At 39.8% G+C, this 72,089-nt stretch overlaps 1 long non-coding RNA gene and 2 other non-coding genes across 3 annotated transcripts; all 3 read right to left on the bottom strand.

Moving 5' to 3' along the window:
* Window positions 1-28,622: 28,622 nt before the first annotated feature.
* Window positions 28,623-29,630, bottom strand: LOC100174924 (uncharacterized). The gene is made up of 3 exons (XR_009495831.1): window positions 29,468-29,630; window positions 29,136-29,202; window positions 28,623-28,917 (listed from the first exon to the last, which is right to left on the bottom strand). It is a non-coding gene; the product is annotated as an uncharacterized lncRNA (long non-coding RNA).
* Window positions 29,015-29,084, bottom strand: LOC112448164 (small nucleolar RNA SNORD50). Its single transcript, XR_003036557.1, has one exon. It is a non-coding gene; the product is annotated as a small nucleolar RNA SNORD50 (small nucleolar RNA).
* On the bottom strand, window positions 29,310-29,379 carry LOC112448165 (small nucleolar RNA SNORD50). Its single transcript, XR_003036558.1, has one exon. It is a non-coding gene; the product is annotated as a small nucleolar RNA SNORD50 (small nucleolar RNA).
* Window positions 29,631-72,089: the final 42,459 nt, after the last annotated feature.

Raw genomic sequence — 72,089 nt, 5'->3', positions numbered from 1 at the left:
CGGTGGTTAAGAATCTGCCTGGCAATGTGAGGGACTTGGGCTTGAATCCTGTTCTAGGAAGATCCTACATGCTGCTGGGCAGCTAAGCCCATGGCCCACGCCTGGAGTCCATGCTCCCCAACAGGAGAAGCCACTGCAATGAGAAGCCCACGAACCACAACTGGAAAAAGCCTGCACACAGCAAGGAAGACCTAGCGCAGCCAAAAATAATAAATAAAAATAACATGCATATGTCATATGTCCCTAATAAGAAAAAACATGATGATAGGCTGAGATGCAAACAGCCTTGATATTAACCCCAGATGGGTTACTAATGAGTAGTGTGAGCTTGGATAAACCCATTCACTTCTCAGAATTTTGATTTCCTCATCTATAAAAGTACACTGAAAGATTTTTTAAGATCTAGCTCAAACATTTTACAATATATTTTTTAAAAATTTCTCAAACTGTTTCTCCAGTTTTTCACAGCTTAAAAATATTCAGATATCATTCATATTTGCCACTTAAGATCTTCCTCATTTGAATCCCAACTTTCCTTTATAGCAAAATCGCCAGCTATACCCCTTATTTGAACCCTTGCCCCAAACAAAAATAACAGCAACAATGACAAAGACTGATGATATTTGATTTGAGATATCACCCCACCACTGTAGATGTGGAGAAATTGACATGCACATTCAATGCTGGTGGTTTAAGAGGTTTTTTTTTTTTTTAATAAATAATAGTTGCATTTATAAGCCCTGCTCCCCCAAGTCTGTTCTTCCATCCTTCCACTGTGAATGTCTTATAACCTGGTACATGCTGTGCAGCTTGAAATTCCACTTCTAGCCTCTGGGGCAACCAGATGTGGCCGGGTGACTTAAGTCTCTCCAAGGGAGTGAGAGGATAGATTGATATGACTTTTTTTAAACACAATAATTAGACTATAATACGTCCTGAAGTATTGTTTGTAACATTTATGTGTGTGGGGGTGTGTTGTTTGTAAATATATACATAAGCTAAACATCCAGTGATAGGGAACTGGTTGAATAAATTATAATGTGCATACATTGAGTCAGTTATTCTGGAGTCATTGAAAAAAATGAGGTAGCTACCAATATCCTTACATGGAAAGATATCCAGGCTATCTTCTTAAAAAAAAACTTTAAAGCCACCTATAGAACAATGTACAATGTGACATTTACTCGTTCAGTTGAATATCTTCTGCATACCAAGCTCTGTGGTATGCACTAGGTTCACAGTGTTATATGTCAAGATTGACACAGATTTATCCCTGGCTTGTGAATCTTGCAGGTCTGTGCATATGTACATAACAAGGTATCGTGGATATAAAGATTTTTGTTTCTAGAGAACAATTACAATTAGAAAAAAGGATAGGGTGGAGGGAGACCATCATACACTTTTTTACCTCGTACACTTTGGTAATACTTGTTGCAATAAATATTTTAAGTTAATTATTTATGGACCTCATTACTGTTTTCCCATTCAGGTAACCTTTGAATTACTGAGAAGATGGAGACCTGTTAATTCGCAGTTAATCAAAGGCAGGCATGAAATCACACCTGTTTGGCTATTTTGCTTGTCATCCATATTCTTCCACTACTAAATGCCAAACTGCTTTTTTAAAGATCATATTTTCTTCTTTTCTTTTCTATATTTTCTAATTTTTTGTAATTATCATATATTAATGTTATAATGCAAAATGGGGGCTAGAATTCAAATGGGAAAAGTTCACAGCACACCTTTGTTCTTTTCACAGAACCATAGAAACCTAGTGTCAAAAGAGACTGTGGAAGTCATTCAGTTGACTCTAATAATCAAGAAAGTTTTTGCAACATCTCTGACATCTTATTTTCATGGTAATTGAATGGCTGCTATGTTAAAATTAAAAACTTCTGCTCTGCAGAGACACTGCTAGGAGAATGTAAAGAAAAGCTATAGACTGAGGGGAAATCTTTGCAAAACATATGTCTGTTACAGAACTAGTATCTAAAACATACAAATAACTCTTAAGACTCAGCCATAAGTAAGAAATAACTAAATTTAAAAATGAGCAAAAGATCTAAACAGACAGTTTATCAAAGAAGATATATAGATGGCAAATAAACATATGGAAAAAAATGCTCAACCTCATATGTCATTGGGTGGTAGTTGGTGGTTTGGTTGCTAAGTCGTGTCCAACTCTTGCGACCTCATGGACTGTAGCCTGCCAGGCTCCTCTGTACATGGGCTTCTCCAGGCAAGAATACTGGAGTGGGTTGCCATTTTCTTCTCCAGGGGATCTTCCTGACTCAGGAATTGAACTTGGGTCATTAGAGGATTAAAAATTCAAAAAATGAGATACCATCACACACCAGTTATCATGGCCAAACTCAAAACACTGACACTGAATGCTGGCAAGGATGTGGAGCAACAGGAATGCTTATTCATTGCTAGTGGAAATGCAAAATGGTACAGCCACTTTGGAAGACAGTTTAGCAGTTTCTTACAGAACTGAACGTACTCACACCATATGATCCAGCAATTGTATTGCTTGGTATTTACTCAACTGCACTGAAAACTTAAGTACACACACACACACATAAACCTGCACATGGATGTTTATAGCGACTTTATTCATAACTGCCAAAACTTGAAAGCAACTAAGGCATTCTTCAATAGGTGAATGGATAAATAAATTTTGGTACCCATATAGTGAAATATTATTCAGTGCTATAAAGAAATGCACTATCGAGCTATGAAAAGACATGGAGGAATCTTGAATGCGTATTGCTGAGAGAAGCCAATCTGGAAGGGCTATGTACAATATGATTTCAACTATATGACATTCTGGAAAAGGCAAAACTATGGAGACAGTAAATAAATCAGTGGTTGTCAAGGGTTCAAGAAGAGGAACAGAGGGTGGGAGGGTTAAATAGAACGAACACTGGGAATTTTTAGGGCAGTGAAACTATTCTGTGTGGTTCTATTAATAGTGGATACATATCACATATTTGGCAAAACCCATAGAATGTACTTGGAAAAGGCAATGGCACCCCACTCCAGTACTCTTGCCTGAAAACCCCATGGACGGAGGAGCCTGGTGGGCTGCAGTCCATGGGGTCACTCAGAGTCGGACACGACTGAGCAACTTCACTTTCACTTTTCACTTTCATGCATTGGAAAAGGAAATGGCAACCCACTCCAGTGTTCTTGCCTGGAGAATCCCAGGGACAGGGGGAGCCTGGTGGGCTGCCGTCTATGGGGTCGCACACAGTTGGACACGACTAAAGCGACTTAGCAGCAGCAGCAGAAGCAGCATAGAATGTACTACATAACGAATAAACTCTAATGTTAACTGTGGACTTAAGCTTGTAACAATGAATCAATATTGGCTTGTCAATTGCAACAAACTTACCCACTAATGTACAATGTTAATGATAGAAGAAAGGCCTGGGGGAGGAGGTATATGAAACTCTACTTTCTGCTCATTTTTCTTAAGTCTAAAAATGCTCTATTAAAATAGAGCATTTATTTATTTTTATTTTTAAAACAAAACCTATTAATTTTTAAAATCTTGACATTTTAAATACACTTGAAATGCTAGTTATTCTTCCTATTGTTTTTAGCTTAAAAAAAAAAGTATTTATTTATTTGGCTGTGCCTTGCAGCACACAAAGGAATGATGCCAAAGCTGAAACTCCAGTACTTTGGGCACCTCATGTGAAGAGTTGACTCATTGGAAAACACTCTGATGCTGGGAGGGATTGGGGGCAGAAGGAAAAGGGGATGACAGAGGATGAGATGCCTGGATGGCATCACCGACTCAATGGACATGAGTTTGAGTGAACTCCAGGAGTTGGTGATGGACAGGGAGGCCTGGCGTGCTGCAATTAATGGGGTCACAAAGAGTTGGACAGGACTGAGTGACTGAACTGAACTGAACTGAACTGCAGCACACTGGATCTTTAGTTGTGGCATGTGGGATCTAGATTTCTGATCAGGGATGGAGCCCAGGCCCCCTGCAATGACAGTGCTGAGTCTTAGCCGCTGGACCACCAGGGAAGTCCTGCCTTTAGCTTTTGTTTTTAGTTAGGAGTTCAGATTCAATTTAGCTGTTTGCATTTTAGCTTTTACAGGGGGAGATGATAGGTTAAGTTATAAGAAGGAATAGATTTTATACAAGTAAGTACAAAAAGAACAATGATTATGTAAACATACAGTCAAAGGATGGTTTTATCAAAGTATTCCCATTCTACTTGAATGGAATCCCAGAATATAAGCAATCTTTGGTTGTTCAGACATTCAAGATGAATCATGGCACAAAAAAGGGAAAATTTAGTAATAATTCTTTCACTGAATATGTCTATCATGTTGTGTCTCAAAGCTCTTTCCAAGGGTAACCATACCCCAAAAACCTGCTAAGGGAGCAGTTGAGGCTGTCACGTTTTTTTTCTTTCCTCGCCCCAACTAATTGGACCAGCATCAGGTACCAGACCATATCTAGAGCAGAACCAAAGAAAGACTCAATGTCACGAGTAGGGAGTTAGAACTGGGGCTATGACAGGTCTTATCAAACTAAAATTATAAGAAAGCAGAAACCAGAAATAAGCAGAAGCTAAGAGCAATTCATTCATTCTATCACTCCACAAATACATTTTGAACACCAGTAATATGCAAGGCACTGAATTAAGCACCAGATGAGTAAAGCAGAAATGTCATTTACCTTCCTGGAGATCACAGCTAAACGAGAAAAAAAAAAAAAAGAGAGAGAGAGAGAGAATAAATACACTTTTTTTTAATATAAAAAAGCATTTATAAAATGTGATCAATGTAAAGAAAAAACTAACACAGTATAGTGTTACAGAATAAGAAGGAGGACCTACGTAGGTTGGTCAAGGAAAGAGTTTCTGAGGAAGTGATGTTTAAAACAAGACCTGAAGGAATAAACCAAGGAAAGTGAGGAATGCATGGGGAGCTGGAAGAATATTCCAGGCAGAATGGCTAGCATATGTGAAAACTCTGAGAGGAGCAAAAACATGGCCTTTTCTGGAAAAAAAAAAAAAATTGCCAGTGAGGTTCGAATATATTTAGTAAGGGAGAGAGTGGTTCAAGAGAAATCTGGAGAAGCTGGCAGGAGCCTGATTATGTAGGACTATGTAAGTAAGTGCAATAGGAGGTCATTGAAATGTTTCACATTTGTAAAATTTGCATTTAGAGTAGATATTGGGGTTTGATGATGGACATGGAAGCAGGTAAGGGATGGGAGTTACTTGGATGAGGGTATTGCAGAGGAGATGGAGAGAAATGGATATATTCTATGTCTATTTTGAAACTAGTTGGCCAAGGACTTAGTGATGGACTGAAGGTAGAGAGTTTAGGAGGCAATTGATGGATATTGGTGCTGTTGCATTGGGGAAGATTGGAAGAGTAACTGTTGCCAAGAAATGGATCAGTTAGGGGACTTCCCTGGTGGTTCAGTGGATGGGAATCCACCTGCCAAAGCAGGGGACACTAGTTTGATCCCTGGTCCCAGAAGATCTCACATTCCATGGGGCGACTAAGCCAGTGTACCACAACTACTGAGCCCATGCTCTCGAGCCCATGAACTGCAACTACTGAAGCCTGAGCACCTAGAGCCTGTGCTCCGCAACAAGAGAAGCCACCACAATGAGAAGACCTTGCACCACCACAGAGAGTAGCCTCTGCTGGCCACAACTAGAGAAAGTCCACAAGCGGCAACAAAAACCTGTAGCAGCCGTCCCAGCAAAAAAAAAAAAAATCAGTTAGGATTCAGTTAGAGAAACAGAACCATTATGAGTATTATAGAATAAGGATTTTCTTATAGGAATAAGAATTTATGTGCTGGGAGAAGCTATGGTCCAAAAGGAGAATTGAAGAATTGAGAGCTAAGTCACTAATCAGCCCTTCCCGAAGGCTGAGTGAATAAGGAGAGCTTGCAGGGCGATCTGGGAAGCCTGGCATGCCCAGCTGCTGGGTGGGACCATAAAATAGGACTAGTGGAGAGCCATATAGAAGTCTGTTCTGTGGTTGGTGGCAGGCTGGAGTCATTGTTGGTTAGGGGAGTTAACACTTGGGAAAAGGAGGTAGGCAAGTACCTGGGAAGAGAGAGCACAAGTTGAAACCTACTTCTGCATCTGTTTTTCACTACATTAACCAAGTTCTTTAGTAGTTGTTGTTTTTTTTTAATTGTTTCTTCAGCTTCTTCCTTTCTTTCACTGCACTGGGTCTTAGTTGTAACATGCAAAGTCTTCAATCTTCTTTTCAGTAATTGGGATCTTAAGCTGTGGCATGCAAACTCTCAGTTGCATCATGTGGGATCTAGTTCCCTAACCAGGGATCAAACCTGGAACCCCAGCATTTGGAGCACAGAGTCTTAGCCACTGGAGCACCAGGGAAGTCCATCCTTTGGTTACTTTTAACCTGGAAGAAATGGAGTAGCCATCATGGTCAACAAAATAGTCTGAAATGCAGTACTTGGATGCAATCTCAAAAATGACAGAATGATCTCTGTTTGTTTCCAAGGCAAACCATTCAATATCACAGTAATCCAAGTCTATGCCCCAACCAGTAATGCTGAAGAAGCTGAAGTTGAACGGTTCTATGAAGACCTACAAGACCTTTTAGAACTAACACCCAAAAAAGATGTCCTTTTCATTATAGGGGACTGGAATGCAAAAGGAGGAAGTCAAGAAACACCTGGAGTAACATGCAAATTTGGCCTTGGAATACGGAATGAAGCAGGGCAAAGACTAATAGAGTTTTGCCAAGAAAATGCACTGGTCATAGCAAACACCCTCTTCCAACAATACAAGAGAAGACTCTACACATGGACATAACCAGATGGTCAACACCGAAAGCAGACTGATTATATTCTTTGCAGCCAAAGATGGAGAAGCTCTATCAGTTCAGTCGCTCAGTCATGTCTGACTCTTTGCGACCCCATGAACTGCAGCACACCAGGCCTCCCTGTCCATCACCAACTTCCGGAGTTCACTGAGACTCACGTCCATCGAGTCAGTGATGCCATCCAGCCATCTCATCCTCTGTCGTCCCCTTCTCCTCCTGCCCCCAATCCCTCCCAGCATCAGGGTCTTTTCCAATGAGTCACCTCTTCACATGAGGTGGCCAAAGTACTGGAGTTTCAGCTTCAGCATCATTCTTTCCAAAGAAATCCCAGGGCTGATCTCCTTCAGAATGGACTGGTTGGATCTCCTTGCAGTCCAAGTGACTCTCAAGAGTCTTCTCCAACACCACAGTTCAAAAGCATCAATTTTTTGGCACTCAGCCTTCTTCACAGTCCAACTCTCACATCCATACATGACCACAGGAAAAACCATAGCCTTGACTAGACGGACCTTTGTTGGCAAAGTAATGTCTCTGCTTTTGAATATGCTATCTAGGTTGGTCATAACTTTTCTTCCAAGGACTAAGCGTCTTTTAATTTCATAGCTGCAATTACTGTCTGCAGTGATTTCGGAGCCCCAAAAAATAAAGTCATTGTTTCCACTGTTTCCCCATCTATTTCCCATGAAGTGATGGGACCGGATGCCATGATCGTCGTTTTCTGAATGTTGAGCTTTAAGCCAACTTTTTCACTCTCCACTTTCACTTTCATCAAGAGGCTTTTGAGTTCCTCTTCACTTTCTGCCATAAGGGTGGTGTCATCTGCATATCTGTGGTTATTGATATTTCTCCCGGCAATCTTGATTCCAGCTTGTGCTTCTTCCAGCCCAGCGTTTCTCGTGATGTACTCTGCATATAAGTTAAATAAGCAGGGTGACAATATACATCCTTGACGTACTCCTTTTCCTATTTGGATCCAGTCTGTTGTTCCATGTCCAGTTCTAACTGTTGCTTCCTGACCTGCATGTAGATTTCTCAAGAGGCAGGTCAGGTGGTCTGGTATTCCCATCTCTTGAAGAATTTTCCACAATTTATTGTGACCCACACAGTCAAAGGCTTTGGCATAGTCAATAAAGCAGAAATAAATGTTTTTCTGGAACTCTCTTGCTTTTTCCATGATCCAGCGGATGTTGGCAATTTGATATCTGGTTCCTCTGCCTTTTCTAAAACCAGCTTGAACATCAGGAAGTTCACGGTTCACATATTGCTGAAGCCTGGCTTGGAGAACTTTGAGCATTACTTTACTAGCACAGCATTAATTTAGAACAATCCGCTTGCATTTTCAATTGTCTTTAACAAATGAATTTAAAGCCATGTGAACAGACACAATCATGGAGCTAGAAGAGTGGGAAAAGAGCAAGGGCAGGAAGTCCAAGGATAGAGTCCCAGAAAAATCAATTTATAGAGAATGAGTAAGCTAGATGCCTGTTAGAAGTGTGAGATGAAATGGACAGAAAGGTAAGAGAAAAACCAAGAGAGTGATGATTCAGAAAAGAAAGCAGAGTGTGTAAAGAGGAAGTGGTCAACTATGCTGAATGAATGAAGTTAAGAATTTGTGGTAAGAATGGAATAGAACTTCTCAAGAAGAACATTTCAGGACTGACCTGATTAGAATGCTGTAAGGGGCTAGAGAGAAGGGAGGTGGAGGCAGCCTATGTGGACTACTCTTTCAGAACATTTGAGAGAGAGCCCAGAGAGATGGTTGATTGCTTAAAGGGAAATGTGGGTTCAAGACAAGAGTTCTTGTTTTGTTTTGTTTTTTTGTCTTGTCCTGGTTTGTTTGTTTTGGTTTTTAAAATGGGAGATGTATTCATATGTATATTTGTGTCCAGTTGGCATGTCCAGTTGCTGGGTAGGACCATAAAAAGGTTCAATAGAAAGAAAAAGGTTGAGGATGCAGGAGAGAGAGGAATTGACAAAAGGAGAAAGGTTTTTCAGGAGAGAAGAGAATAGATCTAAATAGTAGAGAGGGAGGGAATAGACCAATGGAAAGCAGGAGGAATATAAAGCAAATATTCAGAAACAGGCAAAGATAGTCTGAGAAGGATCACACACAGAGAGGAGGCACAAAGCTGTCAGGCCTCTGAGGCTCCTTGGTCCTGTTTCCTCCCTAGAACCAGATCTTGTGAGTGCTAAGTGGACAATCATTCCATCACTGAGTCTCAGATTCCTCAGGCCCCACCTATTAATGCCCACCACATCCTCAGTGTCCTTTAAGTAATACTTTCTTTATTTGGCTACATTGAGTTGCTTGATCTAGCACAAAATGGCCAATTAGCACATACTCGTTTAAGATTTAACCATTTATATGAATCAATTGCATTATTGTATCTATTTTTTTTTATCATAGCTAATAAAATGTGACATAATTGACTAGTACTTCTCTCCTTGTATATGCATAGTGGTAAGTCAAGTGATTGAAAGGCCAGCAAGAAAAGTGTGAGGAGATACATATCCTAGATAACTGAATCACAGAATCTTCTGAAAGAAAATCATATAGCTTATCAGACTGCTAAACTGTATATTTCAGTCCTGTTTTTATTTTAAATATATTTTACTGTCCTTTATTATGAAAGATAACATACGCTCCTGATAAAAATTCAAACATTATATTAATATATAAGATAGAAGTTAAAATGTCCTATAACTTCATTGCCAGAGATGATTACTGTATAAAAATACAAATGGTATATAATCCTTCTGATAATATTAGTATTTTTCCAGGTACTAAAATTATATTTACATATTTGACAATAATGGTCTCCTGTTATATATAAAGTATTATTAATATAATTATTTTTTCACTTAATATATATATTTTAGACATCTTTATCTTTCACAATCATTATTAATTATTGCAGTATTATACTTTTACAATAATAAATATATTCATATCTTTCAACTGATAGAATTGAAATTGATAAAGCATATCAAATAGTTTTTTACTACAAGAAACATCTAGAGTGCTTTTCTTACATTCAGATATTAAAAAATATGTCCAAAGGGCACTCCTTGTTCACTTTACTAATTTACTTACTCTGATAAAAGATGGTGGTAAAATTTTGATCACATGGTCATTGATTGCACACAAGTTCAGAGATACCTTGAATTCTTTTGAAGTCTGTATTTGACAGTTCAGTCATCCACAAGTATACATAAAATGTAATACTAGTGTGGTGGACTGCCGTCTATGGGGTCGCACAGAGTCGGGCACGACTAAAGTGACTTAGCAGCAGCAGCAGCAGTGTAACAGCATATTTTGGCCTGATTTTAAAGCCAAAGTCAATTTACAGTGTAATGTTTACAGCAAAATGTATAGACTGCAGCCAAAGCTGCACTTAGAGGAAAATGTATATAGTCTACATGTTTCTACTTTGGGAAAATATAGAAGGAAAATAAATGAACTTAACTTTTATTTATTTAAAATAAATAAACATAACATTCCTATCAGAAATTAAAAAAAAAATGAAATAGCATAAGACAAATTTTAAAAAGGAAAACCAGAAACCATTAATTGAAAAATAATAGAAAAATGTAATTGATTTATATACCCCCAAACTATCTTTTTTTTTTTTTTTTTAAAGAATGCTATGTCAGGCAGTCTTCTTGGGCAAAGAGGATGAAAACACAGTTCAGCAAATAAAGAATAATAGTACAAGGACAAAGATTATTTTTAATGGTGAATATGTACTACTTCATAATACCTGGACATAAATTTGGAAATACTGACAAAAATCAAATGTTTTTGGAAAAATATGTTTTAAGTGAAGTAGAAAATAGAGGCTGAAAACTACGAGAGAAATTGAAAAAGAATTAATGATGCCTTAAAGGGTTTTTGGCCAAAATAGTTGGGAGAGTAAATTCTTTCATAGAATATATAATTATGATGTTATACAAACTGTTACAAAGAATAGAAAAAGAGGGAAACTTAGCTCATTTTATAAAAGTAGCATGATATAAAACCTGACAGTTTACACACCCATACACACCCACACTCCCACAATATTCATTATGAAAAGAAATGTAAAAATCCTGAATAAAATAAGTACCTACCAATTATATTCTATGATTTATTGATTTTTAAAAAAACAGTAAAATTTATCTCCAAACATCTCCTCTACTATATCACATCAAAAAGCCAAAGGAAGGAAACCATATACTCATCAGACAGATGCTAAAATGATGTCTGATAAAAATAATATCTGCTTTTGAATTTTAATAATAGTAACCTAGAAATTGAATAAAACTGTCTTACAAAAATAAAGAATACTTTTGTGAAGTCCAGGCATATTACACTGAACACTGAAATACTAGTGTTTCCATTAAAGTAAGGAATACAAAAGGAAACTTGTTCTTATGACCATTTTTTAACAAGTTCTGGAAATTCTAGCAATTAAAATAAGATATGAAGCGAATAATAAGCATTACTATGGAGACTGGTTTCACTTTGAAGAAACAGCCTGCCCTCCCTCTAAGAGTATAAGAGTATATCTATGCTTTGATAAACTTTGCTTTGCACTTAAAAAAAAAAAGAAGAGGCATGACTGTGGAAAAGAGAAGATAAATGTATCATTATTTACAGATGATAAGTTGTATACATTTATAATTAGGAAGAAAAATCAATGAATAGCCAGATAAGAAAGCAATCACCAACACATTAGATTTCCTATTTATCAGCAATAGCTGGTAATAAAAATATGGTGGAAAAGACTTCTGATTTGCAATAGGAAATGATTTTACATATGTGTATATTTATACACATATGCATACACAAATAAAATGGTTACCTTTAAAAAGAATATGAAGTTCATATATCAGAAAAATTATAACATTTACCTTGAGTAATATAAAAAATGAGAAATATAAATGAAAAGAGATAGTATAACTCTGGATGAGAATGACTGAATATTATAAAATTTGTCAATACTTCCTAGATAAATTTAGGACAATAAACATCTGGAAATGAAGTTAGCAATAGATGTCAAGGACTTTAAAATGGTTATATTTTTTGATCCAGTAATAATTTTACTTCCAGGGCTTTAATCTTGAGAAAATAATCATAAACCTTGAAAAGATTTAAGGATAAGGGGATGTTTAGCAATAGTGTCATGTACTCTACATAGAAAATAGAACAAATATATTTGAAATTCAACAGTGAGCACTTGCTGAATGCCAGATTCTTAGTGTTTTTTTTTTTTTATTTTTGTCCATGCTGCACATCATGTGGGATCTCATTTCCCTGACCAGGGTTCAAACCTGCATCTCTGTGTTGGAAGTGGGGAGTATTAACCACTGGACCACCAGGGAAGTCCCCGAATGCCAGATTCTGTGCTTGACAACGGCGATCTAGATGAACAAAACAGTCATTATGCCTTCCTTCACAAGATCAAAAGTCAGCCGAGTTCAATGATAAGGGAAAGGATGATATTAGAGCCCTTCAGAAGAATGACTCACCTAGATTTGGGGGCCAAGAAGGTTTACAAAGTACCACAAATTGGGTGGCTTAACACAATAGAAATTTATTATCTCACAGTTCTGGAGGCAGAAGTCTGAAATCAATGTTCTGTCATGGTCATGCTCCCTCTGAAACCTTCCGTGCCTCTTCCTAGCTTCTGATAGTATGAACATCTGGGCAGTCTTGGGCTTTCCTTGGCTTGCAACTGTATAATCTCTGCCTGCATTGCCCCATGACATTCTCTCTGTATCTCTGTCTTTGCACAACCATCTTCTTGCAAGGACACCTGTCCTATTGCATTAGGGGCTCCACCCTCCTCCAGTATGACCTCATCTTAACTAATTATACCTGCAACCACTCTATTTCCAAATGAAATCACATTTGAGGTACTAGGGTATAGGACTGTAACATATCTTTTTTTTTTTGGGGCAGGGAACAAACACTGATTCAATATTTGTTGAATGAATGAATGTGATTTGGAGAACTGGAGGAGGAATTTGTCTTAGAGGAGGGGCACTATACCATTTTAGTGAGAAGGAAGGAAAAAAACAGTGGGATATATACAATGGTTTGTGTAAGGAAATTGTCATCCGAAGTCCTCAAAGTTCTCCATGAGGAGGATGTTGAAATCTCTGCTCAGGTAAGGGGAAAGTTGAGGTGGAGGACGGAAAAGTTAAAAGGTGTGGAGGAGAAAGAAGACTGAAATAGGAAGGACACCTGACAAGAGAAAAGAAGACTGCTTAGTTGCATTGGGGGCTGGTTGGGATTGGAGGCCATAACTGTATGGTAGCACAAATCTGCCCTGCTGTGTGATTTCTGCAGCAAGGCAAATGATTGAACTCATTATAGTTGGGATATTGCCAAGTAATAACTAAGGGAAGAAAACAAGGATAAAGGATTGGAAATATTATAGTGAGAGGTCCACTGTTAAGCTTCGGAATTAGGCTATATAGGAAGGAAAGTTAAAGACACGCTTCATATGTAATGATAGGTTCTTTTCTTTGCAATTGAATTGTTGCTGTATAATATATGACAGGTGTACAATATAGTGATTCACAACTTTCAAAGGTTATAATCCCTTTATAGTTATTATAAAATATTGGCTATATTTCCTGTGCTGTACAATATATCCTTGTAGCTCATTTATTTTATACATAGTGCTTTACACTTCTTAAAGGGCTTCCCTGGGAGTTCAGTTGGTAAAGAATACACCTGCAATGCAGGAGACCCTGGTTTGATTCCTGGGTTGGGAAGATCCCCTGGAGAAGGGATAGGCTGCTGCTGCTGCTAAGTCGCTTCAGTCATGTCAGACTCTGTGCGACCCCATAGACGGCAGCCTACCAGGCTCTCCCATCCCTGGGATTCTCCAGGCAAGAACACTGGAGTGGGTTGCCATTTCCTTCTCCAATGCAAGTGAAAAGTGAATGTGAAGTCGCTCAGTTGTGTCCGACTCCTAGCGACCCCATGGACTGCAGCCTACCAGGCTCCTCTGCCCATGGGATTTTCCAGGAAGGGATAGGCTACCCGCTCCAGTATTCTTGGGCTTCCCTTGTGGTTCAGCTGGTAAAGAATCCGCCTGCAATGTGGGACACGTGGGTTTGATCCCTGGGTTGGGAAGATCCCCTGGAGAAGGGAAAGGCTACCCACTCTAGTATTCTGGTCTGGAGAATTCTATGGACTGTATAGCAAAGAATCAGATAGGACTGAGCGACTTTCACTTTCACTTTATTTATACCTCTTAATCCCTCATCTCTGTATTGCCTCTTCCCACCTTCTCTCTCCCCAGTTGTAACCACCAGTTTCTTCTCTGTATCTGTGACTCTTGTCTCTTTTTTGTTACATTCACTATTTTGTTATACTTTTCCAGTTTCAAATATAAAGTCATAGCATAGAGAATTTGTCTTTGACTTATTTCACTTGGGATAATACCCTCTAAGTCTGCAAAATTTCATTCTTTTTTTCTGGCTGACATAGTAGTATTCTTCTGTGTATATATGTGTGTGTGTATGTGTGTGTGAGTATCACATCTTTTTTATCCATTCATCTGGTTACTTCCATATTCTGGTAATTAAATAATGCTGCTATGAACATTGGGGTGCATGTATCTTTTCAAATAACTGTTTTGTTTTTGAGCAGATATACACCTAGGAGTTGAATATATGGTAGTTCTATTTTTAGGTTTTTGAGAAAACTCCATACTGTTTTTCACAGTGGTTGCACCAATTTACATTACCACTGACAGTGTACGAAGGTTTCCTTTTCTCCATATCCTCACCAACATTTGTTATTTGTGTTCTTTTTGACGACAGCCATTCTGACAGATGTGAAGTGATATCTGACTGTAGTTTTGATTTGTATTTCCCTAATGATTAGCAATGTTGAGCATTTTTCCATGTTCCTGTTGGCCATCTGCATGTCCTCTTTGGAAAAGTGTCTATTTAGGTCTTCTGCCCATTTTCAATCAGGTCATTTGTTTTTTGATGTCAGTTGTATGAGCTGTTGATATATTTTGGATATTAACCTCTTATCAGTTACATCATCTGCAAATATTTTCTCCCATTCAGTAGGTTGTCTTTTTGATGGTTTCCTTTGCTCTGCAAAAGTCCTTAAGTTTACTTAGGTCCCATTTGCCTATTTTTGCTTTTATTTTCTCTACTTTGGGAAGACAGATTCAAAAAAATATTGCTATGGTTTATATCGGAGTGTTCTGCCTATGTTTTCCCCTAGGAAAACATAGTTTTATGGTTTCCAACCTTACACTTAGGTCTTTGATTCATTTTGAGTTTATTTTTATATATGGTGCTAGATAATATATATATCAGATCAGATCAGTCGCTCAGTCGTGTCCGACTCTTTGCAACCCCATGAATCGCAGCACACCAGGCCTCCCTGTCCATCACCAACTCCCGGAGTTCACTCATACTCATGTCCATCAAGTCAGTGATGCCATCCAGCCATCTCATCCTCTGTTGTCCCCTTCTCCTCCTGCCCCCAATCCCTCCCAGCATCAGGGTCTTTTCCAATGAATCAACTCTTCGCATGAGGTGGCCAAAGTACTGGAGTTTCAGCTTAAGCATCATTCCTTCCAAAGAAATCCCAGGGCTGATCTCCTTCAGAATGGACTGGTTGGATCTCCTTGCAGTCCAAGGGACTCTCAAGAGTCTTCTCCAACACCACAGTTCAAAAGCATCAATTCTTCGGTGCTCAGCCTTCTTCACAATCCAACTCTCACATCCATACATGACCACTGGAAAAACCATAGCCTTGACTAGACGAACCTTTGTTGGCAAAGTAATGTCTCTGCTTTTGAATATGCTATCTAGGTTGGTCATAATACGTTATTATTTATTTTTTGCTTATTTGTTTGTTCTGTTTTTGTCTGTGCTGCACAGGGCTTATGGGATCTCAGTTCCCCAACCAGGGACCAAACCTAACAATACCAGTGAAAGCCTGCAATTCTAGCCACTAGGCCACCAGGGAACTCATGAGAATATTCTCCTTTCATGCTTTTACATGCTGTTAACCTATAATGGAAGGTTCTTAACTATTCATGCATGGACTACTTTGCCACTCTGGGGAAGCTTAGGGATTCTGTCTCAAATATATTTTTAAATACATAAAACAAAATATATGGGATTACATCTGAAACCATTTACATTAAAATATATTTACCAAAATATTTAAACAAACCAAATGTGTGCTACAGTAACGTAGCTACGATCTGAATGTTTGTGTCTCCCCAAAACTCAAATGGAATCCTAACACCAATGTGATGGTGTTAGGAGGATGAGCCTTCCAGAGGTCATTAGGTCATGAGGGTGGAGCTCCCATGAATGGGATTAGTGCTTAAAATGTGGTTAGAATCACTCAGAGTTCTCTTACCCTCTTTCACTATGAGAAGGTACAAGGAGAGGTCTGTGATCTGGAAGAAAGCCTTCCCCTAACCTTGTTGGCACCCTGATCTTAGACAAAAGTTAAGGGCTGAAAGAGCTGTGAGAAATAAATTTCTGTTATTTACAAGCTATTTAATATGTAGAATTTTGTTGTAGCACCCTGAATGGGCTTAAGTAATGTGTTTCTTTACATTAAACAACAAGATCAAGCAGCAGACTTAAAAAGGACCATAATTTCTAGGTAGAAATAAGCATAAATGAAAATTTCTATTACATAGAAAAACTATGTGATACAAACCATAATATATTCAATATGAAAATAACTATGCTTTCTATTGTTGACAACACCACGTTGTTGTTCAGTTGCTAAGTCATGTTCAATTCTTTGTGACCCCATGCACTGCAGTATGCCAGGCTTCCCTGTTCTTCACCATCGCCTGGAGTTTGCTCAGATTCATGTTCACTGAGTCAGTGATGCTATCTATCTACACCATTGATACTGCTAATAAATCTGTCATATATTGCCTACATTTATCTTTGAAGGCAATGCTAAATTTCAATTAGTGCTTGGTAAAAATAAAGACATAAATTTTCCCTATCTACATTCATAGACCCCTCAAATTCTACCCATCGCCTCTCAGAGGCCAGTGGATCTCAGGTAAGAATGCTGGGTGTGGAGGGAGAGAGCAGAGGAAGTCAAACAAGTCAGAAGCCAGATTGGACATTGACATGTAGACATTAGAGACAGATGACATAAAATAGGACCGCAAACCTGGTCTCAAACTCTTCCAGATCAATAAAGGGTAGCAATTAGAAAGTTGGTAAATAATAACCTTAGGACAAAGGATGGCAAGTCAAGTAAGATGAGTTTGAAAAAATCAAGGGGTTGTACATAAAAATGAAGGAATAATTGTCAAGAAGTGGCAGTAAGAATCAAGGAAGATATTGACCTTGACTTCCACATCTGAAGGAGAACTTAAGAAACCTGCAAAGCGAAGCAGTGCCCTGAGAACCAAATTGTAATTAGCGCAAGGAGGTGGAAAGAAAGCACAAAAACATGTAGACTGGACAGTTGGAAAAATAAGGAGATGCAGTTATGCATAGATATACATTCTTTTTCACATTGTTTTCCATTATGGCCTTTTCACAAGGTGTTGAATATCGTACCTTGTGCTCTCCGGTATGACTTGTTGTTTATCCATTGTCTATATCCCAGTTTGCATCTGCTAATCACAGCAGTAATTAACACAACACTGTAAATCAACTATACTTCAATTAAAGCAATAAAGAAAGAAAGAAAAGATTAGGAGAGAGGATACCTGTTGGGAGGGGAGTGCAGTTTGGACTAGAATGGCTGCACATGAATGTGAGAAGATATGTTATCTGAGTCATTTAATTCTTGGATGGTAATATTAACCCATTATCCAGAGATAACCAATGCAGTGTCACTGTTTGGAATTTTTACTGCTGTAAAATTTATCATCATGATAAAATTCAAAGTGATAGGAATTTCCAGTCTTATGGAATTAAACACCCATAAAAGTGAAATGTTTTTGGGAATTCCCTGGCAATCCAGTGATTAAGACTCAGCACTTTCAGTGTTGGGGCTGGGGCTCAATCCCTGGAAGGGAAACAAAGATCCTGGGTTGTTGCGGCCAAAATAAAAAAAAAAGGAAAGAAAAAAGAAATGTTCTCCATATTGCCATTGAATAGAAGAAGTTCTCATGGCATTGAAGAATTGCCATTATAGAATATTAAATACAAAATCAGGAAAACAAACTATATACTATATACTATAGTAAAATTTAAATTTTATTAAAATTTCTATCTGCATGGAAAAAGATATTAATTTCTTTACAGTAAATTTATCACTAAATGGTGGAATGGTGTTATCTTAATTTTATTCTTAATATTTTCCTTATTTTTACATTTTATAAAATATCTTTTTAATTAAAAAAAAGCATTTTAGTAAGTAAAAAAAGAAAAACAAAATTATAGACTTTAGGAAATTAGATACATTTAAATACCCAAGAATTCCATGCCTAAAACTATAAAAAGAATGTGGTTTACTTACTCTGGAAGTTCATGTTCTGCAGATTTGTTCTTTACTCAAGTTAAAAATTGATGAATAATTTAAACACCAAGTAAATGGCAAATGGAAGACAGTTTCTTATATTTGGATTTCATGGAATCTAAGTTTAGTAGATGTATTTATTCTAAGTTAAGAAAAATGTTTAAAAAAATTTGAGGTATTATTATATGAATCATCTATTAACCATAAATCTAGAATAAACATTAATATGGATTGAGTGTTTTGTACTTCCTAAGATATGGCTATTTAGTAAGATAAACAACAATGCTATGAACAGGACTGATATCACTAGCAGATAGAAGTGTTTAAAGTGTATATAACAAGCTCACCTCCCCAAGATGCCACTGAAGCTGAAGTGATAAATCTCATGTTATTTAATTCATGTCAATAATTAGCTTCTGGAGTTTTGTTTATTAGATTCAACCAAGGAACTCTTTCAGGGAAACTTGAGCAGATATCTTGCAAATAATTGACATTATTGTAAACAATGAAGAGGGCCAATATCTTGGGATAAATAGATCATCTATGTAGGAAAAAAATTATTTAAAGACTATTTCTTGTGGAAGTAGATTTTCAAGTAGCATGTTGTTGATACAACCCCAAAACTTCCAATCAGCCACTTAGACACTGTTCCTTCTTTCTTTTTTTTTTAAATTTAGCCATGGATGATCATTGCTGGTACTGTCTTTTTTTCTTCTTTTTTTCAGTTACTAACTGGGATAATCAACGAAGAAAAACTTTCTCAGTTTCAATCTGATTATCTGTTACTGCAGTTGGGTGTTGGAAAGTCCCTCATTTGCCAGTTCTGAAATTAAGTTGGTTCACTAGCATCTTCTAACAGCATCAAAATGCAGTTGTTTTTATTAAAGGTATCATTATGAAGTCCTAGATCTGAACATATTTTATGTAGCTCAATAACTACATATTTTATGTAGTTATTATCCTTGATATAGTCAGCATTTCCATATATGGACCGAAGGAGATGCTCCAAATGGCTCCCGAGTTCTTTTCACACAATCCCAAACGCCTGATAGCTTTTTTGCTCTTCTGTGCTGTGCTGTGCTTAGTTGCTCAGTCATGTCCGACTCTTTGTGACCCTATGAACTACAGCCTGCCAGGCTGCTCTGTCTATGGGGATTCTCCAGGCAAGAATACTGGAGTGAGTCGCCATGTCCTCCTCCAGGGGATCTTCCCAACCCAGGGATCGAACCCAGGTCTCCTGCATCACAGGCTGATTCTTTACCATCTGAGCCGCCAGGGGAGCCCCTTTTGTTCTCCTACATACAGCAAAATGCAGAAGGCTCGTCTTGTACCTTTCTTGCCTCAGCTCTGTAATCAATTATTTCTCCTATGAACCCCGTTTTCTTTCTTTCTTAAAAAAAAATTATTTACTTTTTTTTCTTTTCTTTTTCTCTATTTTTTTAAATTTTATTTTTAAACTTTACAATATAGTATTGGTTTTGCCAATACAATATTTAAAATCTTTAAAAAATAATAATTATTTACTTTGGCTGCTCTGGGTCTTCATTGCTTTGTGTGGGCTTTCTCTGGTTGTGGCCAGGGAGGGCTACTTTCTGTAGCCCTTCTTATTGCAGTGGGGTTCTTATTGCAGTGGCTTCTCTTGTTGCAGAGCATGGGCTCCAGCACATCAGCCTCCGTTGTTGCAGCACATGGACTCAGTAGTTGTGGCCCACAGGCTTAGTTGCCCCGTGGTATATAGGATTTTCCAGACCAGGGATTGAGCCCGTGACTCAATCCACCTGTATTGGCAGGTGGATTCTTATCCACTGTGCTACCAGGCAAGCCCGCCCTGTTTTCTTGTAATGGTAAATGGTAGAGACTACAATCTGGACCATATGGGTAGGATTCACAGGCTTTGATACACTTAAATCATGCTTTCAGTTTCTATATTTCTTTTTACAAGTGTTCCCAGTTTACTCAGAGCAAAATTCTTTCAATGACCCATAAGGCTCAACATAATTTGCATGTTGTCTTTCTTCATCTTTACCATATGTGGGTCTGTCTTTGGGCTGTCCTTTGCTGGAAATGCCCTTTGCTTAGATATGTCCATAGCTCAATCTCTCACTCTCTTTAAGTCTTTGCTTAATCTAACCTTCTCATCAAAGCCGATCCTGTCAAATTTATTTAAAAATCACACCACTATTTGGCTCCCTCCCTAAATTCACTCCCAATGTCCCGTGTTCTTTTCCTTTTTTAATATCACTTCTCATTCTCTCACATACTTTACAATTTATCTATTTATTTTCCTCCTCCTAAAATCTAAGCTCCACAAAGGCAGAGATTTTGGTCTCTGCTGTGCTTAGGATAGTACCTGCACATGGTAGGTATTCAGGACCTATTTGTCCAGTGAATAAAATGAGTGAAACCTTAGGATATTTCTGAATCACCATGCACACCTAGCTTGTCAGTATGCCTTAATCTTCAAAGAAACAGACTGAACTTCAAGCAAACAAAACTCATTAAGAAACTGTTATACTCCGATATATGGAGACAAGTCCATGAATTTCAAAACTATTTTGACATTTCTGGGTGTGTGGTCAGACTATGAACAATGTTTCTGCATTCATTTTTGAAAAATAAATATAATTTAAACTGAGTCTCCATCAGTAAGGAAAACAAATATCAGAATTAGATGTACCCCAATGGATAGAACATACTATTGCCCCAGAGAGGTTTGGTCTGCTTAAGGCCCATGTTTTCCTAATATAATTAAATTGATCAACTATTAGTAACAGGCCCCAAACACTACTTTTGTATAAAAATAGTGATTAAAATTATTTTGTTTGTATAATCTTTCCAATTCCCATAGATTAATGAATTCTGAGGAAATTTAAATTTATACTGGAGAAAAATTGGGGCACCACAGTTTTACTGGATTGAGCACTGGACTGAAAGAGTGTAGATGTTGGTTGTCAACTTGGTCATTAACTAGCTGGGTTACCTTGGGCAAGTCTAGAATCTGAACTTAAGACTTAAAAGGGTCTTTGAGTATGACCAACCTCTTCCCTCCGGCTCACATTGACGGGAGATAGTGATACGGAGACAGTACATTCTGTTATTGGAAAGTTCATCTTTAGGTTGAATTGCAGTTTGCCTCTTTTTATTTCATTGATCTCCTTTTTGTGTGTTCCAAAGAAAACACTTCAGTTAGCTACTCCTTTTGGCTTTGTTGATTTTTGCTATGATCTCTTTTGTTTCTTTTGCATTTATTTCTGCCCTAATTTTTAAGATTTCTTTCCTTCTACTAACCCTGGGGCTCTTCATTTCTTCCTTTTCTAGTTGCTTTAGGTGTAGAGTTAGGTTAGCTACTCCTCTGTGGAAGGTAATTTAGCAGGGTAAGAACACCATCTCTTGACTTAGACTTCCAGATTTTCAATTTAATTCTCTCACTTCCTATGTAACTTTCATTAGGTTACTTTTCTAAGTTTTACTTTCCTCATTGGTAAAATGGGCATAATCATAGTACCTACCAGATGGGAAAATTATTACTATTTAAAAAAAATCATTTAATTATTTATTTGGCTGCGTGGGGTCTTAGCTACAGTACTGCTGGGTCTTCACTGCATTGTGCAGGATCTTTAATTGTGGTGCACAGACTCTAGTTGCAGCCCATGGGATTTTAGTTTCCTAACCAGGGATCAAACCTGCATCTCCTGTATTGCAAGGTGAATTCTTAACCCCTGGACCACCAGGAAAAGTCCCCAGATGGGATTATTATTAATATTACTATTATCTCACATGAAATACTTTTAAATATTTAAGAATAGTCATTATGCTTTCCCATGATTTTTTACTTCTTCAGGTTAACTATTTCCAAGTCCTTACCTTAAAACATTGTCTAGAATGACATGGTTTCCAGAAGCCTTGTCTTCATCCTTAAGTTACCTCCTACTTTGCCACTCATCTTCTTTCTTAAAAATATTTATTTTGGCTGGGCTGGGTCTTAGTTGCAGTTCTTGGAATCTTCGTTGTGGCATGCAGACTCCTTAGTTTCGGCATGCAGGAGCTAGTTCCCTAACCAAGGATCAAACCTGGGCCCCTGCATTGGGAGCAAGGATTCTTACCCACTGGACCATCAGGGAACTCCCACCACTCTTCTTAAATGTGGCACCCAAACTAAAAAAACTACATTACAATGTGCAAAATACAGATGATGATGAAATCATTCCTTCCAGTGATCTAAACTTTGAGCAGATTGTATTTTAAATCTCTCAGTTTACTCACATATAAAATGTATAAATACTAATAATGCCTACTCACAGGTTACTGTAGGAGAAACCAAGATGACGTATGTCAAAGCACCGTGTAAAATTAAGAGAACTATAGAAGTGTCAGTCATTATTTTATACCAAGTATTTTCCATTAAACAGTGAAAAAATCATGATAGGTATGAACTATCAGTTCCCAAAAATGTTGTTAAATTTTTTTTTTTAAATACATCACTTGACTTTCTTTCCTTTCTCTCTTTTATTGTACTGGGTCTTAGTTGCAGCACCTTTAGTCGTGGCATGAAGAATCTTTTTTAGTTTTGGAATGTGAACTGTTACTTGCAGCATGTGGAATCTAGTTCCCTGACCAGGGATCAAACCTGGGCCCCCTCCCTGAATTGGGAGTCTCTGCATTGGACCACCAGAGAAGTCCTCCTTTTACAATCTTAATGTTCATATAGAACAAAGAAATTTTATACTATGAAATACAGTAAGCCTAAATTATTTTTTGTTATGAGTTAATTTTAAAAGAACTAATTTTAATGTTAAAAAGTTTTTCTTGTGAAGCACAGACTGAAGACAACATTCACCTTCTAAAATAGTTTAATTTCAATCTCTAATTTCTTTTACTGAGATTTAATTGAAAAATTATCTATTGGTGTTGAAACAGGTGGAAAGTTTTGTGTCAGTTGTTTGTTATTAGTCAATAATAAAACACACTGCAAAAAAAAGTGTGACCCAGTTTCAATGTAATAAATAAAAACCTAAAGGGAAAATGTATAAAACCAGAGAGATTACACTGTGTGGACTTAACTTATAAATCTCTTGCCAAATTATAAAGCCCTCAAATTATACCAGTGGCCATTTATCCTTTGCTTCTGTCTCAGTCTGTAAGAGCGGCCATAACAAAATACCAGACTGGATGGTTGAATACAAATTAATTTTCTCATAGCTCTGGAGGCTGGAAAGTCCAAGATCAAAGTGCCAGCCAGGTAGGTTTCATTCGGAGTCCTCTTGTCTGGACTTGTAGACAGCCATCATCACAGTGTCCCCACATGACTTCTTGTGGGTGCATATGAAGAGGGAGAGAGTGAGTTCTCTGCTCTTTCTTCTTATAAGGACACTCATCCTATCCGACCAGGGCCCTACCTTTATGACATCATTTAACCTTAACCACATCCCCTGAGGCTCCATCACCAAATATTGCCACATCGGAGTTAGGGCTTCAACATAAGAATTTTGGGAGGGCACACATACTGAATCCATCAGTTTCCAGCTTTTCTCATTTCTTTTATCTCTTTTGGAGAATTTAGATCATATCATCATTGCCCACCTTAAATACACATACTGAATTCCATATAATTAGACAAATTTGTAATGGGAGTCTTTACATTGTACGTCGCAGAGTCGGACACGACTGAAGCGACTTAGCAGCAGCAGGCACAGAGTATAAGAGGTGAAAGGGCAGTTTCTGCTTCAAAAGAACTCACTCTAGGACCAGAGAGAAATAAACCACTAATTAGAAACACAAAATGCTGTGGGTCATTTTGTAGTGTAACTGGAAAGGATCTTATTTTACCTAATTCTCATCATTTCTCTGTGGTACAACTGATCTTTGTCATTACCTGGGACAGTTTTCCAGCACTAATTTCTTTTCCTCATCAGCCTGGATTTCAAGGTCAATTTTAACACCACTTTCACCTACACTCTCAATTGGCCCATCACAGCTCTGCTCCTTCTGGCCAGTTTATCCCTAATTTTGGATTAATCCACTGATCTGCTTTCTGCTCCCATGTGGATAAACCCCATAGGACAACAGGTAAGAATGATGCTGATTAACTATCACACTTGGCAATTTTCAGCCTCATTGGGCACTTTGGCACCAAAAGGCAAATCTCTAACTTGTCTGTAGCCAACTCCATTTCTCTCATCAGTCCACAGTATCTGATGACAACTCTTATCACACTTTTTAAATTCCTCATCTCATTCTTTCCTGAAGACCACTTTGCCTAATACTTTGCAGAGTTGTCCTTATATATTAACTTCCTCAATTTTCACGCTGACCAGTGCTCTGTATTAAATACAAGGCAACCTCCATCCCCATTACCCCAAGCAATTATTGCTTAGTTCACACCCTTGCTTTCTGAACTCCTCAATTTTCCATCTAGTTTGTTTCAGATATGGTAGTTGAATTTGAAAACAGATTACTGCTTTCCAGTTTTTGTTTGCTAGTACAAAATAATTTCTATGATTTGAACTAAACTTGCCATATCTTACTTCTGGAATGTTCCAGGACTCATCTCTTGGACCACTTCTCTTATACTCACTCCCTCAGTGACCTCACTTTATGGCCATTCGCATGCTGTTAACTCCCACGTTTATTTCTCCAGCTTAGATCTCTACTCTGAACTTTCATATCTAATGCAAAATCTCATTAGGGTATTACATGTCATCTCAAACTTAGTTATGTTCAAAATCAAGCCTCTGTAAAAATCCACTTTTGGGGAGATGGACTTTATTATCTTGATTGCACTAATGGTTTCATGGGTGCATATTTACAGAGACTCATCAAACCGTACACTTCTAAAATGAACCATTCATTGACGTATATAATTATATTCAATAGTTAGGAGGCAAGGGTCAAGTTTTCTGACCTCAGTAATCACTGTTTCCAAACATTTTCTTCAAATGGTGAATTCTGAGTATTCTGAAATGCTCTTTCCATTGTTAACTCTTTTGGAGAGAACTGAATCAACTAAGCATAACTAAGGTAAAGTTTCCAAATAGGATGGATGTATTATACTGTACTCAGTGTGGGATTCTGTGAGATTAAATCTATATCCTGTTATAAGTCAGCTGCATAGCATGTCAGGACCTCAGACTGACTAGTGGTCAGAGGATGAGACCAGGATTTGTGAGAATGAGACCAAGTCTGGTTTTCGTATTGGAAAGGTACCCTTCCTCCACCTCAAGATGATCCACAAAAACTGTAGCATGCTTCTATTTTGACTTATCTGTACATAGGAAAGGAAAGGAAAAAGGAAAGTGAAGTCGCTTAGTCGTGTTCGACTCTTTGTGACCGGTGGACTGTAGCCTACCAGGCTCCTCCATCTGTGGGGTTCTCTTGGCAAGAATACTGGAATGGGTTGCCATTTCCTTTCCCAGGGGATCTTCCCAACCCAGGGATTGAACCCAGGTCTCCGGCATTGCAGGCTTTACCCTCTGAGCCACCAGAGAAGCCTAGTTATCTGTACATAGGTTGGCATTTAAAGGCTCTAAATTTAATGGGGAAACTGGTTTAAAAACAGCCAAAAGTTCTCAGGGGCTGGGCAAACAGCAAGGATTAAGAACTGTATAAGCAGTTCAGAGAGCACTTGATAAGGAAGCCAAGTGCAATGGATATTGGATTTCTGGCAATATAAATAGTTTGGGCTTCCCTGGTGGCTCACTTCAGTTAAAGAATCTGCTTGCAATGCGGGAGACACGGGTTAAGACCCCTGGGTTGGGAAGATCCCCTGGAGAAGGGAATGTATTCTGACTTGGAGAACACCATGGACTATACAGTCCAAGGGGTTGCAAAGAGTTGGACAAGACTGAGCAACCTTCACTTCACTAAAAAATACCAAACAGTAGAATTGAACCTACTGTATTTTAAGATAACCTGGAAGCATGGTGTAGAGCTGACTCAAGTCTTATTGGCTAAAGTCTCTCACATAGAACTTAAGGTTCCTGTTATTAGTTTTGTTGCTAAGCAGTGTCCAACTCGATTCTTTGTGACACCATCAACTGCAGCATGAAAGTCAAAGAGAAGAGTGAAAAAGCTGGCTTAAAACTCAACATTCAAAGAACAAAGATCATGGAATCTGGTCCCATCACTTCATGGCAAATAGATGGGGAAACAGTGTCAGACTTTATTTTTCTGGGCTCCAAAATCACTGCAGATGGTTAACTGCAACCATGCAATTAAAAGACGCTTACTCCTTGGAAGGAAAGTTATGACCAACCTAAATAGCATATTGAAAAGCAGAGACATTCCTTTGCCAACAAAGGTCCATCTAGTCAAGGCTATTGTTTTTCCAGTAGTCATGTATGGATGTGAGAGTTGGACTGTAAAGAAAGCTGAGCGCCGAATTGATGCTTTTGAACTGTGGTGTTGGAGAAGACTCTCTTGAGAGTCCCTTGGACTGCAAGGAGATCCAACCAGTCCATTCTAAAGATCAGTCCTGGGTGTTTTTTGGAAGGAAATGAAGTCGCTCAGTCGTGTCCGACTCTTTGAGACCCCATGGGCTGTACCCTACCACGCTCCTCTGTCCATGGGATTTTCCAGGCAAGAGTACTGGAGTGGGTTGCCATTTCCTTCTCCAGAGGATCTTCCCAACCCAGGGATTGAACCTGGGTCTCCCACATTGTAGGCAGACGCTTTACCATCTGAGCTACCAGGGAAGTCCTAAGAATCATTGGAAGGAATGATGCTAAAGCTGAAACTCCAGTACTTTGGCCACCTCATGCGAAGAGTTTCATTGGAAAAAGACTGATGCTGGAAGGGATTGGGGGCAGGAGGAAAAGGGGTCGACAGAGGACGAGATGGCTGGATGGCATCACTCATGACTTGCTGGGACGTTGAGTTTGAGTGAACTCCAGGAGTTGGTGATGGACAGAGAGGCCTGGTGTGCTGCAATTCATGGGGTTGCAAAGAGTCGGACATGACTAAGCCACTGAATTGAACTGAGGCCTCCCTTCCCTGAGTTTGCTCAAAGTCATGTCCCAAATTGAGTCAGTACAATGAGCTTTCCCAACTTCCACAACTGTATGTTTTAGATTTTTATTGAATATTTATACTCTCAAATGGACTTAATTTGGATCAAACTCATTTTAGTGGGATCCAACTGGTACAATAAAAAATGTGTACATCATTTGAATCTTAAGATTGACTGGGAGGGAAAGGGTCTCCTGCATTGCAATAGCTGTAAGGGAAACCTTAAGTGCTCTAAAACCAAGTCTTATTCATAAGTTTGCCTTGTTTTGAAGTCATGTTAGCCAACTTTGACAAGGACAGTTCTCCCTGAATGTTTTAGGTTTTTGGGTGTGCCACTCTGCATGTGGGTTCACCAACCCTACCAGCAGCCCCTACACTGGAAGCAGTCTTAACCACTGAACAATCAGCAAAGTCCCCCTCAATGGGTCATTAAGCATTCATTATTTGACAACCAAGTGCCAGGTGTCTAGATACTTAAGGTACAGCGGTGCCAGTGCTCAAATTTTATAAACCATACTTAAGTTCCAAATAAAGCAGAGTAAGGGAGATCGGGGTGCTGACTGCAGTGCTAAAGTCTCATTTCCAAATGGACATAATAAATGGGCTAACACTAACACAAAGCTATACATGGAGGTCATCTGCTATCAGAAGAAACCTGTCTGTCTGGGCATTCAACTATAGGCTCAGTCTCATGAATCTGAGGTACATGAGCCCCAAACCATCTCTTCACTTCAGCAGGCAAGCTAACATTTCAAAAGTTCATTCCGATGATATATTAGCACTGACTTTAACATTTAAATATGCGAACAGGTTATTCATGCAGCTATTTAGGGAAAATGATTAGGGTTAGGGCCCAACTGGAGAAGGAAATGGCAACCCACTCCAGTGTTCTTGCCTAGAGAATCCCATGGACAGAGGAGCCTGATGGGCTGCTGTCCATGGGGTCGCAGAGTCGGACATGACTGAAGTGACTTAGCAGGAGCAGCAGGGCCCAACCACCTTGGTTAGATTAGATGCTATTATTGACACTAACCCATTCCATACAATGCTTGACCAGTTTTAACCCAGATTTTATCAGTGACCTTCCCTCACTGTTAACAGGTCCCATCTTTCCCACTTTGCTCTCACCCCAACACTCTGAAGCTAATGTTTTGCACATTACTTATTCTTGCCAAACCAAATCATCTCTCCCTAGAAACCTGACTGAAGATTCCACCGCAAGAGTACACACTTTAACTTGGTGTAATTACAATCACACAGTTTTAAACTCAATTCAGACAAAGAACCAAAGGCTATTCAAAATTATTTAATTACAAGGCTAGATAACTAGAAAAGAATTTTCCATTCAAAATAGTTAGAAAGTAATACACTGATTAACAGGTTATGATTCTACAGCAGTGTCATGGTCAAACAGAAATGCCTTGACTCTTATGGATGCATTATCTAGACTCGATGCTGGTTCAGAATCTATTTACAAACCAATGTAAAAATGTAATTCATCTTGAACTTTCTTCCCACATCCATTGGAGGTTTTCCCAATCACCAGATTTTCATAAGACAGACAAGTAAATCTCGCAGCACTAGCCCTAGGAAAGGAAAAACATTTACGGTTTACAAACTATCAACATCAGAAAACTTACTTAAAACAATTTTCAAAAAATGCTGCTGTCCTTATAATGGTCCACCTCAGAAGCCAGATCCGTATAAGTTTTTTCAACAGAAATTCAGGTTCGGGATAGGATCATCATAGGTAAGACCAAGGACACAATGTTTACTGATTTTGAAGCAAAACATCTCTACTCACAGAAATGTTTCCACCTTCAAAATGTCACAGCACACCAGGCAGACAGCAGGCAGACAGCAACCCCTCACTGTTGGCACAGAAAACCCCACTCTGTGAATTAAGTTTTTCCTCTATGAGACATAACCTAACAGAAATCTGTTATAAAACTTGTTCTCATATCTGAACATTAGTCTTGTCTCAGAAGCCGAATCCGTACATGCTTTTCTTCAGGTTATCAGCTTCGGGATAGGGTTCATCATTGATCAGACCAAAATCCATTATGCTACATTACACGGACATTTACCACAAACCAGACAGAATTACTGCAGCAGATGTAAGTCAGGGTAACTTACTTTAAAATGAAGCTGCTCAGTGACATCCACAGCTTCATTAGTATTCATCAACCTGCAGAATGCTGTTAAAAAACAAAAATATTTTTCTCATTTAATCTACACGTGGACTAAACATATAGACATTCGAAGTACTAGTCGAACACATACCTGGTAAGATCATCAGGTTTTAACCAAGTCATTTTCCAGCCAATATTGTCCGGCGTGTTTTGAAATGTACCTTTGCATCTTAAAAAAAAAAAAAAATTTTCAAATGATGCATCATCTTTACAGGTTGATCAACCTGTAAATCAACAGGTTTATTCCTTCAACTTAAAACTAAGCTCTCAACAATTACCTTAGCATCTCCACGTAACAGTTCCGCTACACCGAAATCCATTGTTTCTGCGGGAGAATCAATTTCTTAACCTGCGGAAGAATAAATATATTTAAAAATTAAGTATTGTCATAGAAGGTCATAGCTTAAGGTTTTCAGCACTAAAACCTTCCCCTCCAACAATTCGATTTGCACACAGCGCCACCTGGGCACAATACAACTCAGTTTCACGCAGTCAGGAGCTGCCGATTTTTAAATTAACTGTTGATATGACTACGTATCTAAGGCCTGTAAGTCAACGTTAAGCGTAACTCCCGCCCCAAATCTCAGGAATGTGGTCGTTTCCCGTGCGCCGTTCAGGATTATCCAGCCGGCTTAGCAATACGGCCGCGCGCAGCGCCATGACCAGCAGCAGCCTACGCACGCCTGAACTCGAAGCCGGTCGCCACCGCGACAGGGGACACGTGGCGGTCCGGTGGCGCGTTTTCCATGTGTAAATACTCAACGCCGCACTCTAACCCTCAACTTCTGAACTCTTTTTACCGTATCGCATTCCCCAACCCAAGCTGCGCCACTCAGGTTCGCGCGCACGACCGCCAACAACGCGTACTTACCTAGCAGCTATGATCTGCTCCCAAGTTCCGACGTAAAAGACCGAACAGCTCCCCCTGCAGTTCCTTATATAGTCTCTCCCGAGCCAGCCGGAGGCCGCCCCTCCCTCTCGCCTCTATTGGACCCTGGAGAGCACGGGGGCGTGGCCGGTTCCTGACGGGAGGAGCGAGAGCGCGCCAGGCGGCTCTTTTCTTTCGGGGCTCGTTCCACGGCGTGGTGCGCGCACCGCCCCTCCGCGGCGCGCACGTCCAGCTCCGGGCGCACGCCCGCTGCTGCGCCGCTGTCCGTCGCTTCCGAGACTGGCTCTACGTGGCGTGGGAGTGGCGCCAGAATTTAAACGAACAGCCGCCTTTAGAGGCGAGGGTACCGCCTACCCAGAGCCAAGTAAGCTCCGGACGCGTAGGGTGGCTGGGGGGCGTCTGTGGACTTGAGTTTAGTAGCACAGGGCGGCTTTAGCTTGTGATGCGCTCAAGAAGTCGAGCTGGATGGTTGACTGATCCTGGGGAGTTGACGCCCTGCAGCCGCTGCGCGCGCCCTGAAAGAGAAATCGCCGGGCAGAAATGCTTGGATGAAAAGTCTTTGAAAGCGCCGCGATTCTCACCTGGTCTACAGTGAGAACGCCGCGCATCTCCGGATAGCCGACTCGCTGCGCCGCCCGCGCTCCCCTGCGCTTTACCGGACCCGCCCCACCCCCACGCCGGTGGGTGCCGGGCGCTGCTGTAAACACTGATCAGCGCAGAAAATTCTCCCCGAGACAGCAGACCCGAGAAGTACATCCTCCACTTGGCGGAGGAGAAAACTAAGGCCTGCAGTAGCCAAGTAATTTTCCTAAATTGACACAACCAAAAAAAGAAAGAAAGAAAAAAACCTTTGCTATTAAAAAATAATTTGCACTACATTCATTATAATGAATGCAGGAGAAAGATTAATTTGGGAAATTTCCCAGAATAATTTATCTAAATGACACTTTAATTCAGTAGCATTTATATATGCACGGGTGAAAACTGAAACCGCTTAGCACACAAGCACGTATGTATGGGTAAATACGGGGCTTCCCAGATGGCTCAGTGGTAAAGAATTCGCCTGCCCATGCTGGAAACGGAGGAGCAGGAGGTTCTATGGCTGGGTGAGGAAGATAACCTGGAGGAGGAAATGGCTACCCACTCCAGTATTCTTGTCTTGGACTGAGGAGCCTGACTGGCTTCAGTCCATGGGGTCCCAAAGAGCCGAAGGCGACTGAGCACACATAGTAAATACATGTACTATGCACACGTGAGAGTACACGACATTTGGACATTTCAGCATCTGAAAATTCAGGTCTTCGTAGCACTCACTACTAATTATTATGTACATGTGCATTTGGTTATAGTCCTCCTTTGGTACCCCGCTCTTCATTTTTCTGCCTTACTATAGTGCCTGGCATAAAGTATATCGTCAGTAACAACTGGTTGAATCAACTAATGAATGTATGCGGTGGCTTTTTAGAAAATTAAAGTGAAAAAAATTAAAAGACTCCAGATTAAAAGACAAAGTGAAAAGCAAATTTCTGTAACAGGAACCGAAGCGATGAAGTCTTTATATGGTTGGGCATTGTGTAGATTTGAAAAAAGCGTTTTTTGTAATGTGCAATGTAAATTTTGCATATTGCTCACGTTTCAAAGCTAAACCAGTGCAAAAGGATATAAAAAGCAAAGTAAAAGTTCCTTTTCATATCACTGGGAATCTTTGCTATTGCAGTAATTAATAGTAATGGTTTTTGAAAATTTCTAAGCATATATAAATATATGTACACATTTTTTCACATACAAATAGGATCTGTCCTTTTTTGCAACTTGCTTTGCCTGTCGTAAATATCATAGACCTCTTTCCATGTCAGTACATATAGATGACCTTGCTTATATCCTGCAGAGTGTTCAGTTAGATGTGTCATAATTTTATAACTTTATAGCTTTTCACTATTTCAAATACTACCAAAGTGAATTATAGATGTATCCTAATGAACTTGTGAGAAGATTTGCAGGATCCATTTCTAGAAGTGAGTCAAAGGTTCAGTTCAGTTCAGTCGCTCAGTCGTCTCTGACTCATTGCTACCCCATAAATCACAGCACGCCAGGCCTCCCTGTCCATCACCAACTCCTGGAGTTCACTCAAACTCATGTCCATTGAGTCGGTGATGCCATCCAGCCATCTCATCCCCCGTCGTCCCCTTCTCCTCCTGTCCCCAATCCTTCCCAGCATCAGAGTCTTTTCCAGTGAGTCAACTCTTCGCATGAGGTGGCCAAAGTATTGGAGTTTCACCTTCAGCATCAGTCCTTCCAATGAACACCCAGGACTGATCTCCTTTAGGATGGACTGCTTAGATCTCCTTGCAGCCCAAGGGACTCTCAAGAGTCTTCTCCCAACACCACAGTTCAAAAGCATCAATTCTTTGGCGCTCAGCTTTCTTTACAGTCCAACTCTCACATCCATACATGACTAATGGAAAAACCATAGCCTTGACTAGATGGACATTTGTTGGCAAAGTAAAGTCTCTGCTTTTTAACACGCTGTCTAGGTTGGTCATAACATTCCTTCCAAGGAGTAAGCACCTTTTAGTTTCATGGCTGCAGTCACCATCTGCAGTGATTTTGGAGCCCCGAAAATAAAGTCAGCCACTGTTTCCACCATGTCCCCATCTATTTGCCATGAAGTGATGGGACCAGATGCCATGATCTTCGTTTTCTGAATGTTGAGCTTTAAGCCAACTTTTTCACTCTCCTCTTTCACTTTCATCAAGAGGCTTTTTAGTTCCTCTTCACTCTGCCATAAGGCTGGTGTCATCTACATATCTGAGGTTATTGATATTTCTCCTGGCAATCTTGATTCCAGCTTGTGCTTCTTCCAGCCCAGCGTTTCTCATGATGTGCTTTGCATATAAGTTAAATAAGCAGGGTGACAATATACAGCCTTGACGTACTCCTTTCCCTATTTGAAACCAGTCTGTTGTTCCATGTCCAGTTCTAACTGTTGCTTCCTGACATGCATACAGATTTCTCAAGAGGCAGGTCAGGTATTTCCATCTCTTTCAGAATTTTCCACAGTTTGTTTTGATCCACACAGTCAAAGGCATTGGCACAGTCAATAAGGCAGAAATAGATGTTTTTCTGGAACTCTCTTGATTGTTCTATGATTCAGCGGATGTTGGCAATTTTATCTCTGTTTCCTTCTTTTCTAAATCTACCCTGAACATCTGGAAGTTCACGGTTCACATATTGCTGAAGCCTGGCTTGGAGAATTTTGAGCATTACTTTATTAGCACATGAAATGAGTGCAATTGTGCGGTAGTTTGAGCATTCTTTCACGTTGCCTTTCTTTGGGATTGGAATGAAAACTGACCTTTTCCAGTCCTGTGGCCACTGCTGAGTTTTCCAAATTTGCTGGCATATTAAGTGCAGCTCTTTCACGGCATCATCTTTTAGGATTTGAAATAGCTCAACTGGAATTCCATCACCTCCACTAGCTTTGTTCGTAATGATGCTTTCTAAGGCCCACTTGACTTCACATTCCAGATGTCTGGCTCTAGGTGACTATCTCTTTTAAATATGGTGATGTATATGTTTCCATGCTACTCTCTCAGTTTCTCCCATCCTTCCTTTCCCCCACTGTGCCCACAAGTCTGTTCTTTATGTCTACATTTCCATTGCTGCCCTGCAAATAGGTTCATTAGTACCATCATTGGTACGAATAGTACTAATTAATATCATATGCGTTAATATACGATATTTGTTTTTCTCTTTCTGAGTTACTTCAGTCTGTATAATAGGCTCTAGGTTCACCCACCTCATTAGGACTCACTCAAATCATTCTTTTTATGGCTAAGTAATATGTGTTTTGCTAATTGGGAAATATGCATGATTGTTGTGGGTGGCCATTGTCATGCAATCAAAATGGAAAACTATTACTGCCTTTGTTCTCTTTGAATCACTGTTTGCTGTGCTGAGGACTCTCAAATTTATCTGGTCAAAAGAAGTATAAAACAATGATTCTCTAGTTTGACTTACCAATTGAATTACTTAGAGAGCTAAGAAGTATCAGATTTCTAGTCCCTAACCTGGAGGTACTAAAGCAGAATTTTCAAAAGTGGGACCCAGGGAGCATTTTAATCAAGCATTTGGGACAGTGCTAAGAGGCCTACAGCCATAAGTGGACTATAAGCCACAAGTCTGAGCTGCATGTGTAATTTTAAATATGCTAGTAGCTACTTATAAAAAAATAGTAGATAGAATCAGATGAAATTAATTCCAGTACAGTTTATTTAACCCAATAGAACCAAAATATTTTCATTTCAACAAATGATCAACATAAGTTATGTACTCAGTTCCTGAAATCCATTGTATATTTTGCACTCACAGCACATCTCTGTTTGACTGCCTGCATTTCCAGTGGAATTGCCACATGGCTAGTGGCTGTTGTACTGGACAGCCCAGGTCTAGGTTGACTCATATACATATATAAATTTGAGAATCACTGTATTAGGGTAAGTGCAGTACTGCACACCTGCCATATATTCCAGGCTTAAAAAAATAACTTCCATATTCCTTTTGACTCATAAATGAATAACTAACAAATGCAATGCAAAATGGAATGAATTTAGAGCTTGATTGTTGACAGCACTGCCCTCCAGTGAATATGGGTGATGGCCATGAAGCCAGTGCATAAGTCATTCAAGACTTCTGTCTCTTCAAGGACCAGAAAAATATACTGACCAGGGAAGCCATCAATTTTTGCTTCTACACCTAAAGTTGACAAGTGAAATGCTACCAGATATTTGAAATGAGTTAAGAAAGACCATATAAGGTCAGCAATGAAATTAGATGTGTCCTTGAAAAATTTGAAGTGAAAGTGTTAGTCACTCAATCGTGTCTGACTGTTATCCCATAGACTGTAGCCCATCAGGCTCCTGTGTCCATGGGGGTTCTCCAGGCAAGAATACTGGAATTGAGTTTCCATGCCCTCCTCCAGGGGATCTTCCCAACCCAGGGATTGAAACCAGGTCTCCTGCATTGCTGGCAGATTCTTGACCACTGAACCCCAGGGAGAAGAATTTAGCATACTGAAAATAGCTTCTCATATTCTGTAGCAAACTTTCTAAGATCATCATTTTAATCATTTTTTGGAGGAAATGTCCACTGACCCCTGGCGCATGCATTGTGCTTCAGAGAAAATTAGTATGAATACACAGAAGTCCTTGCTCTTCCCTAAAGAGTAAGAAGTAACCACTTAACTTTAGACACCTCTGCCTTTTTATTTTTAAATTTTATTGGAGTATGGTTGATTTACAATGTTGTGTTAGTTTCTGCTGTATGGCAAAGTGACTCAGTTATATGTATACATATTCCACTCTTTTTAAAATTCTTTTGCCATATAATTAGAGAGTATTGAGAAGAGTTCCCTGCGCTATACGATAGGTCTTTGGCAATGGCACCCCACTCCAGTACTCTTGCCTAGAAAATCCCATGGAAGGAGGAGCCTGGTGGGCTGAGGTCCATGGGGTCACTAGGAGTCAGACACGACTAAGTGACTTCACTTTCACTTTCATGCATTGGAGAAGGAAATGGCAACCCACTCCAGTGTTCTTGCCTGGAGAATCCCAGGGACAGGGGAGCCTGGTGGGTTGCCATCCAAGGGGTCGCACAGAGTCGGACACAACTAAAGCGACTTAGCAGCAGCAGCAGCAGCAGCAGTGTAGACATGTCTGCTTTAAAAATCAGACATTCATTAAAACTTTTGAGTAAGATTATAGTATGAACCTAATAGAGTTTTATGAAGTGTTTGGAGGGAGGGAAAGATTAAAAAAAACAATTCAAAAATTTAGTGCAATAATTTAGCTGAGATATTATGAAGGACACCACTGTAATATTGACCATAGGAATGGAAGGCAGGGAAGAAAACATCATAAAGTGAGAACTTAAGTGTCATTAGGTTCTTGTATGCATTGGATCATGTAAACTTCAAGACAGTCCTGCTTTGTACTTTAAAGATGAGGAAAAGGAGGTACAGAAATCTCAGTTAACTAATTCCCAGGTCTTTCTGACTCCAGACAAATAATCCTGTCCCTGGAACATGATATGGTGGTGTTGAAGGAGGAAATGATAGGATGTGGTGGTCTGTGGGGAAAGAGAGGAGGTGGAGTGCAACCTAGGGAGCCAAGAGAATAGCAGCTTCAGTGACAGAAAGAGGCAAGTCAGATACTACTGATTTGGGAGCAGGAAAAAAGAAGATTCCGTTTTGGTTGTGTTAGATTTTAGAGGGAACACTTGGTTACATTTGTCCAGTGGACCATCAGAAATGTAGAACTGAAGCCCAAGAGAAAACTCAGGGCTAGAGAAGGATCATTTGGCAAACTAACAGTTGATGATGAGTGAAGTCGTGCACGAATGAGTGTAGGGAGGGAAAAAAGGGGCCTAAAATCAACACCATAGTGTGTGCAGATATCCTGTAGTAGATAACATTTGATAACACATAGTCAATACACATAAAGATCTGGTTAGATTATGAATGTATGAGAAAAAATTCACTTTTACAGTTTTTGGTTAAGTCATGGGAAATATATATATGCTATGTTTAAGTGCTCGTGTTCGTGCTAGGTTGCTTCAGTTGTGTCTGACTCTTTGTGACCCCATGGCCTGTAGTATGCTAGGCTCCTCTGTTCATGGGACTCTCCAGGCAAAGATACTGAAGTGGATTGCAATGCCCTCCTCCAGGCGATTTCCCAACCCAGGGATCAACACACATCTCTTACGTCCCCTGCATCAGTAGGTGGGTTCTTTATCACTAGCGCCACCTGGCTATGTTAAGTAGTATAAACATAATTAACTTGTTCTTGGGTGGAAAAAAAAAAAAATCAGCTTTCAGAAACAAGAACTATCTGATAAGGGATAATGTCCAAAAAATATGAAGAACTCATGCAACTCAATAGCAAAACCCCCTAACAATCCAATTTAAAATGGATAGAGGATCTAATAGATTTTTCTGAAGAGCTACAGATCGGTAACATGTACATGAAAAGTACATCACTAAAAAATCCACCTGCAATGTGGGTGACCTGCCTGGATTCGATCCCTGGTTGGGAAGAGCCCCTGGAGAAGGGAACAGCTACCCACTCCAGTACTCTGGCCTAGAGAATTCCATGGACTGTATAGTCCACGGGGTTGCAAAAAGTCAGACATGACTTAACGACTTTACTTAATTATCAGAGAAATGTAAATCAAAACCACAGTGAGAAATCACCTCACACCTGTTAGAATGGTTGTACTCAAAAGGACAAGAGGTAAAAAATGCTAGTGATGATGTAGAGAAAAAGGAAGCTTTGTGCACTGTTGGTGGAAGGTAATTTGGTACAGCCACTATGGAAAAAAGTATGGAGGTTCCTCAAAAATTCAAAATAGAACTGCCATATAATCCAATAATCCCACTTCTGGATATTTACCTGAAGAAAAAAAAGCACTGATTTGAAAAGATACATGCACCCCAATATTCAGAACAGCATTACCTACAGCAGCCAAAATCCGGAAGCAATTCAAGTGTCCATCAGTGGATGAATGGTTAAAGAAAATGTAGTATATGTACACCATGGCATATTATTCAGCCACAAAAAAGAATGAAATCTTAACAATGGACCTTGAAGGGCCATACTGTAAGACCAATGACCAATACTATATGATTTTACTTATATGTGGAATCTAAAAAAAAGAAAGAGAAGGAAAAAAATTCAAACTCAAAAAGAACAGATCAGTGGTTGCCAGAGGTGGGGGATGGAGGGTGGGTGAAAAGGCTGGAGGAGCTCAAAAGATACAAACTTCCAGTTATAAATAAGTAATGGGGATGTCACATACAGTAGAGTGACTATAGTTAATAATGTTGTATTGCATATTTGAAACTTGCTAAGAGAGTAGACATTAAAAGTTCCTATTATAAGAAAAACAATTCTGTAACTGTATGGTGACAGATGTCAACTAGATTCATTGTGGTGATCAGTTTGCAGTACATACAAATACAGAATTTTTACATTGTACAGCTGCAATTAATATAATGTTGTTTGTCAACTGTACCTCAATAAAAATTTTTAAAATATGAGAATTAAAGAATCTATCTCTTAGTATAATATTCTTTTTTCTAGTGTCTAAAACTGAACTAGTAAACTCTAGGTTTAATTGTAGGACAGACCAGGGTAAATTAAAGAAAATCTTGTGAATACTTCATGAAATAGTAGAGTGTTAAGTACACGAAATAGTAAAGCTAAAGAGCTAAATTGGGGGGAAATTACATATATGTGAAAAAATCAATAAGGCAGTTTGATACCTTAGCTGGAAATCCACAGGAGAGGTTAGGACTTGAGTGTCATTGGCTGGAATAAGCTATTTAAAAAACGATAGTGAAATCATCAGGGAAAGAGTATAAACAAAGAGAAAGCCCAAGACAGAGTCTTGGAGCACTTGAGAGTTCCAGCAGACATGGAAGTGCTGGAAAAGGAAGCGCCTTGTGGGGAAAGCTGGAGAGTGGGATATCTCAGAAAGAAAGTGAAGAGATTCAGGGAGAGATAGGTCAGTTAGCATGAATGCTTCTGAAAGGTCAAGTAAGATAACAGAAATGACCCTTGGGTTTGGAAGTGTGAGGATCACCAGTAAATAGTTTCAAGAGGAATAGTGGCTACAGAAGCACAGTTGAAAAAGACTGAGGAGTAAGTGAGGTGAGAAAGCAAAAATGGCTCTGTACCCAGAGACAGAGAATTGTAAGGTTGAGGGGATGCTTTTGATTTCTCTTTCTTTTTTCTTTTTTAAATTATGAAAGTTTGATAACACATTTACAGGAGACCTAAAAAATACAGAACACAGCTACATATAGTTCCATTATATATTACAATCCTTTTTTAAGTAGATAATAAGATTTTTAGTTGGAGTTTCAATATCAAACTCTCAAAAATTAATTGAGTATACAGAAAAGTAGAAGGATATAGTAGACCTGAAAAGCATCATGAACCAATTCAACATAATTCAGATTTATACAATTTTCACTTTACAGTAGGATACAAATTCTATTCAAGTTCCCATAGATTATAAACCAGGAGACATTGGAACATATCCAGAGACATAAAACAAGGTGCAAAAGTGTCATAGTCTAAAGATGTTGAAATGATACAGAGTCTGTTTTCTTATCACTGTGGAATTATGTTAGATATCAATATCAAAAGATACCTGAACACAACCCACAGACTTTTATGTGCAATGTGACGTTTACCAAGAGAGATCTCTGACTTAGCCAGTGAAAGCCTCAATAAAGTTAGAGGACTAAAAAAACACAGACAGTGATTGCAGAGAAGAAAATATTTAAATGAGAAATTAATATCAGCATGAGAAATTAATATCAAAGATACTTTTAAAAACTCTATGTATTTGTAAATTAAATGGGGGAACTCCTTTTTAAATTGGAGATGGTTGAGCATCTTTATATGTTCATAGGATTGATTTAGTAGAGAGTGGAGGATTATGATGCTGGAAAATGAGGCAAAAGTTACAGGAGCAAAATCTTTGAGAAGATGAGATCTTTTCCAGAGTACAAACGGAGGTTTTTGTAGCCTTTGAGTGTTAGAACAGGGTTAAGGTAGATATTGGAAAAAGCAGTCGCAGGTAGCCTGTTGAAACTTGCATAACTGCATAAGAGCATGCCTTGGGCTTGGAATGTTCTCTTACATGGAAATAGGAAGTCCTCACAGCCTGTGCCGGCTATGATTTGTATTTTCTTCATTCTGCTTTAAGCATGGGCATTGTGTGACTTCCAGGCAACCCCACTGCTATATCTGTTCCTCATGGGGAGAGAAGGGGGTTCTTCACCACCACAGGAAGGGTACATGTAGACCGTCTTCCCTCTGTTGGCTAAGGGGCAAGAGGCGCTGGCTGTGGGAGAGCCACACTCACTACTGAGGCTGACCCTGCTCTGTTCTCTGTATGAGTGAAGCATTTCATCCAGTGCCTGTGAGTTGTGTCTTTCTTGGCAGCTCTGATGCCTGAAAACTCTGCAGTATGTTGACATCTTGCTGCTGCTTCTTCTGGTGGTAGGCAACAGGTAACAACACTTGCTTGACAGTCTGGTGCAGTGAGCAAAGTCACCCACAAAGTACCACATGGCACAAGTTTCATCAGTGCAGCCATTCAGGCTGGTGCCACCTCCCTGCAGGAGATGGACTCCCTCTAGTTGACTGGGATTGAGTAAGATGTTGACAGTCTCCTGGTCAACAAGGATAAACTGGGTGATGGATGAGGGCAGAATGCAAGAGGTGGGCCCTAAAATTTTTTTGGAAAACTAACCCAGCTTCTAGCTACCATCATACTCCCACACCAGCCTCTGACTTCCACATGCAAGGGGTTGTAGCTGACACCCAAGGGGAGTCAAAGGCCCCTGTTTAGGAAGCTCTGCTTGATCTAGGTCTCTCTCTCTCTCTGTCTCTTTTTTATCTCTTAAAAGCCCCAAGTAAAGCTAGTTTTCACTCAACACGAAGCCACTCATGGTGTTGCTGAAAAATGTAACTCATTAAATGAGGTCCTTCTCCGAGAATGAAATATGAAAACTGAAAAACAGATAAGAGGCCAGGTGAGGCTCATGTGACTTAGACAGGGCACCTGTTTGATAAGGAGGCCTTGCAGCCCTACATATCTCAGACTGAGTGCTGCAGTCCAGGAAAACTAACTACTGACCTCTTGTTACAGTGTGCTTTTGGAACATGGCAACTAACAGGGCAGAGACAGAGGTAAGCCAATGTAACTCCTTTTTTTTTTTTTTTGCTATGCCACACAACTTGTAGGATCTCAGTTTCCTGACCAGGGATTGAACATGGGCCATGGCAGTGAAAGCTCAGAATCCTGACCCCTGTGCCACCAGGGAACTCCCCAATGTTGCTCTAGATCGGGATTGCAAAGGGTATGAGCATGGTGTTCCCAACAGTGGCAATGTCCCTAAAACTAGGAGCTCCTGGAAAAACATTCATAAAACCATTGCTCCATTTCAGGTAAAAGCCATAGATACTGACTGACTATAGAGCCCTGACGCTGGGAATGTCGAACAAGGCAGTGGAGGCCTTCATGCGACAAGGGCCTCTCCAGGAGGACTCTATTATCCTTACTGTTGTCCTCTAAAAGAACTATGGGCAAGAAGTAGAAAAGTTCCACTGAATGTCCTGTTTGAGATAAAAGCAAAAGAATGGTTTCAGTAGTTTCCATCAACTTGAGCTGAACAGAGAAACCAACAATGGGAAGCCATGCCCAGGGTCCAAAAGGGAACTCAAGAGTCCGACAAGCGAGGAATACAGGAGAGAATAGGGTCGACCCACAGAGCAATATGGCTTTGGTAGTTAACACTGGATAGACAGGGACTTCCCTGGGGCCTGGAGGTTAAGAATCTATCTCCCAATCCAAGGGACGTGAGTTCAATCCTTGGTTGGGGACCTATGATCCCACAAGATGTGGAGCAACGAAGCCCCCATGCCACAACTAGAGAAGGCTGCACGGGGCAGCAAAGAGCCCATATGACACCACAAAGACTGATGCAGCCAAATAAATAAAATATTTTAAAAACTGGATAGACAATGCAAAGATTGATGAGATCCCTACAGAAGACTTCTACTAATGCTATTGGACTGGAAGAAGTCCCTCTAAATTAGAAGTTAAGCTCAAATCCCATATTCCCCTTGTGTTGGATTAGCTGGTACAAAATGACTCAGGCACTCTCCAAGCAATCCAAAACAAACAAGACTCACTGAACTCACTAGCTAAGCTGGTGGTGATAGTAGACAACTCAACAGCCTCGGTCACCTGTTGGTGGAACAGTGTGGCACTTGTGTTCATTGCCCATACTTCTTGTTGTGTATGTATCAATAATTAAGGGAAGGAAGAATTGAGCTAAAGAGGATCCATGCTCAGGCAGGACGGTTATTAGCTGTACACCTGTAGGCCCCCCAGACTCTTATACAAAAAACTCTTGAGTTAGCTTATTCCAGGCACTTTTATCCTTGATTAGGGACCATCCTTGAGGGAGGCCTGATCATCCTCCTGGGTCTGGTTCTCCTTTTGACCTGCATGAATTGCTGTCCCAAAATGACAGGGAGTCTCAGCAGCTCCATATGGAGCCTTAGCATCCATGTGAATTGTTCAGGGCCCCCAGTGGACCTAGTTCCATCTCAAAATTTGGTGGCAGATGGTGGTCCTACCATATTTGATATGTTTTACCTGGTATTTTAGTGGCCAAGCAAGGGTTTGGGGTTGGACTATTGGGAAAGACAGTCATGCATAGCCTGTTGACCCTTGTATGGCTGCGTGTCATTGGGAATGTGGTCTTGTCTCGAAGTATCTTTCCCTGTTCTGGGTTTGATATGTAATTCTTTGCCTAAAGTGTGTTCAGGGCTTCCCTGGTGGCTCAGTGGTAAAGAATCTCCCTGCCAAAGCTGGAAACATAGGTTTGGTCCCTAGGTCAGGAAGATCCCCTGGAGAAGCACATGGCAACCCATTCCAATATTCTTGCCTGGAGAATCCCATGGACAGAGGAGCATGGCAGGCTACACTCCATGGGGTCACAAAGAGCCGGACTTGACTGAAAGACTAAAGAGCAACAACATGTGTGCATAATATGGCACCTGCCCAACCAAACTGCTATATCTGAACCTGTCGGGAAGAGAAGGAGCTCCTTTACTTGCAGCACAGGTGTGGTGTATGTAGCCCATCTTTGGCTATGGGGTAAGATGTGCTGGCCATGGGGGACCAACACTCATTATTGAAGCTGATCTTGCTCTGTCTATTCTCTCTGAGAGTAAAATGTTGTTCCATCCAGTGCCTGTGTGAATTGTCTGTTTCTTGGTAACCCCGACACCTGCAAACCATGTAGGCTGACATCTTGAGATGGCTGTTCCTGGGGTGAGCAACAGATGTCACTTGCTCAACAGCAAGAAGTATATGTATATAGATAATGGAGATCCTGACTCTCTCTCTCTCTCTTTTTTTTTTTTGTATTTTCTCAAATAACTATGAGCAAGGTCATCAACTGAAAGTGGAAAATTGGGAAGTATAAGAGGTTTAAAGAAAAAAGGTATGCAAAATTGTCAGTATGCAGAGTAGAAAAGCAAGCAGATCAGGGAAGTGAAATAGGATTGGTTGGCAGTGTGGAGTGCTCATGAAATTTATGGCTGTACATTTATAGTGAGTAAAGCTGTAACCCTTCTATTTCTAGAGATATTCAGACACTTGGATGCAGGCACAGAGTAGGTGGGATTAACTGGGATTAATTAGGTTTAAAGCTTTGCTGGGCAAGATAATAAAAGAAGAAAGGATTGACTGACAGAGTTAAGGATGTTTGCAAAGAAATGATTTGAACAATGAATAAGGAACTATAAACTGGGTGAGGGGATCATCTGTAGTGAGAAAGTGATGGTGTCCATGGACTGGAGGTTTCTTTAAAGTGAAAGAAGAGCTGCAGTGGGAAGCCTAGATAAGATGAGATGGGAAATTATGTGGGCGAGGATTAGAAAATAGGGCTCTGGAATTTGAGATTTTGGAAATGTTGTAGTTGTTGGTAAAGACAGAGTCAACAGTGTTACTGTGGGAGTGGGCGGCTGATGGTGGAAGAATGAAGTGATCATTGTAGGGAAGGAGGTTGGGGAACTGAGAGTCTAAGGTGGCTGGTGGGTCGTCACTGTGGATGTTGACGCTGTAGTTGAGAGAGAAGTGGTGGGACTACAGACTATGAAACGTGCTAGAGTCATTAGTGAATGAGTGAGGTGTGACCCAAGGGTTTGAAAGATGACAGTAACAGGGAGAAAGAGTTAGTGTTAAAATATGTTGCCCTGCTTCAGAGATTATGGGGAGGAAAGATAGGATTTGGGAGCTACAATTAAGAGCAAAGGGGATGCCCCTCCACCTCCAAGTCTGAATTCCATGGGTTGTTCAGTTTGGGACAAAGTTTAAGATGTCTGCAGACATCCAATAGAAGATTCCGAGTATGCAATGGAATATTCAAGCCTAGAATTTGGGAGAAAGGTGAAGAATGGAGATATGTGTTTAAGATTTCTAATAGAAATTTATCAGCTTTTGGCCACCTAGCATCCACAATGATCCCCCTTCTTCCATGTTTTCTTTCTTTTTGTGGATCTGTCCACAAAAGCTCATGTTATTTGGATGCAGTTAGTACTCTCAGCTCTAGAGGAAGGCCTGATTGGCTTAACCACCCAACAAGTCCTACCACTAGCTATTGTGACTGGTCTGCAGGTGGAAATGACCCAGTTGGAGCCGATGAGAGTGAGACTTGACTCTTTGTCCAACTGTTGGGAAAAACTTTCTCTTTTCTTTTGCATATTGAGCATAGAGGATGCAAAACCTGGGACTGCTGCAAACACCTTTTGACCACAAGAGGAGAACCAATCTTAGAATTAAGTCAACACACAGAAGGCAAGAAAGTAGAGCTGAGTTGAGAGGCAGAGAGAATTGGGTTGTAAGAATATCATTTGGACAAATTGATTCCTAAAGCACTGGAGTTTTAGTCATTCCTTAAGGAGAAATCAGGTTGTGTTCAATTATCTGTTACTGCATAATACCACCCAGACTTAGGGTCTTAAAACAGAATTAATTCTTATTTCTGTGATTCTACAGGTTGACTGGAAACTGTTTTTTGAATACATTAAAAAAAAAAGAGACTTATGTATTCATTTATTGACTGTGCTGGGTCTTAACTGTGGCACACGGGATGGTCCATCTCCATTGTAGCATGCAGGATCTTTTTAGTTGCAGCAAGCAAATTCTTGGTTGTGGCATGTGGGATCTAGTGCCCTGACCTGGGATTGAACCTGAGCCCCTTGCATTGGGACTGTGGAGTCTTAGCCACTGAACTACCAGGGAAGTCCCTGGACAGTGTTTTTGACAGGGCTTATTTTTGCTGAGGCATTCAGCTAACAGATATGCTGGTGGCTCAGTTGGGACAACTGGGCTAGCTGGGCCTCTCTTTTCACATGGTGTTTCATCCCAAGCTTATTCACAACACAGAAGTGTCAGGGCCATATTCCAAAAGGTTACCTGTTAATCCTTTGCTTATATGATGTATGCTGATGTTCCATTGTTTGTGTCAGGTCATATGGCCAAGCCTAGAGTCAGTATGTAGAGGGATGTACAAGAGTGCGGGTACTGAGAGGTGTGATTCATTAGGGCTATTACTCGACTGATGCACAACCACCTGCTTCTACTAAGTCTTAGACCACTTGAAGCTCATCCATGGACTGAAGTGATATATCAACTTCAGTTTATCTCATTGAAAAAAGTCTGCTATGCTAAATATATTTCCCACTCTAAATCTACTCTTTAATCTTCTCCATCTTGCTCTGTGCTCTGGGGGACTGCCCTAAATGGACAGCATCAATGAACTGGTTTGTCCCAGCAGGAGATCACAGTGGGTAGGGAGTGGCTGTTGGCCTCCACTGAAGGGATAGTTTCCGTTAAGGTGGCTCTCTCCACTCTTCTCTTTCTTCCTTTGCCCCTTCAGAACTAAGGGTAGCAAAGCCCAGTTGGGCCCAGGATATTCTTTTATCCTTTTGGTTTTCCTATATGTTGTCCATCTGGTAAATAACTTGTTTATTGAACTTTTTGTTAATTTTCCATATGTTTCCTGTTGGGACTGTCAAAAATATTTACCTATACAATCCTGCTTTAATGAACTAGGATGTAAGTGCATTTGAAAGTACACATGTACTCATACATATGATAAAGAATATCCTTATTTTGTCAATTTTGCCAGAATGAATTAAGCATTTGATTCTATATACCAGCCTGACCTGATGGCTGGTATAATTTTTTACCTCATCCTGCGAGGTTATGCTGCTGCTAAGTCACTTCAGTTGTTTCCGATTCTGTGCGACCCCATAGATGGCAGCCCACCAGGCTCCCTCGTCCCTGAGATTCTCCAGGCAAGAACACTGGAGTGGGTTGCTATTTCCTTCTCCAATGCATGAAAGTGAAAAGTGAAAATGAAGTCGCTCAGTCGTGTCCGACTCTTTGTGACCCCATGGACTGTAGCCTACCAGGCTCCTCCGTCCATGGGATTTTCCAGGCAAGAGTACTGGAGTGGGGTGCCAGTGCCTTCTCCAGCAAGGTTATGCAATCTTGTCTAAAGGAAAACTTACAGTGCGTCTGTGACTAGCACCTGTTCCAACTGCCCCCTTTTACTTCAGCTTCTCATAAGTAAATTATAGACAGTTTTAAATAAGATGTTTGGATCATTTTTAAGCACTGCTTAGAATAGCAGGCAAGCAAATAATTGCCTAGAAACTGGCTGGGAATGCTTATAATAACTGAATTCCATACCTTGTCAGTAAATTTTATACACTTGCTGTAGGTTAGTTTTCATTTTATAATGGCTTCAGGGACATAATCCTAGAATCCTAAATCCTCAAAGTAAGGTTTACAACCCTTTCACACTTTAGCTTTACAATACACAACCATGTGTCATTTAAAAACTCTGTTTTTAAGAGAATTTTATAATTCTCTAAATGACAAAGAGCTAAATGATGAACAGCTATTATAAATTTCTTAAAGGTATTTTAAGAGGATGAAATCATGACTAAAGTTCTGCATGTTACTAAAGTAAATATACAACATAGTACGAAGTGTTGCCAGTTATTTTGATCATACAAGTAATATAATGACTGTATTTTGTAAAAATATTTCAGCTGAAGAAACTGAAATTTGCTCAACTGTATCCGACTCTATGCGACCCCATGGACTGTAGCCTGCCAGGCTCCTCTGTCCATGGAATTCTCCAGACCAGAAAACTGGAGTGGAGAGCCAGCTGTTCCCTCCTCTAGGGAATCTTCCCAACACAGGGAAATGTTTCAGCTAGTAAGTATCAAATGTCATGAGCTGCTGAGTAATTTCATTAAAAAAATTAAATTTCTTAAAAAAAAATTAAAGTGGATTTGGGAATGGTCTATAGTCTGTGGCTTCCTAGATGTATATTTTACTTTGCTCCTGTCACGCTGGAGCTTTCCTGTGATGTCTGGAATGGTTTATTTCAGGTATATGGAGGGCACTGACGTGTAGGTACTGTCTTTCAATGCCATTGCTTTCCAAGACCATGGATCAGGAGGCTTTAGCTCAGCAATGTTATTTAATAGTTGGTCATAGAATTTTCCCAACTCATATTGTGCAGATAATTAAGCCGTGTCAACTTTGTGAAATTATTATACAATGAGGGTTTTTAAATGGAAAGAAAAAGTTTATTTCTGGGAGTTACTTACTTATAAGAATAGAAAATAAAAGATAACCTTTTAATAAAGACATTTTGGAAAGCAACTTATTTGGAAATGGTTTCATTAAATTCAAAATTCATGGACCATGATATACATCATGGATAGAACTTACAAACACACTGCATGCTCTGAACACAGATATCAGACATCAGGTATAATTTATACTTTCATGGTCACTAGAAAACCCTCATGAGTTAAAATTGACTTAAGACATAACAACCAAATAAAGTGAGTGAAACTTAATAAATTCTTGTTGAAAAACATCAAAGGACATTTTTTTGACAGCTAAGAAATTTGAATTTTAACAGAACATTATATGGTATTAGAGTATAGTAATTTTCTTAAATTTGTTAATGCTAATTTTTATAGAGGAGACTCTCCTAATTCTTAGAATATATGTATTGAAACATTAAAAGGCAAAGGTTCATGATGTCTACACCTCACTTTTGTATGGTTTGGACAAGTATTCAGACATGTATATTTCATGTGTTTGTTTTGTTTCAACGAATAATGCATGGCAAATGGTTCAGCAATGTGTATGTGAGATATATATGTATGTGTGTATACACACTGACATATGTGTATGTTTGTTTTTTTTTTTTTACCATATTCTCTCTTCCCCTTTCACACATAAACATGCACACACAATATATTATTAACAATTATGGACAGTATTTGGTGCATATAAGGTTATTCACTGAATTATCCTTTCAGTTTTTCTATATGTTTAAAAGAAGGGGGTGAGGAGCAAACCCTAGAAGGTGGGGAATCCTTGTGGTAGGATGTGCAGAAATAGTTATTTTTCTTCCGGTATCTATTTTCTCCTTCTTCCTTCATCTTCTTCCTTAGTAATAGAGTTCTGAATTTATTTGGAGTGGCAAGATGCCTTCCTACTTTCCTTTGAATCTGAGTGTGGCCATGTGATTATGTTCTAGCCAGTGAGATTTAAGTGGAGAGTTTTTGTTAAGGATTTTGGGAAAGACATCTTAAAATGCAGAGTGCACACCTTTTCATCCTTCAGACTTTCTTGTCCTTCTTCCTACTGCCTGGAATATGGACACAATGACTTGGGCTACAGGAAGCATCTAAGGCTATGAGATAACATTGAAGGCAAAAGCGTATACCGAGTTCAAGCAGCAGAAAGATGGAAATGTGGGACTTTCAGTCTGTTTAGGCTGCTACAACAAAACACCAGAGACTGCACGGCTTATACGCAATAAAACACTTATATCTTACTGTTCTGGAGGCTGGAAAGCTCAAGAACAGTGTGTCAACAGATTCAGTGTCTCAAGAGAGCCCACATCCTGGTTCGTAGAAGCACATTTCCACTATGTCCTCACATGTTAGAAAGAGCAAGAGGAGCTCCTTTGGACCTCTTTTTTAGGGGCCTGTCTCTGCTTTTCAATATGCTATCTAGGTTGGTCATTACTTTCCTTCCAAGGAGTAAGTGTCTTTTAACTTCATGGCTGCAGTCACCATCTGCAGTGATTTTGGAGCCCCCAAAATAAAGTCTGACACTGTTTCCACTGTTTCCCCATCTATTTCCTGTGAAGTGATGGGACCGGATGCCATGATCTTTGTTTTCTGAATGTTGAGCTTTAAGCCAACTTTTTCACTCTCCACTTTCAATTTCATCAAGAGGCTTTTTAGTTCCTCTTCACTTTCTGCCATAAGGGTGGTGTCATCTGTATATCTGAGGTTATTGATATTTCTCCCAGCAATCTTGATTCCAGCTTGTGCTTCTTCCAGCCCAGCATTTCTCATGATGTACTCTGCATAGAAGTTAAGTAAGCAGGGTGACAGTATACAGCCTTGACGTACTCCACTTATCTGATACTCTAGTAAAGTAATGCTCAAAATTCTCCAAGCCAGGCTTCAGCAATACGTGAACCGTGAACTTCCAGATGTTCAAGCTTGTTTTAGAAAAGGTAGAGGAACCAGAGATCAAATTGCCAACATCCACTGGATCATCGAAAAAGCAAGAGAGTTCCAGAAAAACCTCTATTTCTGCTTTCCTGACTATGCCAAAGCCCTTGACTGTGTGGATCACAATAAACTGTGGAAAATTCTTCAAGAGATGGGAATACTAGACCACCTGACCTGCCTCTTGAGAAACCTATATGCAGGTCAGGAAGCAACAGTTAGCACTGGACATGGAACAACAGACTGGTTCCTCATGACTTAACCCCCTTTCAAATTCCCCATCTCTTAATATTGCACCATTTCGTTGGACATTAGGTTTCAACATAAGAATTTTGTTGAAGAATTCTGTGGTGGTTCAGCAGGTAAGAATCTGCCTTGCAATGCAGGGGACAGGGATTCAATTCCTGGTTGGGGATCTAAGATCCCACATACTACAAAGAAACTACTGAGTCTATAGGCCACAACTAGAATCTGTGTGCCACAATAAAAGGTCCTGAGTGATGCAACTAAGACCTGACTCAGCCAAATAAATAAATAAGAAAAAGAAATGTGATTAAAAAATAATAAATTGAAATCAACCATGGGGCTTCCCTGGTGGCTCAGATGGTGAAGAATCTGCCTGCACTGCAGGAGACCTGGTTTCAATACCTGGGTCCGGAAGAGCCCCTGGAGAAAGGGAATGGCAACCCACTCTAGCATTCTTGCTTGGAGAATTCCATGGACGGAGGAGGCTGGCAAACCACAGTCCATGGGGCCACAAAGCGTTGGACAGGACTAAATGACTAACATTATATATAATATACATATCTTAAAAAAAAACTTTTTGAGAGATATGAACATTCAGATAGCAACTGTGGATCAACTTTACCAACCCTTAACTGTCCGACTCTGGGTTTCTGCTATGTGTGAGAGCAGTAGGCTCTATTTGTTTAACACACTTTTAATTAGAGGTTTCCCATAGTCAACTAAGGTTAATCCTAACAGAAAAAATAGGAAACAATACTAACAAGATAAAGACCTTCAATGGCTTCCCAGGTGGGGCAGTGGTAAAGAATCCATCTGCCAGTGCAGGAGAGGCAAGAGACACAGGTTCAATCCCAGGGTCAGAAAGATCCCCTGGAGAAGGAAATGACAACCCACTCCAGTATTCTTGCCTGGAAAATTCCCATGGACAGAGAAGCCTGGCAGGCTACAGTCCTTGGAGTCGCAAAGAATCAGACATGACTGAGCACACACACAAATATCTTCAACATGTACATATCATTCTGATGAGAATTAGGAAATGTGCTTGAGCAAATCCAAAATCTGGATTGAAAAACTAAAGAACAATACTATCGGCTCTAACTTCTTGGCAGTTCAGGGAAACCATTTGATTTCTTAGAGCATTTTATACATTAAGAGTCAATCTACTGACCCTTATTCCATTAGAAAGAAGCAATGGGATAATGCCAGTGCAAATTTCAAGGTATTTTTTAATATTCTGAGTTTTGCCAGGTTTCAAGGCCCAAACTTGTTGGGAACATAGTTGAGGCTACTCTGGCTGGCTCATTATACCCAGCAGAAAATCTTTCTTGGCCCTTGTCAAATGTTAGTTGGGGGCCACCTTGGTGAAGTACAGTGGGTTTGTTTCATTTCCTCTGACTCAGCTTCTCAATGCTGAGGAGAAGACAGAATCAAGTTAGTGTCTGGTGAAGAGTAAGATGGGAGAGAATTATACTAGTTTTCCAGTCTTTTTTCCAGTCTGTGATCCCTTGGCTGCTTTCTTGCCCTCTGTCTTCAGTTTTAGAAAAGACAGAATGACTTTACACAAAGTAACTGCTTGTAAGATACATTATTTTAAAACCAACTTTAGATTTTTCCGGTATTTGAAAGAGTTTTTCGTTTACCTCCTTTAAATTTTTGTACTAGAACCTTAAGTACAAATGTGTCTCTTAGAAATATTTTCAATCACATCTTTTCCTCTGTTTTGTATCTCTTTAAAGTTTGACATCTCTAAAGTGGATTCTCAGGTATTCACAGCTGAAGGTCCCTTATATAGATAAATGGAAGTTGCCCTCGAATTCAAGGGATATAAGATGTGATGTGATGGTTCATTGTACATGTCAACTTGGCTGGGCCATGGTGCCCAGATATTTGGTCAATCATTACTCTGAATATTTCTGTGAAACTGTGTTTTAGATGAGATTTACATGGGTAGGTCTCATACAATCAGTTGAAGGCTTAAGACTGGCCTCTGTACAGCGAGAATGAATTCTGTCAGCCAACTGCCTTCAAGCTCAAACCGCAACTCCTCTGAATCTCTGAGTCTGCTGCCCTATGCTCAGATTTTGGGTTTGCCAGCCTCCGGAATTCTCACTGCAGTGGTTTCTCTTGTTGTGGCTTGTGGGCTCGAGAGTGCAGGCTTAGTGGTTGTGGTGTACTGGCTTAGTTGCCTCCCAGCATGTGGGATCTTCCCAGACCAAGGATTGAACCCATGTTGCCTGCATTGGCTGGGGGATTCTTTTCTTTTTTAATGTATTTTTTAATTGGAGGATAATTGCTTTACAATGTTGTGTTGGTTTCTGCTATAAAACACCCCCAATCAGTCATAATTATATATATGCTGTGCTGTGCTTAGTTGCTCGGCCGTGTTCGACTCTTTATGACTCTATGGACTGTAGCCCGCCAAGCTCCTCTGTCTATGGGGATTCTTCAGGCAGGAATACTGGAGTGGGTTGCATGTCCTCCTCCAGGGGATCTTCCCCACCCAGGGATCGAACCCAGGTCTCTGGCATTGTAAGCAGATTCTTAACAGCTGAGCTGCCAAGGAAGACCAATTAAATACACACACACACACACACATACACAGACACACATATGCGTGTATATGTATATATCCCCTTTTTCTTGAGCCTCCTCCCACCCCACCCCCACTCCACCCCTCTAGGTCGTCACAGAACACCAAGCTGGGCTCTCTGTGTTATATAGTAGCTTCCCACTAGCTATCTATTTTACATATGGTAGTGTATATATGTCAATGCTACTTTTGCAATTCATCCCACCCTCTCCTTCCCCCACTGTGTCCACAAGTCCATTTTCTACATCTGCATCTCCATTCCTTCCCTGCAAATAGATTCATCAATACTGTGTTTCTAGATTCCACATATATGCATTAATATATGATATTTGTTTTTCTCTTTCTGACTTACTTCACTCCATATAACAGGCTCTAGGTTCATCTACCTCAGTACAACTGACTCAAATTTGTTCCTTTTTATGGCTGAGCAATATTTCATTTTGTATATGTACCACAACTTCTTTACCCATTCATCTGCTGATGGTCATCTAGGTTGCTTCCATGTCTTGACTATTGTAAATAGTGCTACAATGAATATTGGAGTACATGTGTCTTTTTGAATTGTGGTTTTCTCAGAGTGTATGTCTAGTAGTGGGATTGCTGGGTCACATGGTAGTTTTATTCCTAGTGTTTTTAAGGAATCTCTATATTGTTCTCTTGGAGAAGGCAATGGCACCCCACTCCAGTACTCTTGCCTGGAAAATCCCATGGAGAGAGGAGCCTGGTCCATGGGGTCGCTAAGAGTCAGACACGACTTCACTTTCACTTTTCACTTTCATGCATTGGAGAAGGAAATGGCAACCCACTCCAGTGTTCTTGCCTGGAGAATCCCAGGGACGGGGGAGCCTGGTGGGCTGCCGTCTATGGGATCTCACAGAGTCGGACATGACTGAAGTGACTTAGCAGCTTAGCATACTGTTCTCTGGGTTTCCCAGGTGGTGCTAATGGTAAAGAATCTGCCTTACGATGCAGGAGATGTAAAGAGGCGAGAGTTTGATCTCTGGATCAGGAAGATCCCCTGGAGGGAGGGCATGACAACCCACTCCAGTATTCTTGCCTGGAGAATCTCTTGGACAGAGGAGCCTAGTGGGCTACAGTCCATAAGGTTGCAAAGAGTCAGACATGACTGAAGTGACTTAGCATACTGTTCTCTGTAGTGACTGTACCAATTTACTTTCCTACCAACAGGGCAAGAGAGTTCCCTTTTCTCTACATCCTCTCCAGCATTTATTGCTTTTAGGTTTTTTTGATGATGGCCATTCTGATCAGTGTGAGGTGATACCGCATTGTTGTTTTGATTTGCATTTCTCTAATAATGAGAAATGTTGGGCATCTTTCCATGTGTTATTGGTCATCTGTATGTCTTCTTTGGAGAAATGTCTATTTCAGTCTTCTGACACGTTCTTAACCACTGGAATACCAGGGAAGCCCTGATGCAAATTTCTGCTGCTGGTCCTCTATTTTTTGGCTTACCACGGGCTTGCTGGATCTTAGTTCCCTAACCCGGCGCTGAACCCAGGCCCAAGACTGTGAGAGTGCTGAGTTCTAACCACTGCACCATCAGGGGATTGGTTTAAGTCAAACATTCTCCTTTGAGATGACTTAGGTGCCTCTCACAGGGACCATAGTTCACCTTGAAAGGAACTGTACTGTCACTCTCAACTGTGTGGTACTTGGTGTCTGTCTTCTTCTGTAGCTGTGACACTGGAATTATTTCACATGCAGCTCTTCCATGTAGCGACAGCTCTCTTCCATATTTGATCTCACTTCCAAACCTTGTCCCTTCCCTTTGTCTTAGAGAATCCCCTCCAGCCTCTGGTTTGCCTGATACTGCTTTACACACTCAAGGTATTAGTCTCCATGTCTCCCTCTTACAGAAGACTTAGCTTTTTAGAAAAGTCTGATTGAGGTTATTTCCTAGAAGCAAATTCAAAAGTCTTTATGGCAAGTGAAACTAAAGTTTTCCCCCCTGGCTAGAGTGGAGGAGGCAAAAAATACCTTCAGCTGAGACAGCAAATTAATAAATCAATGGATTATCCTGTTATGTGTCTTCGCACAATGCTATGTTCCCTCATCATTTGTTCCTTTGCTTCTGTATAGATCCTGCTTGTCATTATTTTTCATTATTTCTTCCTTAGGATCCTAATTCTTCCCTGATGAAATATATGCTTTTGCTAAGTATGAAATTTGACAACTCTGACAGTTTGAATATATGATATTTCAGATCTTATCTATTCCCCATTTTGTGTTGGATACTTAACATTTCTAATTCTTCAGCAAATATTTCTTTGTTAAATTGTCACTTCTGATTTCTTCATTGAGCTCCTCTTTCTGTGTGTGGGGTTGTGTTTTCAACTCCTAACTTTGGTCTTTACCCTTGGTGGTTTGTTTCAGTGATGATTATGGAGACATTTGAGAAGTTCTTTTTTTATATCATTTACCATACAGTCAGTCTGGTTCTATTTAGGCCTCATTCCTGGGGTGACTCTGCTAGGAATTTCAGCTGCACAGGGCTATCCTAATAGGGAGGGCTTCAGGGATATGAGCTTGATCAGCTTTTACTGGAGTAAGTTGGAAACTTCTCAATTCAAGGGTAACTGGAGCAAGGGGTGTCCAGAAGCAGAAGAGTATCAAGCATCAGGTCCAAGGAGCAAATTCTAAGCTCTAAGCAGTAGCTGATGCAAGGATTCAAGAACCAAACTGAGACATTTTGCTCTCTGGCTCCTGGGCCACCTCTTTTCTCTGGTTCAGATTATGTCTTAGCTGCCTTCCTCTTCCTTTACCTGTCTCTTAAGTGTAGGTGTTACCCAGGGCTGTGTACTTGGATCTCTTCTCATACTACTTACTTCTTCTGAGTGAGTTAATCCCAAGAATATCAGAAGCAGGGATTACAGCAGTGAATACATCAGACAAGTCCTCATGCTCATTAAGATTTATTCTTGGAAGTTACAGTCAGAAAAAGTTAAGTAGTGAAGTAGGGTAATTTCAGATAACTGTAAATACGAGGAAGAATATAAAGCAGGATGATGTAAGTAACAGAATAGATTCTAGAGAGCAGAGGGACTCTTCCTACAAAATGTGGGGTGAGATTGCTCTAAAAAAAACAAATGAGAAAAAGTTGGTGTGAAGTCCCCAGACAGTCGGAAGAGCTAGTGTAAAATAAAGTTGGCATAGTCAAGAAGTCAGAAAGAAGGCCAAGACGCCTGGAGTGCTTTTAAAAAGGCAGAGAATGGGAGGAGATGAGATTGGAAGGAAAGAATTTTGATTTTATTCTGAATATGAGGGAAAGCCAATGGAGGATTTCCAGCAGAAGAGCAACAAAATAAAATTTACATTTACAAATTTGTTTTTTAAAATCTTTTAAAAAATTGAAGTACAGTTAATGTACTATGTTGTGTTAGTTTCAAGGATACAGAACAGTGATTCAGTTATATGTGTGTGTGTGTGTATATGTATATGTATATATATTCTTTTTCAGATTCTTTCCATTATATGTTAGTCTCAAGTTCCTTATTTATCTACCCCGCCATGCTCTGCTATCTTCTGTTGCGATCTCCTATCGAAGCCATAAGTTTGTTTTCTATGTCTGGGAGTCTATTTCTGTTTTGTGAATAAGTTCATTTGTATCGTTCTTTTTTTTAGGGTTCCACATATAAGCAATATCATATGACATTTGTCTTTGTCTGTTTTACTTCTCTTAGTGTGATAACATCTAGGTGCTGCAAATGGCATTATTTCATTCTTTTTTATGGCTGAGTAGTATTCTATTGTTTGAATGAAGTGAAGTGAAAGTCACTTGGTCACTCAGTCCGTGGAATTCTCCAGGCCAGAATACTGGAGTGGGTAGCCTTTTCCTTCTCCAGGGGATCTTCCCAACCCAGGGATTGAACCCAGGTCTCCCACATTGCCAGGGGATTCTTTACCAGCTGAGCCACAAGGGAAGCCCATTCTATTGTTTAAATATACCGTATTTTTTTTTATCCATCCATCTGCTCAGGCACACTTAGGTTGCTTCCATGTCTTGGCTATTGTAAACAGTACTGCAATGAACGTTGGAGTGTATGTATCTCTTCAAATTGGAGGTTTATCTGTATGTATGCCCAAATGTGGGACTGCAGGATCATGCAGTAGCTCTAACGTTTAAAGGAATCTCCATACTGTTCTCCATAGAGTCTGCACCAATCTACATTCCCACAACAATGTAGGAGGATTCCTTTTTCTCATTTTAAATATTTTTATGTCCAACATATTACAGACAGAAAACTATATAAAACTAATATGTACATTAATGAATTATTAAAAGTTGAACATCCTGGTTACTCCCACTGAGGTTAAGAGTTTTGCCTGCTACCTCAGATGTCTTATACGTGCTGTGTCTTAATCACAATCCCCTTTCTACCCCTCTAGACATAACAACCATCATTAATTTTTACTGTGACCAATTCTTTATTTTGTTAATTATAATTTTATCTCCATGTGTGCATCCCTAAACATCGTTGTTTAGTTCTTTCAAGTCTTTTTAAAATCTGTCTCTCTGTATCTTTTCCCACATATTTTTTGTTGAGGAAATTGAGATATTTGACCTTTATAGTTTCTTACAGTCTTGATTTTGTGGATTATATCCTCATAGTATATGTTAACATGTTCCTTGATCTTCTGTATTTTTAATTCATTGAATCTAGAATTTTATACAGATTCAATAGGTACATAATGTCTGGTTTTCTCTTTCATGAAGCAGACACTGAAGCAATGCATAAATCCACTAACATTTTAAGGATTATAAAACTGATCTCTAAATCTCCTTTTCACACCAGAAATAATCCTAATTCTCAAGATTACTGGGGATGACATAATATCACATAAATACTTGTTTATTTTATTTCATATACAAACATAATAATCTCAGAACAACAACACCAACACTACCACCACTCATGTTGCTGAAAAAAATTAAATTTTGTGTATGCTCTGCTCATGTCCCCACCTTTAATAAATAGGTACATGGCATAGTAGTACATAATGATTTTTGGGATTAACATTGTAAATGCATATAACTGTTACATATGATATACTCTCTTGTATTCTTAGTTCTACATATAAGTAAATATTTGATGTTAATCAATAGTTCTTTATTTATTTTTGGCTGTGCTGGATCTTTATTGCTGCTCTTGGGCTTTCTCTAGTTGTGGTCAGGGGGGTTACTCTCCATTGTGGTGCATGCTCTTATTGCAGTGGCTTCTCTTGCTGTGGAATATGGGTTCTAGGGCATGTGGGCTCCAGCAGTTACAGCATAGCACTCAGTAAGTGCGGCACATGGGTTTAGTTGCTCCAAGGCATGTGGGATCTTCCCAGATCAGGGATCAAACACGTGTCCCCCTGCATCGGCAGGCAGACTTCCATCCACTTTACCACCAGGGAAGTCCAATCAATAGCTCTTACATCAATATTTTTCTAGTCATTATGATATCTGAAGCTCATTCCCTAGTAGATTTGACAAGAAAGGCTCAGTGTTCTGAACAATATTCTGTGAGTTCTTGCATGTTGAAAGCAGTTTACTTGCAACATGTAATTTTGAAAATCAGTTTGGCAGTATATAAACTTTGGTCATATTTTCTTTCCTCGAGTACCTTAAATATGTTATTTCATTTTCTTTTGGCTTAAAACATTACTGCTGAAAAGTCTAATGACAATTTGAATTTCTTCTCTATTTAAGTAAATTTGCCCTTGTCTAAATGCCAAAAAAATTATTTTTTCTCCCATTTCTTCAAAGTCCAGTAATTTTATTCATATATTTCTCCCCCCCCACCCAGTATTATTGAGATATAGTTGACATGTAACATTGTGAAAGTTTAAGGTATATATGGTATTGATTTGATACATTTATGTATTACAAAATGATTACCACCACACCATTCAGCTAATACCTCCGTTATTCACACACTTAACCATTTTCTGTGTGTGATGAGAACGTTTAGGATTTATCCTCCTGGTAACTTTCAAATATGTTATGCTTGCTAAGTTGCTTCAGTCGTGTCTGACTCTTTGTGACCCTATAGACTGTAGCCTGCCAGTCTCCTCTGTCTATGGGATTCTCGAGGCAAGAAAACTGGAATGGGTTGCCATGCTCTCCTCCAGGGGATCTTCCTAACCCAGGGATCAAACCAGTGTCTGTTAGGTTTTGCCTGCATTGGCAGGCAGGTTCTTTCCCACTAGCGCCACCTAGGAAGCCCAAGTATGTTTTATTATTTACTATTCAACCATGCTTCATGTTAGAACTCAAGAACTTATTCACTTTTTAATTGGAAACATCCTATTTGATCAATATTTTTCCTTTCCCCCAACCTCAGCTCCTGGTAACCATCATTTTATTCCACATGTAAGAGATAGCATAAAGTATTGTTCTATGTCCGACTTATTTCACTTAACATAATGCCCTCAAAGTCCATCCATGTTGTCACAAATGACAGAATTCCCTTCTTTATAATGGCTGAATGATAGTCCATTGCATAGCTGTACAACATTTTCTTCATCTGTTGATGGACGCTTAGAACACTTATGTTGTTTCCATATCTTGGCCACATAATTACTATGGGTAATGTTCTGCAATGAACATGAGGGTGCAGATATCTCTTTGAGATGATGTTTTCCTTACCTTAAGATATATATCCAGAAGTATGTAAGTAATGCTGGTTAGTATGGTAGTTCTATTTTAAATTTTTTGAGGAGTTTCCATAGAGGATGCACCAACTTTCTATTCCTGCTGATAGAACACAAAGGTTCCCTTTTCTCCATATCCTCATCAACACTTATTATAACTTGTCCTTTTAAAAATAGCCATTCTAAAATATGTGAGATAATATCTCACTGTGGCTTTAATTTCCCTTTTCCTGATGGTAGTGGTGTTGAGCACCTTTTCACATATCTGTTGACCATTTGTATGTCTTCTTTGGGAAAATGTCTGTTTAGTTCCTCTGTTCATTTTTCAAATGGATTTTTTTTCCTGTTGAGTTGCTTGAGTTTTTTATATATTTTGGATATTAACCCCTTATCAGATATGTGATTTGAATATTTTTCTCCCATTTGGTAGGTTGCCTTTTCATTTTGTTGATGGTTTTCTGTGCTGTGCAGAAGTTTTTTTGGTTTGCTATAGTACTACTTGTTTGTCTTTGTTTTTGGTGTGAAATCCAAAAAGTCATGGTCATGACTAGGTCATTTTAACGATATTAATTCTTCCAGTCCATGTGTGCCGGATACCTTTCCATTTCTTTCTTTCATCAATGTCTCATAGTTTTCAGTTTAGAGATCTTTCATCTCTCTGGTTAATCTTATTCCTAAATATTTTATTCTTTTTTAGTGAAAGTGAAAGTGCCCCACTCTTTGTGACCTCATTGACTATAGCCCACCAGGCTCCTCGGTCCGTGGGATTCTCCAAGCAAAAATACTGGAGTGGGTTACATTCTCTTCTCCAGGGGGTCTTCCCAACCCAGATTTTGAACCTAGGTCTCCTGCACCACAGGCAGATTCTTTACCGTGGCTGTCCAATTGTAAATGAGATTGCTTTCTTCTTTTTCAGATAGTTCATTGTTCATGAATAGAAATGCAGCTGATTTTAGAATATTGGTTTTTAGATCCTGCAACCTTACTAAATTCTTTTATTAATTTGAATAGATCTTTGGTAGAGTATATATAATGTCATATCATCTGCAGCAGATACAATTTTACTTCTTCCTTTCTGATTTGGATGCCTTTTATTTCTTTTCCCTATCTAATTTCTATGGCTAGGACAACCAATATTAAATAGCAATGATAAGGGTGGGCATTCTTGTCTTATTCCTGATCCTAGAGGAAAAGCTTTCAGCTTTCCACTGTTCAGTATAATGTTAGCTCTGTCACATATGGCCTTTATTAGGTTGACATTTGTTCTCTCTACACCCAGTTTGTTAAGAGAATTTTTTAAAATAGTGAACAGATATTGAGTTTTGTCAAATGCTTTTTATGCATCTATTGAGATAACTATATTATTTTTATCCTTCATTTTGTTAATATGGTATATCACATTGACTGATTTGTGAATTTTGAAACAGCCCTGCATCCCTGAAGTAATCCCATTTGTTCATGGTGTATGATCCTGTCAAATAGCCCTGAATTTGGTTTGCTAATAATTTGTTGAAATATCTTGCACTCAAGTTTATCAGGGATATTGGCCTGGTATTTTTTATAGCATCCTTGTTTGGGTATGGTATTAGTTATGTAGGCCTCATAAAATGGGTTTGAGGTATTCTCTCCTCTTCTACTTTTTGGAAGAATTTGAGAAGACTTTGTTAGGTTGTACTTGAGGGGTCCTTTTAGCTGATTAGTTTTGAGAGATCATATTGTCAAGACTGTTCCACCCCCTTCAGACCTTAATATGGACCCCTGATATTACAGTGGGCAAAACCCTTCCTTGTTTCAGCTGTTATTCTTAAATTGACCCTTTGAACTTTTTAGTGTCCACCTGTTGGTTTTTTTTTGGATTCTTGGGTCAATCAGCTGTCTTTTGCTTCTCTTTACTTTCCTCTGTTATTGATACCATGCATCTTGTGTACTTGTTGATTTTTATGCTTACATATTTACATTTTGGGGTTTGTAAAGCTACCTTTAACCTAGTTTTGTTGTAGATGTTGTCTGTGGGCTTTTTATATTGCTACTCTAGTTGCTGTATTTGTTTTTATGCTGAGATTTGGGGAAGTCCAAAAGCTACGTTGGTTCTGCTGGCCGTCTTCCTAGAATCCTCTATGATTTGTATTAAAAAAATTTAAAGCCACTCTTATGGCTTCTACTGCCTACAGTCACTGTACTAGTTTGTTAGGGCTGCCAGGCCTCTCTCCTTGACTTTTGCATGGCTCTCTTCCTTCCTCCTGTGTCTTCATACCATCTTCTCTCTGTTCATGTCTGTGTCTAAATTTCCTCTTCTTTTAGGAACACCAGTCATAATGAATTCAGCCCATTTTAATAAACTCACTTTACCTCTTTGAAGATCTTATCTCCAAATATAGTCACATTCTAAGGTACTGAGGATTAGGACCACAAGAGATGAATTTGGTAGTGGGAGGGGTGAGAAGGTGGGGTGGATGGAGAACACACAATTTGATTTATATCAACCACATGTGTTCTAATGACTTCAAAATCTTCTTTTTGTGTCTCTTGCCCAGTACATCTCTGCCAGGTCCCTTTCCCACCATTTATAGTTAACATAGTTAACATAGTCCTTAGTTAACATTGTTCTGCTGCTGCTACTGCTAAGTTGCTTCAGTCATGTCAGACTCTGTGCGACCCCATAGACGGCAGCCCACCAGGCTCCCCCGTCCCTGAGATTTTCCAGGCAAGAACACTGGAGTGGGCTGCCATTTCCTTCTCCAATGCACGAAAGTGAAAAGTGAAAGTGAAGTTGCTCAGTCGTGTCCAACTCTTAGCGACCCCATGGACTGTAGCCCACCAGGCTCCTCCGTCCATGGGATTTTCCAGGCAAGAGTACTGGAGTGGGGTGCCATTGCCTTCTCCATAACATAGTTCACTGGATGAATAAGTTACCTGGTAGACAATTAGATATGTAGTTCCACAACACTTAAAACCTAACATGTCTACAATGGTACGCATTTTCTTTTCTTTAAACTTGTTACTCTCTTTGCATTCATTAACTTGGTAAGTGGCACCAGTATAGTCATTTAGTTTCCCAGGTTGGAAATCAGAGGTTATAATAGAACCTCTTTAGGGATTCCCAGGTGGTTCAGTGGTAAAGACTCTGCCTGCTAAAGCAGAAGATAGGGTTCAATCCCTGGGTCAGGAAGATCCCCTGGAGGAAGAAATGACAACCCCCTCCAGTATTCTTGCTGGAGGAATCCCATAGACTCAGGGTCATGGCAGGCTACAGTTCTTGGGGTTGAAAAAATTTGGATGAAACTGAGCATGCACGTAAGCTCTTTAACATGTCCTCTCTCTAAAAAGAGTCAAGAAATTCTTCTGTTTCTATTTCCTTAACATTTTTCTTATCTATTCCTTTTTTCCTCCACCTGTGATTGCTACTGTCTTGTTTAGAAACCCTCTCTATCTACTAGGATTCCTCCTTCCCTTAAATTAACACTGAATTTATTTATTTAGGAATCGGTAATACACTCACATGATTCCAGACTCAAAAGCTCTAGTGAAATGCCTGTACCCACGCATCTCATTCACCCAGTTCACCTCTCTGGAAGCTACCAAATGTTATCAGTTTCTAGTGTTTCCTTCCAGAGATATTTTATGCATATGTTATTTTTTTCATGTGCTGCATGCATATTAAATGCATAAAATGCTTTTGTTTGTCCTTTTTACTTAAAAGGTGGGATATACTGCATGTTGTTCTGCAAATTAATTTTTTGTAATTTAATAATTTAACATGATAATAATTCATTCTATGTCAATACATAAATGTTTTTGGTATAGCTTTATTTCATACATGGGTGACTGTTGATCATTCAGGTGTTATGAATAACCTTGTATATGACCTTCTATGCATGTGCAAATGTACCCATAGGATAAATTCCTCCAAGTGAAATTGCTGAGGTATGTAGGTTTTTAGTACTGACAGATGTTGCCAAATTGCCCTTCTTTTTTTGCTGTAGTCCTTTTTACTGATTTCTCTGCTTTGATTTCACCCTCCATGATGCTGCCAGAGGCAATCTCTAAAATGAAACTCTGATCATGTTACTCTACTTCTTAAAACTCATTAGTGATGCTCAATTTCTTATCAGAAAAAACCAAAGTCCTTGAATGAAATATATAACCCTCCCTTGTGGGTATTTGCTTATCTGCCAGTCTCACTGCTCCCCATTTCCCCAGGTACACTTTATACTTTGGTTAAACTAGTTCAGGTATCCCATGCAGTCTGTGCTTCATGCCTCTGTACAATACCTCTGTTGGAATACCTGCTCATTCTTCAAGATTCAGTTTAGTCACCTACTCAAATGACGTAGAACATGCCTTGGTTCCTGCCATCACAGTGGGAGGTACATGCGTCTAACATTACTCTTTGTCACTGGATAGGAATTACCTGTTTATATCCATCTCTCCTAGCCTGCCAATTAAGTAGTTATAGAATTGATGTGGCACCAAGAAGATATGAAAGGAATGCAGAATCCAGTCAGGTAATAAGGAGACGTGTTGAATCCACTCAACCAGAGAAGGAAATTAGCTGTAGCTCCAGGTGGGGTAAAGTATACAATACTCCAGTAATTTATCCTCCAAGTTGGGTAAAGTATACCAAATTAAATGGTAAAAAAAAGTCAAGAGAAGTTATGATGAGTATTGGGTAACGTGAAATGAGAAAGACACCTAGGGGAAACATAATGTCAACATGTCTAGTCTCCTTTACTGTCTCTCCCTTCTCACTTTATCTGCAGCAATATGACTGTTCTTCAGACTTACCATGTTGGGGTCTCTGCTTGACATTCCCTTCTCTATTTTAGCTGCATGGTGAATGTCAGCTCTTTTCTCAAAACCCGGATCAAAGGTTAACTTCCTTGAAAAACTATCCCTAGAACTGAGGAAAATTTCCTCCCCCTCTAACACTTCTGAAGCCTGAACTTCTTTTCTTTCGTTACTCTATCACACAATACTGTAATTTATTTATTTGCATGGCTCTTGATTTTGCCCAGCAAGACCAAGAGCTTTTTGAAGGCAGAATTATGTATTATTCATCTTTGTATCTTTAGTATCTCCAGAACAATGTTTGGACATAGTTATTGTAGTTCAGTATCTAAGTCGTGTTTGACTCTTTGGGACCCCATGGGCTGCAGTGTGCCAGGCTTCCCCATCCTTCCCTATTTCCTGGAGTTCGTGCAAACTCATGTCCATTGAGTTGGTGATGCCATTCAACTATCTCATCCTCAGTTGCCCCCTTCCTGTCCCGCCCTCAATCTTTCCCAGCATCAGGGTCTTTCCCAATGAGTTGGCTGTTTGCATCAGGTGTTTAAAGTATTGGAGCTTCAACTTCAGCATCAGTCCTTTCAATTAATAGTCAGGGTTGATTTCCTTTAGGGTTTGCTGGTTTGATCAGTCAATTGATCTCTTTGAGACCAAGGAACTCTCAAGAGTCTTCTCCAGTACCACAATTTGAAAACATCAGTTCTTCAGTGCTCAGCCTTCTTTATGGTCCAATTCTCATATCCGTATATGAACTATTGGAAAAACCACAGCTTTGACTATACAAACTTTTGTTAGCAAAGTAATGTAATATGTAATGCAATAAAGTAATATGTAATAATATGTCACAATAAACTGTGGAAAATTCTGAAAGAGATGGGAATTCCAGACCACCTGACCTGTCTCTTGAGAAACCTGTATGCAGGTCAGGAAGCAACAGTTAGAACTGGACATGGAACAACAGACTGGTTCCGAATAGGAAAAGGAGTACGTCAAGGCTGTATATTGTCACCCTGCTTATTTAACTTCTATGCAGAGTACATTGTGAGAAACACTGGGCTGGAAGAAGCACAAGCTGGAATCAAGATTGCTGGGGGAAATATTCATAACCTCAGATATGCAGATGACACCACCCTTACGGCAGAAAGTGAAGAGGAACTAAAAAGCCTCTTGATGAAAGTGAAAGAGGAGAGTGAAAAAGTTGACTTAAAGCTCAACATTCAGAAAACGAAGATCATGGCATCTGGTCCCATTACTTCATGGGAAATAGATGGGAAAACAGTGGAAACAGTGTCAGACTTTATTTTTTTGGGCTCCAAAATCACTGCAGATGGTGACTGCAACCATGAAAGTAAAAGACACTTACTCCTTGGAAGGAAAGCTATGACCAACCTAGATAGCATATTGAAAAGCAGAGACATTACTTTGCCAACAAAGGTCCGTCTAGTCAAGGCTATGGTTTTTCCAGTGGTCATGTATGGATGTGAGAGTTGGACTGTGAAGAAGGCTGAGTGCTGAAGAACTGATGCTTTTGAACTGTGGTGTTGGAGAAGACTCTTGAGAGTCCCTTGGACTGCAAGAAGATCCAACCAGTCCATTCTGAAGGAGATCAGTCCTGGGTGTTCTTTGGAAGGACTGATACTAAAGCTGAAACTCCAATACTTTGGCCACCTCATGCAAAGAGTTGATTCATTGGAAAAGACTCTGATGCTGGGAGGGATTGGGGGCAGGAGGAGAAGGGGACGACAGAGGATGAGATGGCTGGATGGCATCACCGACTCGATGGACGTGAGTCTGATTGAACTCCGGGAGTTGGTGATGGACAGGGAGGCCTGGCGTGCTGCAATTCATGGGGTTGCAAAGAATTGGACATGACTGAGCGACTGAACTGAACTGAATAATATGTAAAGTAAAAGTAATAATGTAATAAAGTAATATGCTGTCTAGGTTTGTCATAGCTTTTCTTCCAAGAAGCAAATATCTATTAATTTCATGACTGCAGTCACTGTCTGCAGTGATTTTGGAGCCCAAGAAAATAAAATCTACCAGTTTCCATTTTATCTCCATCTATTTGCTGTTAAGTGGTGGGACCAGATGTCATAATCTTAGTTTTTTGAATGTTGAGTTTTAAGTCAGCTTTTTCACTCTCCTCTTTCACCCTCATCAAGAGACTCTTTAGTTCCTTTTTGCTTTCTGCCATTACTGTGGTATCATCTGCAAACTGAGGTTGTTGATATTTCTCCCAGCAGTCTTGATTCCAGCTTGTGATTCATCCAGCCTGGCATTTCACATAATGTACTCTGCACATAAGTTAAATAAGCAGTGTGACAACATACAGCCTTGACATACTCCTTTCCCAATTTTGAACTAGTCTGTTGTTCCATGCCTGGTTTTAACTGTTGCTTCTTGACCTGCATGCAGGTTTCTCAGGAGACAGGTAAGGTGGTCAGGTATTCCCATCTCTTTAAGAATTTTCCATAGTTTGCTGTGATCTACTGTCGAAACAGTGGTTGGATATAGTAGGTGTTCAATAGATGTTTGCTAAGCTGAATTGACTGTGTGTCTATTTGTTGTCTGTAGTGTAATCCAGCAGCCTAATTATCCAAACAGGCTCTGTCTCTTCCCAGCAGTGTGACCTTGGGAAAGTTTCTGAACTCTTTAGTGCCTCAATTTCTTCATCTCTAAAATGGAGATATTAGTATGTGCCTCATAAGATTGTGGTGAGAACTAAATAACCCAATGGCTTCCCCTGGTGGCTCAGAAGAAAAGAACCCACCTGCAATGCAGGAGATGTGGGTTCCATCCCTGACTGGGGAAGATCCCTTGGAGGAGGGCATGGCAACCCACTCCAGTATTCTTGCCTGGAAAATATCATGGACAGAGGAGCCTGGTGGGCTTCAGCCCATAGGGTTGCAAAGAGTCGGACACAGCTGAAGCGACTGAGTATGCATGCACCCATGGTTAGCAATGTGTTCAGCAAATTGTACATACACGTTTAAGCATACAGATGGTTGCAGAAAACAATTTATTTGATCAATTTTGTTAAAAGCAGTGCCCAGATTTCAAAAGTCACTCCTCAGGTCCTTGGTACTTGGTACTTAGCGCCAACTCCAGATTCTTGGCTCCAGACTCTTTAGATGCTTCCCTTGACCCCAATCTGGTGTGGATCCTTGGCAACATTTCTGAAAATATCCTTAGACATTTGACACACAACCACTTAGAAAAGGAAGCAGTGTAGATCAGGATCCAGGAGGATTTATTAAGAACTTGGAGAAGGCAATGGCACCCCACTCCAGTACTCTTGCCTGGAAAATCCCAGGGACAGAGGAGCCTGGTAGGCTCCAGTCCATGGGGTCGCTGAGGGTCGGACATGACTGAGTGACTTCACTTTCACTTTTCACTTTCATGCATTGGAGAAGGAAATGGCAACCCACTCCAGTGTTCTTGCCTGGAGAATCCCAGGGACGGGGGAGCCTGGTGGGCTGGCGCTATGGGGTCGCACAGAGTCAGACACAACTGAAGCGACTTAGCAGCAGCAGCAGCAGTGATGGCAAATTAATGTTAATCCCACTTTTTAAGCTTCCCTTGTAGCTCAGCTGGTAAAGAATCTGCCCACAATGTGGGAGACCTGGGTTCGATCCCTGGGTTGGAAAGATCCCCTGGAGAAGGGAAAGGCTACCCACTCCAGTATTCTAGCCTAGAGAATTCCATGGACTGTATATAGTTCATGGGGTCGCAAAGAGTCAGACACGACTGCTCGACTTTCACTTTCACTTTCCACTTTTTAAGAGGATCATTAGACTCATACCTCAGGGATTGATAGATTCCAAATAGGATTTGAGGTGATTAGGTAAACACAGATAGAAAATAAAACTAAAACAAATAAAATATCTGAAGAAAAGAAAAATTAGGATGCAATACTCAAAGCAAGTGCAGGGAGGTGTTAATATACAATGTATTAGTTTACAATGGTTACCATAACAAAGGACCACAGACTAGGTGGTTTAAGCAACACAAATGTATTTTCTCACAGTTTTGGAGGCTGGAAATCTGAGAAGTGTTGGCAGGGTTGGTGTCTTCTGAGGCCTCTCCTTGGCTTGTAGCTGGTTGTCTTCACACATTTTCCCCCTCTATGTATCTATGTCTTAATCTCCTCTTCTTTCAAGGATAGCAGGCATATTGGATTAAAGCGCACCCTCATGGCCTCATTTTAAGTTAATTATCTCTTACAAGATCCTATCTCAAGTACATTAATATTCAAAGGCACTGTGGGTTACCTTCACTGTAGGAATTTTTGGGAGACACAATTCAGCTCATAACACACAATGATCTATAGCATAAGATATTGTCCAATTTCAAGAAGAGTCATCTATTTCATTCTATATTTCCTAAAAACCAAAATAAATAAAAAGCTGGGTGGATAAGATCACTTACAACCTTCACCCTATCACCATTAATCTGAGCTAAGACCTAAATGATGACACTCTATCAGCCACAAGAAGATGTAGGAGCGGGTAATTCCAGATAGGACCAAAGGCCCAGAGATGGAAAACAACTGGTGTGTAATGAAGGAGAGATGGGCCAGGTCATGTAAGTTTGTTTAGAGTTTGGTAAGGGGCTTAGATTTTAGTCTAGTTGCCATGGGAAGGCTCTGGGGAGTTTTAAGCTGGGGCAACATGATATGATAAATGTTTTTATTTTATTTTTGGCTGTGCTGTCTTTGTTGCTGCTAGAGGGTTTTCTCTAGTTGTGGTGAGAAAGGGTCACTTTTTGTGGCAGTGTGCAGGTTTCTCATTCTGTTGGCTTCTCTTGTTGCAGAACACAGGCTTCAGTATGCAGGGCTTCAGTAGTTGTAGCTTATATGATCCAGAGCATGGGCTCAATAGTTGTGACATACAGGCTTGGTTGCCTCGAGGTATGTGGAAACCTCCGATCGAGGACTGAACCTGTGTCCCCTGCACTGCAAGGTGAATTCTTATCCACTGTGCCATGAGGGAAGTCCAGTGTTTTTTGCTTCTGCTTAAATATTCATGTACTTATTTGGCTGTTCCAGTTCTTAGTGTGGCACTCTGATTTTTTTTTTTTTAGTTGGTGTATGTGGGATCTAATTCCATGACCAGGGATCAAACCCAGGCCCCCTGCAATGAGAATGAGAAGTCTTAGCCTATTATGGACTTACTAGGACTTAATAGGCTAAGGACTATAGTCTTAGGACTATTAGGGAAGTCCTGCTGTGATAAATATTTTAGAAACAACTTTGGGCTACTATACACAGAATGGGTATGTGGTTAAGTGGGCAAGAGTGACATCAGCAGCGGTACCACTTGGAGGGCTGCTCTGCAAAGAAACACAGAGCTTCCTCCAGAGTACAAACCAATGTGTCCCCTCTTTCATCAAGGCTATGGAAAAATTGTTAATTGATCTAAATGTTAATATCATGCTTAGCGAAGTAGTTGTATTTCATTTTAGAAGGAAGTTCTTATGTCGTTGTGGACTAGAAACAAGTAGTTCTTGTCTGTGGGTGTCATTTGAATTAACACCTCTGAGACTATCGCAGAGGTCTAGGTGACAGGTGACAGTGGTTAGGACGGGGAGGATAATGGTAGAAATAGTAAGAAGTGGGCATATTAGGGTTCTGCCATGGTGGCAGAAATCGATGGGACATGTTCACAAATTCACTGGAATAGGAGAAAGAGAAATAGCTCTCAGATTTGGAACTTGAATACGACTGTGGGTCGTGGTGTTTTTTTACTGAGTTAGAAAACAGTGGGAGAGAAGGAGGTTTGAGGGGATGGAAATCAAATGTTCTGTTTTGGATATGTCATATTTGAGAAGCTTATTAGACATTTCAGGGGAGATGTTGGGCAAGCAGTCTTGGATTCCAGAGAGAGGTCAGGGATTCATATTTTTTAAATTATTCTTTTGAAAAGGCATTTTTTTTTCATGTACAGTAAGTCCCCTACATATGAACTTTCAAGTTGCAAACTTTCAAAGATGCAAATGTGCCTCTGTATACCAGCTCTTGTACTGAACTATTGTACTTTTCAAGGTACTGTACTGTAAGATTAGAAATGTTTTCCTTACTTTTTAAAATATTTATTTGCATGTGCTTAGTCACTTAGTCATGTCTGACTCTTTGCTACCCTATGATTATAGTCTGCCAGGCTCCTCGGTTCATGGGGATTCTCCAGGCAAGAATACTGGAGTGGGTTGGAGTGGGTTGCCATGCTCTCCTCCAGGGGATCTTCCCAACCTAGGGACTGAACCCAGGTCTGCCGCATTGCAGGCGGATTCTTTACCATCTGAGCCATTATCTAGTGGTAAAGAATCCTCCTGCAATGCAGGAGACACATGAGATGGGGATTTGATCCCTGGGTTGGGAAGATCCCCTGGAGTAGGAAATGGAAACTTGCTCCAGTATTCTTGCCTGGGAAATCCCTTGGACAGGGGAGCCTGGTGGGCTATAGTCCATGGGGTCACAAAGAGCTGGACATGACTAAGCGATAGAGCACAATTTTCTGTTTATTTTTAGTTGTGCTGCATCTTCGTTGCTGTGCAGGGCTTTCTCTAGTTGTGGTGAGTTGTGGTACAAAGGCCTCTCATTGTGGTGGCTTCTCTTGTTGCAGAGAACGGGCTCTAGAGCATAGGCTCAGTAGTTGTGGTGCAGGGGCTTAGATGCTTCACGGCCTGTGGAATCTTCCTAGACCAGGGATCAACCCCATGTCTCCTGCATTGGCAGGCAGGTTCTTAAGCACTGGATCACCAGAGAAGTCCTTCCTTATATTTTGTTTTTGTTTTTTTTATGGATTATTTGTGTCTTGTGAAAAATTATTATAAACCAATTGCAGTTCAATACAGTTCAGTATTATAGTTCAATAGCCAATTGTGTTAATTGGGTACCTAGGCTAAGTTTGTTGGTCTTAGGAACAAATTGGACTTACTAATGCACTCTTGGAATACACACTCATTTGTTTGTAGAGGGACTTACTGTAGTTCAAAAATAAAAATATGAAGTGCAAAGTGTTTCTTCCATGCTTGTCCACCATCTCTTTAGTTCCTACCCTATTTTTCTCCCTTTTACATATCCTCAAACGTTTCTTTGTGTTCATATTAACATATAAAAAGACACATTTTTGGTTTTACTCCCTTTTTATACAAAAAGCAGTATCCATCTATACTGTTTTCACATTAATTTTTTCTTTTAATTTGATATACTTTGAGATCTTTCTATAATATCATATAGCTTCCTTATTCTTCAACAGTTGCATAGTATTCATTCATATGCCTATACCATAACTTACTTAACCAATATTTTATTAAAGTTCATTAGGATTGTCTTAGCTTGGACTGCTAGAACAAAATACCACAGCCTGGATGGCTTAAACAAAAGATATTTATTTCACACAGTTCTAGAGACTGGGAAGTTCAAGATCCAGGAGCCAACAGATTCACTTCCTGGTGAGGGTTCTCTTCCTGGCTTGCTTCTCTATACGTGTCCTCACATTATACAGAGAGGACACTGTTAGGGACACTAATTTCTTTCTTTTAGAGACACTAATTCCATCATGTGCATTCTATCTTCATAACCTCTAGACTTAAGCACCTCCTGAAGGCCCCACCTCCTAAAACCATCACACCAGAGGTTAGAACTTCAAAATATGAATTCTTGATGCTGGGGGCACAGTCAGTCCATAACAAGGATAGTTTCCAACTAGACTTTTTTCCAAGATTCATTTTCAATTCTAAGATTCATCATGCTCTTTATTAAATTATTTTCTCAGTACTGTCTTTCCCTCCCACCTCCCCACAACAGAGTGCATAAATTGTGTTCTGGTACTTCTAATTACTTTTTATCAAGTTATCCTCATGATTAGCTAACAAACTCTTCAATATTTATTGTAAGAAGTATTTGTTGAGTGTTAATTTAAAACTCTGGTGAGCTAAACAAAGAACAGAAAGCATAAATAATTATAATAGACCCCATAGGTTATTTAAACTGTATTCCTAGTTTCTATACATGTAGGAACTTCTTAGGCATATTTTTGCTATCACATTATGGTAGGGAAACATATTCTATATAATTGCTGTCCTTTGAAGTTTGTTGAGGTTTGCTTGTGGCCCAGTGTATGCTTGACCTTAGTGAGGGTTGGAGAACGACATGTTCTGCGCTGGAGAAGGACGTGTTCTG

Source organism: Bos taurus, chromosome 9 (assembly GCF_002263795.3).
Source record: "Bos taurus isolate L1 Dominette 01449 registration number 42190680 breed Hereford chromosome 9, ARS-UCD2.0, whole genome shotgun sequence".
In the NCBI taxonomy this organism is placed as follows: Eukaryota; Metazoa; Chordata; class Mammalia; order Artiodactyla; family Bovidae; genus Bos; species Bos taurus.
The sequence above is the reverse complement of the archived record's forward strand: the minus strand, read 5'-3'. Positions and strand labels throughout refer to the sequence as shown.